Source organism: Malus domestica, chromosome 17 (assembly GCF_042453785.1).
Source record: "Malus domestica chromosome 17, GDT2T_hap1".
NCBI lineage: Eukaryota > Viridiplantae > Streptophyta > Magnoliopsida > Rosales > Rosaceae > Malus > Malus domestica.
Genome location: NC_091677.1, coordinates 9,108,914 through 9,180,539, shown reverse-complemented (window position 1 = coordinate 9,180,539; position 71,626 = coordinate 9,108,914). Strand labels below are relative to the sequence as shown.

At 39.6% G+C, this 71,626-nt stretch overlaps 4 protein-coding genes, 2 long non-coding RNA genes and 1 pseudogene across 9 annotated transcripts; 4 read left to right on the top strand and 3 right to left on the bottom strand.

Annotated features, from left to right (window-relative positions):
* Positions 1 to 8,483: 8,483 nt before the first annotated feature.
* Positions 8,484 to 10,855, bottom strand: LOC103432147 (uncharacterized). Its single transcript, XM_070816323.1, has 4 exons — positions 10,463 to 10,855; positions 9,404 to 10,303; positions 8,783 to 9,091; positions 8,484 to 8,657 (listed from the first exon to the last, which is right to left on the bottom strand). The coding sequence occupies exons 1-4, from the start codon at positions 10,853 to 10,855 to the stop codon at positions 8,484 to 8,486; spliced, it is 1,776 nt and encodes a 591-aa protein (XP_070672424.1).
* An 8,858-nt stretch (positions 10,856 to 19,713) lies between these two features.
* Positions 19,714 to 22,109, bottom strand: LOC103427417 (palmitoyl-monogalactosyldiacylglycerol delta-7 desaturase, chloroplastic-like). 3 transcript variants are annotated; one of them, XM_070817074.1, is made up of 6 exons: positions 21,752 to 22,106; positions 21,356 to 21,496; positions 20,467 to 20,610; positions 20,351 to 20,361; positions 20,255 to 20,290; positions 19,714 to 20,156 (listed from the first exon to the last, which is right to left on the bottom strand). In XM_070817074.1, the coding sequence occupies exons 1-6, from the start codon at positions 22,028 to 22,030 to the stop codon at positions 19,886 to 19,888; spliced, it is 882 nt and encodes a 293-aa protein (XP_070673175.1). In that variant the 5' UTR covers positions 22,031 to 22,106; the 3' UTR covers positions 19,714 to 19,885. The 3 variants fall into 3 exon arrangements, with proteins under 3 accessions (XP_070673175.1, XP_070673176.1, XP_028953649.2); XM_070817075.1 differs by having other exon boundaries at positions 20,255 to 20,361; positions 21,479 to 21,496; positions 21,752 to 22,109; XM_029097816.2 differs by having other exon boundaries at positions 20,255 to 20,361; positions 21,752 to 22,108.
* On the top strand, positions 20,180 to 20,608 carry LOC139193642 (uncharacterized). Its single transcript, XR_011577997.1, has 2 exons — positions 20,180 to 20,302; positions 20,470 to 20,608. It is a non-coding gene; the product is annotated as an uncharacterized lncRNA (long non-coding RNA).
* A 22,361-nt stretch (positions 22,110 to 44,470) lies between the features above and the next one.
* Positions 44,471 to 46,113, bottom strand: LOC139193332 (beta-amyrin 28-monooxygenase-like; annotated as a pseudogene). The gene has a single exon (XR_011577692.1). The product of XR_011577692.1 is annotated as a beta-amyrin 28-monooxygenase-like (transcript).
* On the top strand, positions 45,500 to 47,174 carry LOC139193331 (uncharacterized). Its single transcript, XM_070816322.1, has 2 exons — positions 45,500 to 45,885; positions 46,022 to 47,174. The coding sequence occupies exons 1-2, from the start codon at positions 45,500 to 45,502 to the stop codon at positions 46,698 to 46,700; spliced, it is 1,065 nt and encodes a 354-aa protein (XP_070672423.1). The 3' UTR covers positions 46,701 to 47,174.
* An 11,204-nt stretch (positions 47,175 to 58,378) lies between these two features.
* LOC139193330 (palmitoyl-monogalactosyldiacylglycerol delta-7 desaturase, chloroplastic-like) lies at positions 58,379 to 60,481 on the top strand (the record flags this gene model as incomplete). The annotated part of the gene is made up of 5 exons (XM_070816321.1): positions 58,379 to 58,615; positions 58,685 to 58,702; positions 58,982 to 59,125; positions 59,872 to 59,978; positions 60,066 to 60,481. Coding segments are annotated over 5 exons (756 nt in total), but the record flags the coding sequence as incomplete, so codon positions are not given.
* A 7,378-nt stretch (positions 60,482 to 67,859) lies between these two features.
* LOC139193514 (uncharacterized) lies at positions 67,860 to 68,839 on the top strand. Its single transcript, XR_011577710.1, has 3 exons — positions 67,860 to 68,078; positions 68,162 to 68,259; positions 68,435 to 68,839. It is a non-coding gene; the product is annotated as an uncharacterized lncRNA (long non-coding RNA).
* The last annotated feature ends 2,787 nt before the right edge of the window (positions 68,840 to 71,626 follow it).

Below are 71,626 nucleotides of genomic sequence, written 5' to 3'. Positions count from 1 at the left end.
AAGGAACTCATCTTCATGCTACCAACTAGGTAATGAAATGTACAACCCGTACTCTCCTTCATGCCACCAACCAGATGATGAAATGTACAACCCGTACTCTAATATCATTTGGCAACTTGCCACTCATGCCACCAACCAGGTGAAGAAGGAACTCATCTTCATGCCACCAACCAGGTGATGAAATGTACAACCCGTACTCTCCTTTATGCCACCAACCAGGTGATGAAATGTGCAACTCGTACTCTAGTATCATTTGGCAACTTGTCACTCATGCCACCAACCAGGTGAAGAAGGAACTCATCTTCGTGCCATCAACCAGGTGATAAAATATACAACCCGTACTCTCCTTCATGCCACCAACCAGGTGAAGAAGGAACTCATCTTCGTGCCACCAACCAGGTAATGAAAGCAACTCACCATTCATTCCACCAACCAGAAGACGAGTGTTACAACTTTTACATGTGAACTCCTAGCATTCACAAATAATAAAAAACACTCATGTTTTACAACTCAACTAGGGGAGCACTTATGCCCAACAAGAGTTATAGTCACTAACAAAGTCTTATTGCAAGCCAACAACAACTTCAGTGCATGGCATATGAAGATTAAGCTATTCAGCCCTTTTGCATTTGCTTCAGACATTTCTCCTTTGTAACAATGCAAACACTACAAGGTGTGGCTTGCATCACAATCTCTTTCTCAACAGTGTGGAAGCAAAATTTGTATATGTTGTCATCAAAGGAGTTCAACCACAATTCTCAAAAGCTTCACACATTCTTGATCAAAACAGTGTGAAGCAAAACCAATCTATGGTACCAACAAGAGCTTCATCAATGGAGGGCAACCATAATTCTCAAAAACTTCACACACTTTTGATCAAGACAGTGTGAAGCAAAACCAATTTATGGTGCCAACAAGAGCTTTATCAAATGAGTTCAACCACAATTCTCAAAAGCTTCACACACTCTTGATCAAGATAGTGTGAAGCAAAACCAATTTATGGTGCCAACAAAAGCTTCATCAATGAAGGGCAACTACAACTCGTAGAAAGCTTTCACACACTCTTGATCAAGACTGTTCGAACCAAATTCCATTTATATGGTTCATCCAAACCTTCGACTACTACAAGGTGTGGCTTGCATCACAATCTCTTGCTCAACAGTGTGGAAGCAAAATTTGTATATGTTGTCTCTCCCACATTTTCAAATTGCTAGTTTCCCAAAAAAAAAAAAAAAAAGGAAATTCAACAAAGTTTCATCAATGGAGGACAACTACAAATTCTCAAAAGCTTCACACTATCTTGATCAAGATAGTGTGAAGCAAAATCAATTCATGGTACCCTACAAAAGCTTCAACTCCAAAGCTTCACCTACAAAGCTTCAACTCCAAAGCTTCACTTACAAAACTTCAACTCCAAAGCTTCACCTACAAAGCTTCAACACAAAAGCTTCACCAACAAAAGCTTCATCAATGGAGGACAACTACAAATTCTCAAAAGCTTCACACTATCTTGATCAAGATAGTGTGAAGCAAAATCAATTCATGGTACCCAACAAAAGCTTCAACTTCAAAACTTTACCTACAAAGCTTCAACTCCAAAGCTTCAACACAAAAGCTTCAACACAAAAGCTTCACCCACAAAAGCTTAACCCATAAAAGCTTGACCCACAAAAGCTTCACCCACAAAAGCTTCACCCACATGACCCACAAAAGCTACAACTCCAAAGCTTCACCTACAAAAGCTTCAACACAAAAGATTTAACCACAAAAGCTTGAACCACAAAAGCTTAACCCACAAAAGCTTAACCCACAAAAGCTTAACCCACAAAAGCTTAACCCACAAAAGCTTCACCCACAAAAGCTTCACCTACAAAAACTTCACTCATAAAAGCTTGACCTATAAAAGCTTCACCCACAAAAGCTTCACCTACAAAGCTTCAACACAAAAGCTTCACACACTCTTGATCAAGATAGTGTGAAGCAAAACCCATAAAAGCTTCACCCACATGACCTACAAAAGCTACAACTCCAAAGCTTCACCTACAAAAGCTTCAACACAAAAGCTTCACCCACAAAAGCTTGAACCACAAAAGCTTAACCCATAAAAGCTTGACCCACAAAAGCTTCACCCACAAAAGCTTCACCTACAAAAACTTCACTCACAAAAGCTTGACCTATAAAAGCTTCACCCACAAAAGCTTCACCTACAAAGCTTCAACACAAAAGCTTCACCTACAAAAGCTTCACACACTCTTGATCAAGATAATGTGAAGCAAAATCAATTCATAGTACCCAACAAAGCTTCAACCTTAAAGCTTCACCACCAAAATTCAACACCAAAGCTTAAAATATATATATATATATATATATATATATATTTGGAAATTCTAAAATTCGAAAATTCAGAAATTCGAAAATTCGCAAAAAAAATAAAAAAATAAAAAAATAAAAAAATAAAAAAATAAAAAAAAATTGCCTAGGCCTCCTCGTCTTTGGGCCTAACAACTTTCATAACAAATATATATGAAGGAGGAGTTTTGGGCAACCGCTTAGAAAGGAAAATGGTGAAGTTTTGTTACTTTAGAAGCTTGGCTACTAGCAAGACACCTCCTTCATCAACTCCCTCGACTCCCACCATATGCTACTGCACCTTGATACTCAGAAGTCTCACGACCACTCAGTGACTTGGATTTTTCAAGTCTCCAACCGAGAAGTTTTCCTCACTCGGGAAATTAAAGGAACACCTCAACCTACATGCTTCACTCACAAAGCTTCAACATACAAGCTTTAACAAAAGAAAAAATTCAAAAAACTTAGTGAAGAAGGCTTTGATGTATTTAACACAATACGTTGAAATGAAGCAAAGCTTATTTATTCATATCTCCGATAAGTTACAAATATGTACATATACATGAGTCAAAATAAACAAATAAGAGGGAGCCTTCACAAAGGTTGCTTAGGAGAAGTCTCAGCAGTCGGTAGAGCCCTAGAAAGAGAAGGCACCAGAGGGTGATCATTTGGAACCTCAGTACTGGACAGAACCCCAGAAGGAGAAGGCATCGGAGGTTGATCATTTGAAGCTTCATTACACGGTACAGCCCTAGAAGACGAAGGCAATAAATGCCTTTGGAACAAACCCACAAACCTCTGATTATCAAGTAAAATCTGACCATCAGATTCCTGCATCTGGTCAAGCTTCTTCTTCATGTTTGTAGCATAGTCATGTGGGAGCTTGTGCAACTGTTTATTCTCATACTTAAGCCCTCTAATCTCCTGTTTGAGACTTATCACTTCAGCCGCCAATGATTCAACTTGGCGGGTTTGAGCAAATAGGCGTTGGGCCACATTAGACACAGAACTTGCGCACTGAACACTGAAAGCCAGGGAATCCTTAACAGCCAACTCATCAGACCGTTTGGAAAGTAGTCTGTTATCTTTGGGAGTGAGAAGGTTCCTGGCCACCACCGCAGCGATCATATCATTCTTCATCACAGAGTCTCCAACGGTAAAAGGACCAGTACGGGATAAGAAGGATGGGCGCCATATGTTGTCTTGAGGAGACATGGCTGCCTCTTCACCAAAGTTCAAGTCAAAACGACGGTCAGATGGGCCAGACATTTTCAGAAATGATGAAGGAGAAATGAGGTCTAATAAATCTCCGAAGTACAAAAATAAGGGGAAAATTTTTACAAGCAATAACTCTCTTAATGTACTTCTTGCACACAATTGGTGCCCTTATAAAAGAAAGGGCAACATGGCCGTTGGTTCAAAAATCGAAGAGGCACCACTTTCCGGATTTCGAAGAGGCACCACTTTCCACACACAACATCAGCTCATCGGGTATCACAGATAACTTTGCCAAAAATCTCTGACAAAGTTTAGACACATGAAGCTTGCAGCTCCCACTACATTGCTATGACCAAGAAGGGTAAATGAATAGCAAAGAAAGGGCAACATGGCCGTTGGTTCAAAAATCGAAGAGGAACCACTCTCCAGATTTCGAAGAGGCACCACTTTCCACACTCAAAATCAGCTCATCGGGTACCACAGATAACTTTGCCAAAGATCTCTGACAAAGTTTAGACACATAAATTTTGAAGGTCCAACTATCCTATTATTACCCATAAGGGTAACGAAACAGCACCACTGCTTGATAACTAGAAAGTCCCTATGTGTGTCAAACTCTATGCTCCGTGGCAAGGCAGACTGGCAAAAATGCCCAACCTTTACTCACATTCGAGAAAACACTCCTAACAAGATTGCTTGCTAAAAAATCGAAGAGGCACTGCTCTCCGAATCTCTAGAGCCAGACTCCCAACAGGATTACTTGCTCAAAAATCGAAGAGGCACCTCCCTCCAAATCTCGAGAGCCAGACTCCCAACAGGATTACTTTCTCAAAAATCGAAGAGACACCGCTCTCCGAATCTCAAGAGCCAGACTTCCAGCAGGATTGCTTTCTCAAAAATCGAAGAGGCACCGTTCTTCGAATCTCGAGAGTCAGATCCTCGACATGATTGCTTGTTCGAAAACCTAAGAGGCACCGCACTCCGAACTTCGAGAGCCCGATTTCCTTGGATAAAGTTTGTCTGCAATCTTCACACGCAACATCAGCTTTCCAGATACCACAAACCACTTTTTCAAAGTGTTCTGACAAAGTTAAAACACGTGAAGCTTGCAGCTCCCATTACATTGTTATGACCAAGAAGGGTAAAGGAATAGCATTACTACTTGTTGTTAGGGAGACTCCAATATATGTCGACCTTCATCCTTAACGGACAGGCAGACCTACAAAAATGCTCAACTATTCCTCATATCTGAGAGGGCACTCCCAACGAAGCCTCTCGAAATACTCAGTTTTCTTCCTCCCCCCCCGATAATACCTCTGCAAACAAGCTACACCAGAGCAAGAATATCTCATATCATCAGGGTTAAAAGCAAGAGTATCCCATATCATGCTTTTTCCCTGTCTTTTCTTTTGGCCTTGTTCTTACCTGCAAGACAAGGAGAAAGAAAACAATCAGTCAGCACTTGGAATCAAGCTTTTAGTCAGGAACTGACTGCCTGAAACCCCTTTCCTGATTACTTACCTGGCATTGCTCTCGAGTACTTATCTTCAACATCTTATGCTTCCAGAGAAGATACCACATCTGTCTGAGGAACAGATAGGGCAAGTGAGAAGGATACAAGGAAGCATGTGGAGACAAGCGTAAGAAAACACGTGCCGATACATCCACTACTTTGTCAACAGCAAAAGTATCCCATATCATCAGGGTCGAACGTACTCTAGATTTGATGGACTTGTTTTGACTCTCAAATTCTTTAGTCGGCCTTATACTCTGGAGGAAACCAGAAAACCTCCAGCCCAGTTCAAGAATAAGCATGTGGAAAGTTACTTTTTCAAAAGCAAAAGTATCTCATATCATCTTTTCTCATTTTTCTTCTCTTTATCATTCTTGCTGCCTGCAAGATAGGGAGAATGAGAACAATCAGCCGGAACTCCAAATCAAACTTCTGATCTGGGACTGATTGCTTGGAACTCTGATTGCTTACCTTGTCTGTCACCTCTTTCGGCAAATCTCCTAGCTCGGCGACTTGGGGGACTCCTACTACATGGTTTGTATCGCGCTTAACCAAGCCTGAAACTACAAGTAAGCTTCCAGTCAAATTGATACATTACCTTGTGCATCTCCACCAGTTAAAGATACCACCCCTGGATGCAAGAAAAGTACTTCCAGAGAGGATGCCACATCTACCTATGAGACAGATAAGGCAAGTGCGGACGATGCCACACTTTGGTACTTAGAAGTTTCGTGATTACTCAGCGGCTTGGATCTTGCAAGTCCCCAACCGATGAGCTTCCCTCACTCGGGAACTTAGGGGAGCACTGTTTGTACCATACTTGACTAATCCCGAAACTACCGAGCACCGATCAACGTTATACCGTCAAGGACCCAGAAGAGTTTCCCTCCAACCAGAAGGCCAATCACAGAGCGAGACACGTCGATATCATAAGCCAATCATAACGCGACACGTGTCAACATCGGAAGCCAATCACAACACGACACGTGTTAATGTCAGAACAAGGCTAGAAACTCTCTTCTATAAAAGGAGATCATTCTCCCACAATATTGGCTAATGTCATTTGTACTAAATCATTCACTTGTACTCACTAAAGGAGAGCTTGAACCTATGTACTTCTGTAAACCCTTCACAATTAATAAGAACTCCTCTACTCCGTGGACGTAGCCAATCTGGGTGAACCACTTACATCTTGTGTTTGCTTCCCTGTCTCTATACATTTACATACTTATCCACACTAGTGACCGGAGCAATCTAGCGAAGGTCACAAACTTAACACTTTCTGTTGTACCAAAGTCCTCATTGATTTTGTGCATCAACAATTGTAATTTTATTTATATTGTTCATTTGAGGATAGGTCTATTGTTGTGCGGGACGTTCTTTTCCTTCGACCGGGTTGAAATCCCGACAAGGTTTTTATCGAGGCCCATTATGCACACTGTGGATGCAAATTTCTTCCTCCTTGATCTTGGATAAGATTGCACCTACAAAACAATTAACACCTTTGGTTAAGGCCAAAAACCTCACGCACCCACGATGAATGGGGGGGCTTTAACCGAAGAACCTCCGATGCCAAAGTTAGAATTTAGAGAGAAAAGTGTTTAGAGAGTTTTTTGGAGTTTTGCAAGAGTGTGGACATAGGTTTTTAGAGAAAAATGGGTAGTATTTATAGGGCATGGCCGGTCCCCTTTGGAGAAAAGGTGGCCGGCCCTTGGGATGCTTTTGTGTGCATTTTGTGGTTTAATATGTGAGTTATTTGGGCAATTAATGGATTAATTAGGTAATTAATCCATTAATTAGCCAATTAACACATTTTTGGAATGAATATTTTGGAGGTTATGTAATTTATGTGGAATATTTTGTAAGTTATGGAATGATAGCTAATTGATTAGCTAAAAGAGGGAAAAAGAGGTAAAAAAATATATGGAATGAAATAGGTTTTGGGAGTTAGCTTGTAAGAGGGATTTGATGAGATAGTTTTTGAATTGTTACATTTTTTGGGCACTTTTGACTTGGTTGAGAGGTGACTGCCCACTTGTCACGCATAGGAATCCCATTGTACCTCAATGGTACTTTTGTCCTCTTTTGTCTAGAAATCCACGTGTCGCCTTATGATTATTTTTGGCTCCACACACACTATCCTCAGTTTGTACGTATTCTAAGTTGCTTAATGAATATTGTACCTTTTCTTAAAAAAAAAAAAATTGTGCTTGTTTGTGATGTAATGCTTTGCTTTGCTTTGTATTTATAAATTATCGAAGTTGAATAGGGATTTGCACAAAAACAATTACTGTTTAGAGCGAATACAAGGACAATTTCATTGGCCTTGCCCTTACATTACCTTTGCCCTCCTAAAACGAGTGGACTTACTCTTACAAGTGATGAAAAATACTACCAAACATACTACTAACGTTTGTTTTTAATTAAGGGGTGTCCAAACAATGTGGCTCGTCTTGTTGGTATGCGTGACTATCTACAACAGGTTTGCAATTTTAATTTCAAATAAAACTTGCAAGTTTTTGTGCATTTCTCATTAGTAATGTTATGATGTATATTTACTTGTTTCTATTACAAGAGATATTAATTACTACATTTATCTACACTAAATACAGGAGGAAAGTATTAACTACATTGGAAGAGGAATGAAACTATTCAAATTACAGACAATAAGAAGATGAAGGTTTAGAAGGAAATCAAAGCTTGTATTGATAGTTGAACAATTACAGAAAATGAGAGAGAATGTACAATTTATACTGGCCTACAAAGTAAGTAACTCTAACCTTCTAACAAACTCTTCCTAACCAATCTCCACTATTCAATCATAAACAAATCTCCACCATACATATGTTAATAAAAAGGTCTAGAATTTAAATTCCAGATGAAGTGTGCTGAAACCCCATTCACCAAGGTCATCCATCACTTGCAATGTCTATTTATTAATACTATTATAAGTTTAAGAAATAATAATCACATCTTCAACCAAATTAGAATCCATGGATGAGAAATTTTGTCACACACCAAAAGAAAATCAGTACTACAAGAAAATAGGCTAGGGAACCCCTTGGTGTCAATTGATTTCATTGCACACCATTTTTGGTGTCAAAGCCTATTAAGCCACCAGACAATCAATCAATCACCAATCAATCATGATCGGTGGTCTAAATAGCAGTCTTCGGTGCCATAATCGCCAACGTATACAAGTTGGTGGTAGAAATGACCCTTGAATCAATATAATCAACTCCTAACTAATTTAATGGTGATGTAATTGTGTTTAAAAAATGTTCTTTGTCATCAATATGTATGGCCTGTTTTCTTGTAGTGCGCAGCAACAGTTAACCATACCATATAATTTTTTTTTTTTCCGAATATAGAAATATATTAGATGTGAATAGAGAGAGTAGTCCTACCCAAAATCATGACCCTCCTTGAAAACAAACTTAGCAATCGAGTGAGCAGCAAGATTGCTCTCCCTAGGCACGAAAGAGAACGAAACAGACATCATCCTACGCGCTAGAACCTCAATATCACCAAGAATACATTCAAGACTGAAATCATTAAGCAGTTCATTCCTAAGCATCTGAATAATAACTTTGGCATCAGATTCAATAACAACATTATCAAACCCGTAATCAATACAAGCCAAGAGAGCGATCCTAATTGCACAAGCTTCCCCAGCAGCCGCAGAGTGACACATCTCAGAACCCGAGCCACCCGCTTTGTGAAGAAGCCCCGCAAAGTCACAGCAGACCCAGCCCACCCCATGCGGAGCGTAGTCTTGCACCACGAGGCGTCAATGTTGACCTTGAGGACCCCGTAAGCCGGCTTCTCCCATCGACAACCCTCATGATCCAAGGAAGAGGTCAATGGTCGACACCTAGGATGATCTCCCTCAGTCACACTAAGCGTAGCGTCTCTGAATTCATAGATGTTCCTTCTCCAAGTCTCCAAAACCTCCAAGGGCTGCCGGTGCACACCATTGAAAACCACCTTGTTTCTATTTTTCCACAGTCTCTATAAACCAAAGGTAAACTCCTGCATAATCTCCTCCGCATTATCCCTCCCCTTGACCCGAGACCAGAACATCTCCCAACTAGTTAGGAAGTCAGCGCCTACCAGGTCAAAGGAATTCAACTGGAGCGGAGAACAGAACCAAAACAGATGGCTAAGATTACATCGAAAAAAGAGATGATTTTTCGACTCATCCACAACACCACACACTCCACAGACGTTGTCCACTCTCATATGTCGCCGCTTCAGATTATGACGAACAGCCGGTGCATTGTTACAACACCGCCAGATGAAGATTTTAATTTTGTTGGGTACCTTCAAATTCCAGATCAAGTTCCAAGCATGGCAATTTTTTGGTTTTTCGCTAGCAGAACCACGACCTTTCCTCCCCAAAGCTCCATTTTCCATAAGGTTTATAGCCACCCCGTACCCCGATCGAACCGAATAATCCCCATTCGCATTGTGATGCCACACCATCCTGTCACAGCACCCAGTCCTGCTTAAGGGAATACTTAGGATCGGGGCCACATCATCTCGATGAAAGCTTGCCGAAATCAAATCAACCCTCCAGAAGTTGGACCCCGAATCAATTAAATCACTCACCAAAGTAGCTTGCAAGTTCACCAGTGGCTTAACTTTGAAGGTAGAGGGCCTAGGAAACCAAAGGTCTTCCCTGATGTTGATACAGGCCCCGTCACCTACCCTCCACCGCAAGCCTTGCAGGAGCACCTTACGGGCTTCAAAGATACCCTTCCATCCCCAAGACGTGTTCCTACCCTTACCCACCATAGTAAAGCTTTTTCCTGGATAGTATTTTTCCTTCAAAACAGTAGCAAGCAGCGACATCGGATTTTGGATCAGCCGCCACCCAATCTTGGCAAGGAAATCCAGGTTAAAACATTGGATATCTCTAAAACCCAAGCCGCTGAACTGTTTTTGCTTCATTAACCGCTCCCAAGAAATCCAGTGGACTCCCTTACGCTGCTCGCTCCCTCTCCACCAGAAATTCCGGATAGCTTTCTCAAGATCTCTACATACCCCAATGGGTAACTTAAAATAACTCATGGCATAGTTTGGCAACGCCATTGCCACTGCCTTGACGAGGACTTCCTTCCCCGCTTGAGATAGAAATTGCTCAGCCCAACCCGCCAGCCGAGATTCAAGCTTGTCCCGTACCTCTTCAAATACAACTTTTTTAGAGTGACCAAAATCGACCTACAGCCCAAGATACCTACCAAACCCGGTCTTACATTGGATGCCCATGGTATGCCCAATCTTCCTCCTAACCCGGCTTGAAGTCTTCGAGCCAAAGAAGATCGAGCTTTTGGATAGATTAACAGCTTGGCCAGAGCCACGGGCATATGTCCGTAACACCTCCATGATGCCTCTCGCCTCCTCCACACTGGCATGACCAAATAACACCGAGTCATCCGCAAAAAACAAGTGCGAGATCGGGTTCCCATTAGGCGACACTCTGAACCTGTGAAGGGCACCCCGCTCCATTCCATTTCTAAGGAGCATAGAGAGACCTTCAGTACAAAGTAGGAAGAGATAGGGAGATAAGGGGTCACCTTGCCGCAGCCCTCTCTCCGGCAGGACAAACCCAGTCGAGTTTCCATTAACTAGGATGTTGAAAGAGGCAGTAGAAATACACTCCTTGATCCAATTGCAAAATAAAGGCGCGAACCCCAATTTCGCCATCATGGATAAAAGGAACACCCATTCCACGCGGTCGTACGCCTTAGCCATGTCAAGCTTAATAGCCATGCCAGTCTGTTCTCCTTTTTTTTTTATGAAGCAGGGAATGTAGAATCTCGTGCACCACCAAGATGTTATCCTGAATTAGGTACTATCACTTAAAAATCATAAATTTAATCAATAATATATAGTTGAGAAGAGCAAACTTGATGGGTTGAACTTTGTTGACATATTTGACAAGAACAAAGAAACTTACGACATTGAGATAGACAGTAGAACGAGTGGAGAAATGATCGCAATAATATTCATGCATGTGATCATGCAGAGTCTCTGCAGCTTGAACTCGTCATTCAAAGATAGATACAGCCAATGATTAAAATATCGATAATATCGGCGATATTTCGCCGATATTATCGTTTTGGTGAGAGTCCGATATTTTTACACATATCCACTTGATTATCGTCAATATATCGAGATAATATCGATAATATCGCGATAATATCGATATTACCGATATTATCTCGATATATTGGGCTGGGAGCCGGAGACTCCTCGAAGGCGCCACCCTGAGCGCAGATCTGAAGGCCAGAGCGGTGACGGTAGTGGCGACGAGGGTGGATACGAATGAGGGGGAGATGGATGCGGCGGGGGAGGTTGGGATGGGAGCCGGAGACTCCTCGGAGGCGCCACCCTGAGCGCAGATCCGAAGGCCAGAGCGGTGACGGCGGTGGCGACGAGGGTGGATACGAACGAGGAGGAGATGGATGCGGCGGGGGAGGTTGGGATGGGAGCCGGAGACTCCTGGGAGGCGCCGATGGCGGAGAGGACGGCGAAAAGGACCGCCATGAGAGCGACGACAGAGGATGCCTTTGAGACTGCCATTGTTGATAGGGTTTGGACCTCTCTGTTCGGGAATCTAAAAGGGCAAGGAAAGTTGCTCGTTCGGGAATCTAGGGTTCTTGAAGACTCAGAGAGACTGAAAGCACAAAGTGGGCGCAAGTTGGATTTGAGATCCAATTTTGAGGTTCTGAAAGTGAAAGGGCGAAGAAGAACGAAGATGAGGGAAGAGAGAGAGAGTAAAAGATTCAATTTTGGGTTTCTGAAAGGTCAAAAGTTGGTGATGGGGGTAAGGTGGAAAGCTATTTACATCAGATGGGTTATTATGAAAACCACCCACTTGCATGGGCGTGGGATTTTTATATTTTAAAAGTTTGGGAGGTATATTATATTATTATATGTATATAAATGTTATATAAATTATAAATTATTAGATTTTTTTTTTCTTAGGCAAGCATATTAGATATGTACATAAAACATTCACATATGTATGTTCTTTTATAAGAAATAACATATTATTCAATAATTATTTACATCTGATATAGTAAATTTAATCCCTTGTTATTGGTTCGGCTCAACAGCTCACATTGCTTAATCCCTTGCTTAAATGAGTGTAAAATATTGTACTAATTCATTATATATAAATGATTATGGTGTGTTTAAATTTCTTCCATTAATTACTACATATTTTCTACACTCACAATGTTTGCCAGCTCGCTATATAATCAACTTAAATCAGTTAAATCCATCATGCAATGCATTTCCTTCCAATTTTTTATGATAAACTAATAGATAATTGACTAAATAAACATCCTGCAAAGTTTCAATAAAAATTTCCAATTTTTTCTTACAATTTCCGTGGTTTCCATGTAATTTTTATCGATATCGATATTATCCCGATATTTCCATCGATATTTCCGTATTTTCGGACTACCGATATTTTCGATATTACCGATATTTTCTTCCTTGGATACAGCTACTACCCACTTGCAAATTTAAAGTACTCATTGGGGTTTGGTGCATGCATAATTTTGTAGCCCTTTTGACGTACGGATTATTTAATATTATGCAGAGTTAAAACTCAACTTGTCAAGAAAAAGAAATAAAACATAAAAAAAGAGGATATTAGAACAAATTATGCGAAACTTCTATATGCACGGTTGCATTGAAATGTTGAATTTTGACAGTCTTAACCTAGTCGTTTAACGATCGCTTCTTTTAGTGTAGCTTAGAGTATTAATATCGTAAATAATTAAAGTAATTTAAAACTATTCATAACCGATAAATCCTATACATCAAAACCCAAATTATAAATTATGAACGAATTCATGACTCCACCCTAATAATTATAAGCAGATTTAATCACACATTACTGACTTTACCTACAAAAAACAATGCAATTTATTGACCAGACAGAGAAAGAAAAAAAGGGTTAGTAAGATCACATTTTTTTTTTATTATTAAACGTGGAAAGTAATGTTCACACGTCACGTCAATTATTGAATTTATTTTGAAGTTCTACAATATATCGTGGGAGGTCTACGTCTTCTAGTTTGGGACTTGGTAAATTTGAACTTAAATGTTACTGTTTACTGTTTAATTAATCCCTAGCTAGCCTAATTTCTCAAACGTTCTTTTTCCTTCTTTTTTTTTTTTTTGGTAATAATTAGTTGGTTTTGTTGGAATTTTAGTTGGGTATTTCAAAATACTACTCCATTTGACATCTATATCTAAATTATTACCTATCAATAGAATTTTCTTTGTCAACCAAAAAAGGATAAAAAGATTATTTAGTCTTCCATCACACAAAAAGATGATGGAAAATATTGTAATTTCACATATTCAAATTTAATTGTTTTTTTATTAAAACCTCACATACAGGTTATGTTAAGATATATCTAATATATTAAAAAAAAAGAAAAAAACAAAACAAAACCTCCCACTCCCAGTCTACCCAAGGGCAGTCATTGAGTGAACTGTAATCTTCTTTGTGTTAGTTGACCTAAGCCGCACCATTACTACTGGGGTAGGGCTCGGCCTCCGAACCGTATGTGGGATGAGTTTCTACCTCATACAGCTCAGGTCGAAGACCGGGGGGAGTTTAGGAGAGATGGAAAGACCCAACCCAGCAGCTACTGAGCATGGCAGGGATAAGCTTGCTTCTTCACAAGCTTATCCCCCAAAAAAACAACCGATCCTATAGTGCCAGTGCTTCGCGTTCTTTGATCTCACCCACGTTCTTTCTCTCCCCCTCTCTCATTCCCATTTTAAAAACAAATACAAAAATTATTCATAAACACAAGTATTGCGAGTGTTATTCTAAGGTTTATTTCTTTCATACCAAAAGAAAGAATCAAGCTGCTTATAGATCCAAGTATTGGGAGTGTACGTTTACAGGAATCAAAGGTTGTTGTAACCTAGAAGGTAGGGCGGTATAACCTGCTACACCGAGACATTGTCTTAGAGGGGCGAAATCTACTCTTTTGGACAATGAACTTACACGCCTCAACCTAAAATCTTGTTCTAATCAAGCATCGACGAAGAGTGAGTTCTACCCTATAAAAATAAGTATTTTATTATATTTGTTTATTTTAGCTAATTAATTGTGGCAACGTAAATTACTATGTACTAATATTTATCTTATGTGATTTGTTGTAGAAAAAGTAGCTTACATATCACCAATATTTTCAACAGGTTTTTCATTCTTTACAGTTTATAGAGTGTGATGACAATACCTTATATCCACGTTACATTTGCCATAAACTCGATATATTTGCCACAAATGGGGAAAGCAAGTTGGGATAATGGTGATTTGTCTAAATACAAATCTGACAATTATTATTATTTGATGGAATAAAGTTTAGTAAATATAATGAATTACCTCAATAGTTTTAGGTTGTTTGGATTGCTAGCACATGGAGAAGGTTGGCATAATAATCACCATGCTTTTGAGTACTCAGCTCGACAAGGGTTTGAATGGTGGCAAGTTGATCTTACTTGGTATGTAATAAGATTTCTTCAAGCTGTTGGTTTGGCAACTGATGTTAAACTCCCAACCGAGACTCAAAAGAAACGAAAGACTTTGTACAACAAAATAAGCAAGAAATATGCTTAAACTATCAAATTTAAAGCTCATCATGCAGTGGCGGATTTAGAATTCCAATCTCAGAGATCCTAGTTTATTATAAAAGATTTAAGATTTTTGTAGATGGAAATAAAGAGCAATGCTCAAGGTTTTTTTAATTTTTTAAATGAAGCGTTTTGTTGAGTATTTGGTGGGTATGTGGGTGGCCTTGTCTTGTTTATTTCTTCTGAAAATAAAAACCTTGCTAAAATATTCAGTGTCCATTTTTGTTGAGAACTAGTAAAAGGTCTTTTTTTCCTGGGTATTAGTAATTTGAAAGGTTTTATTTCTTATAAGATACTAGTAATTATGTGGTGAAGAAATAGTAGTAATTTGAAAGATTAAAAATAATATTTGTATAGAACACAAAGAGTTATATTTTTTTTACGAACGATAATGTTAGTGGGTTAAATTATTAGTTGTTCAGAAAGAGAGGGATCAATGAAGATCGAACGTACATGCATCATGGTGCATATATATGATTGCTTTATGGTATTGTGGTTAAACGTCATCAGCATAACATAAAGAATTATTTTAGCATTGAATACATTTGCATGTTTACTATATAATGTTTATTAGTTTCTAAGTAAAAGTACTTATATATAATGTGGTTAAGTGAGTCATCATGTTTGGCGTTGGTTAGGATAGAAGATGGTAGTCCAGACTCCAAAGTAGTAAAAAAGGGTAAAACGACAACGTTTGGGTACAACAAGACGAGCAGGGGGTAGAAAACCCATCTTAATTTCGATTTGACCCTGCCGTATCTACAACTACAAAATTTTAGACCAGGCGAATCGAATCCAGGTAACGGTGGTTCTTATACCTACTAATTATATTTTTCACAATAATTTAGCAATTCCAGTTCTCCATATAGCTCCGACGTCTAAGGTTAAGGGTGGTCCTCCTCGGTGGTTCACAACCGTTTCTTTTGATTTTCGGAGGGTTCCAAGATCATCTGGGTTCCTATATAGATTTGTTCCTACCAATATGGTTTACCACCAACATCACCAATGTTATTCCAACGTATCTATCATCTATTACTAGGTATTGAGTTTTATCATAAAAAGTTTCGGTTATATTAGAAATGAAAACTCCTATTTATTAATAATATATTATTTTGTCTATGCCCGATTCCATTCTCCAACATAAAGTATTGTAGTAAACAATGGAACCCTTAAGAGCAACTCCACCCATGGAGCCCTCCCCCCTGGCAATCCACTATTGAATCCACCCTTTTGAATCGTAACTGCCTTTAATGAATAGTAACTGCCATTAATGAACAATAATTGTCATTTGCATCTCCACCCTTGGAGCCCTCCTCCCTGACAATAAGCAATAAAATATTAGTTTTTTTTTGTTTGTTTAAATAATACAAAATAAAATTATTTGTAATTTCGGATAAGATTTTTTAAATCGTTCTCGTTGCGCCACGTGTTATTTTATAAAAAAAACAATTATTTAGTGATGGATTTCGATAAGATTTTTATCTAATGTCATCGTGCCACGTGTCGTTATCTTTTGAGAATCTTTGACGATAGATTTCGATCAGATTTTAACTCGTTCAAAATTGCGCCACGTGTCATTATCCGAAAAGATAATTATTGGAGATCGATTTCGATAAGATTTTTATCCAATACGATCCTGCATCAGTAGTCATTTTGTGGAAAAAAATTGGATTGAAACTTTGAGAGAAAGATAGGAATTTGATTGAAAGTGGTTGAGAAAATATGAAATTGTGGTGTAAGGTAGATGGAGAAGAAGTGGTATTTATAGAAAAGTAAAAACAATTTTTTACAAATTTTTTTTCAGATTTTTTACAATTTTTTCAGATTTTTTGCATTTTTTTTTAAAAAAAAATTCAAATAATTAATCTCTGCCGTGGGATTTAAAAAAAATTGAATTCCAACACTCCAGATTGTGCCACGTGTCACAACGGTAACTTTTCTTAATTTTAAAACTATTTTTTCTTTATTTATAAAGCATATTAATATCGACCGTTGATCTCATATCGAACGGTTGATATTAAATAAGATTTGTTTTATTTTTTTACCGTTGAGATCCAACGGTCCAAATGAAGGAGCCGTTGAGATCGAACGGACCGTGGGAAGCCACGTGGCTTCCCAACGGTAACTAAGACACTGCAAAAGGCGCCTAATTTTTCTGAAAAGGTGTCGGGCGACGCGCCCCCACCCGCGAGTGGGGTGCACGGGCTTGACAGAAAAAAATAAAAAATGGGTGAAGAGCTCGGGCTCACGGGCTGTCACAAATTGACAGGCCTTCTGCTCGGGCCTTTTCCACGAGCTCGGGCCCTTCATGGCTGGAGCTGATTGACAGGCCCTCGGGCCCTTTCTTCTCCCCTGTCCCCTGGCCTACATGCAAGGCTGGAATTGCTCTAAACATTTTTACTAGTGTGCTTTCTACAGGATACGACTGTAGTTTCTTTATGCCTTCACTTAAGAAACAAAATTGGACCAATTAATTGTTGTTTGGATGGGGCACTACAAAAAACGTATATTCTGTTATAAATTGACGTATGTATTTATGTGTTTCTTAATATCAACGCTAATGGAATTTGACTTGGGCTACAGACTGGTTTGGTAATAGGATTAGATTGGAATAGATAACTTTCTAATTCCAAAGTATACATGTTGAGGTGAGAAATAAAAAAATTATGATCAACTAGAGGGTAGAATACAAATTAATACTCATGAAAAAAACATATCTTTTTTACAATCCTCTCCAAAATGGTAGGATTACAAGGGGTGCGTATTTTTCATGTCTTACCTCTTCTACTCGTCTCCAAATGAAACCCCATTCACTTGTACTTCCAATATGCCATAAAATTAGGAAGTTATTCCTTCCAATCCAATCCTACCAAACAAGTCCTACCTTTTGGTTTCCTTTCCAAATCTAATATTCATCCAATACCAATTAATCACAACGTATATCTTGCGAGATCGGGAAATGGTTTCCATTCCAACTCATGATTCTAAGCAAACAAATCGGGCCATAAATAATTTCCGTTTTAACTATGTTTTGGGTGTGTGTTGGGTGAGGAGCCAAAAGCTAGAAAAAAATACTTCTTTACTACAGATCGACCCCGATCGAGCAGGTCCTCAACTAAGAAAGGCCCCCAATTTCTCATCAAAAGAAGTAACAACTCATAGTTAAAATTAATGGATCAAATATATATATGCACGCTCCTCGAAAGGGAAAGGAAAAGCAAAAGCGGTTGCATAAATTCTTGAAACTTTGAAATCAAGGGACATGAACAAATTCACGTAATACCACATGCAACTAATCAGTCGGCAGAGATCAATTCAAAATACCTGGCTATTAATAAGATGATAAAGAAATTAAAGACAAGAGAATCTTTCGGTGCTCTGATTACTTATTCAATGTTTTGGCGGAGGACACCAATGTTTCTATTCGAATTTAATCTGTAAAATCCTATCTTTTGAAAAAAAAAAATAAATAAAAAGTGAAACGCAATATTCAAGGTTACGTATATGACAAAGTCAAGTGGCTCTATAAATGCATGCACATCAGAGAGGCACTCTGCAGCTAACAGATCCAATTGCTACGTACTTTCATGCCCCCACAGTTCACTGGGATACGAATGGAGAAGACCATACCCACGTGAAATAATAAATTGTTATTATATTTATTTAATTATTTTTATTTAATAATATTTTACTCGATGACTCAATCACTAATTAGAAATCAAACTCAACATAAACATAAACATATTTGTCTACATAATTTGTGGAAGTCGAACTTATGACATTTCACTTGCATTGGATATACATATTGATGAATCAATTAATATGATTCATTGTTATCTTTAATCGTTCAACTCAAGTTTTTAAAGTTTGCTAACAAAAATAAATGAGTTGATTAATCAACAGTTAATTCAAAAATCAAGAACTGACACGACGTATCTCTTCCTTAGAGTATCTTTCTCCATGGAGGAGATACAAATCTGAGTTGTAAAAACAACATTTATATCTCAGTTTGCATCTTCTGAAGATGTGAATGTAAATTTTGTACCTCATTTGTTTTCCTCTCTGTAACTCACCGGCCCACTTTCTAAAGATAAAAAGTTGGCTTTATAGCTAAAATAATGGTCCCTAAAATCGACATAACTCCTCAGTTTGGTCATTAACAATGAAAATCAATAGTAGTAGTCCCTGAGTTTGACCATCGCATATCAATTTGGTCATTCTATTTAAATTTTATTAATTATTCTGACAGTTTGGGTGATGTGGCACTTTGTGGGTCCTACAAATTCAATCATTTAGTGACATGTGGATTATTGTTAAAAAAAACTGGTTTTTATATTAAAATAAAACTGATAAAGTTAAAACAAATTAAAATTTTAAATAAAAGAAAATGTCGTCGTATTCATCTGGGTGTAATGAAGACTAAGATTATCTATTAGGCATGATGAAACCCTAATAGATAATCGAGTTTTTTTTTTAATTTTTTTTTAAAATCTATTTATTGATTCTAGTATGCCCATTTCATTTAAGACGCGAAGTTTGTATCATTTTCTTCTCTACAATTATTGATAAGAAATAAAAAATCAAGTTTAATGCAAATTAATCACCTTGGCTGACTGTTTTTACAGATGTTGGATTTCTTAATCATTGTTGATTAGTTGTATTGATGTGCTTGCCTAACATCTAGGTTCTTAGTTTAGTTATTTGATACAAAATTAGAGTAAATACTATATTCATTTGAGGATTGCTTCTTGTGGTTAAGAGTTGTAATTTTCTAGGTAAATAATATAGTCCTAGAGTTTACATGATTATCAAATGTTTTCACAAAGCTTATAAGGTTTTCGTATTTGTAATAATTATCATAGAAAAGTTGCATGTAGGACATACGGGAAAGCCTAAATACCATAGTATATGCATACATATATATATATTCATAAGCTAGGCGTAATGAAAACAACTCCAGATCAATATAATTTAGATACATAATATTAATTAGTCGAGGAAAGTACAGTGAAAGTAAAGCGTTATTAACAAGCATATATATATAGGCTGCATATATATCTTTTCTTTCGAGGATCATATAGGGCTGCATATTAAATAGCTGGATAGAGATTCAAGCTTCCATGATTTTGTTGATCAAATCTTTCCGTTGTTGATTTCTGTTTCAAGCTTTTCCTCGAGCTCGCTGATTTGATTGTTCAGGTTGTTGCTTATAAATAAAGCTTTTCGTTTCTTCTGAGTCTCAGTGGGAAGCTTTACTTCTGTTGCCAAACCGATGATTTCAAGAAATCTTATTACATACCACGTAACATCAATTTCCCACCATTCCAAGCCATGCCGAGCCGAGTATTCAAATGCATGGTGATTATTGTGCCAACCTTCTCCATGAGCCATCAATCCAATTAACCTACGCGTACGTACACAAATCAAAATTCAGTACATTTTTACTATTACCTATACGTCTTGGAGAAGATTTTCCATCACAAATATATGGCTATACTATACCAGTTGTTTCTAGACAGATCACCAGTATTCCATACTTGTTGTCCCCATGTGTGGCAAATTGAATTTATTCCAAAAGTAGCGTGGAGAAAAATTACTGATCTCACACCCTACCATAAAAAAGAAAAACACAGCTCAAGAAATTATATGTATGGCCATCAATTGAATTTGTTCTTTAAGCTAAAAAATAAAGAACAATGTCAATATTTAATTACCAGCCCCCAAACCAAAAATGGTAGTCCTCCAACAGCATAGAGTAGCACTCCAAAACTAATTGCATGAAGGGGGTACGTATAATGAAGAAATCTATAGAATGGATCCCTTTTCAAGTCTCCAACGTTCTTGAGTCGTGCATCATACTGCGAAATTTCAAAGTTAAAAAAAATTATCATTGGTATGTCAATTTGCTTAGCTCTGTGCATAAAAGAATCTTTTCCTTACAAACTGCTAATATACAATTACGTGTTTATCTCTCATTATCTGACATGTGAAGAGCAAGGGTGGAGCTAGGAAATCTTTACTGGTGGGCTAGCAAAAAAATATCACCATAAAATGATGCGATCAAATTTTTTTTTGTCTACATAAAGTTGCATTATAGTCAACCTAAAAATAAATTTTTTTAGTTGAAACTTTTTATTTGGACGAAAGTTGTAATGATGTTCAAGTTAACAGTTGCTCTAGTGTGACGAGTTTAGGGACTATTATTCACATATTTGGTTTAGATACCAAAACTCCACTTGAATCAAAATCTAAATACTAGTACTCTAATTTTTTTTCCAAAGTAAAATGTATAAAAACGCAATAAAAAGAAAATAGATATATCAAGTTGGTTAAAAAATATTAATGATTTATTACTTACGAACGATGCACGACATACATATGATAATAATGCTATATATTGGTGACAATAGGCTGCAGTAGCCTAATTATATGCTAATAACCTAATACAGTAGGAATTTGCAACAAAACCTACCTAGGCTACAATGCCCCTTAGTCGTGGGTGTAGCTCTGCCGGTAATTAAGAGATGTGAGCGATATACACAAAGTCATATACTACTGATTGCATATAAGAATTACGTATGAGGAAGCTAAAGAGTTTCATACACTTCCAAACCGAGACCGAAAATCGAAGATCCAACCAATGTGACTATACCAAAATCCTCTAACGGGACTATGAGGATCTTTCAATGTATCAGTAAATTGGTGGTGAGATCGGTGTATGCTCACCCATTCAAGTGGACTTCTCTGCAAACAGAAAAAAATAATGAGCCTAACAAAATCTCTCCCTATAAAATTACAAAAGAAAATGTTGGGAAGACCATGTTCTTAAATCATATTTTGTAGACTACATCATGTAGCGGTTAATAGGGTAATTTCTTTAATGATTTAAAGAAAGAATTCAATTATCAATCGACACAACATGTAATGTACAGAATATGATTCACGTAGATCTCTCTAGCATCACCAAAACATTACAGAAGATAAACAGAAGTGATATACCTGAAATGATAGAACCCCACAATAGGCAAAAAAGTATTCAAGCCATTTGGGAAGCTTGAAACTCCGGTGGGAAAGTTGCCTATGGTAAGAGAGATTTACACTCACACCTACAACAAAATATAGTGCAACTGCCACCCAAAATGCAGGCCAGTTGAAATGAAATGGAGCTAAAAGAGTAAGGCAGTGCAAACTAAACACGACAACCACTGAGCCTATATCCACAAAGTTCCATTCCCTCCCCAAAAATTCTACCCTCCACTGCGTTATCCACTCTCCCATTTGGCTTGCCACAAAACCCGAATTCTCTTCTGCTTGCTATTGCTTCTTCTGTATCAGTAGCTACTTTTGATAGTGCATGGAGCAGAATGAAAGTGCTGCCTATTATATAGACTCAAGGGTACCCATACTGGTAAAAGTGGCTCATCAATGCTTCAAATCTATCTGTTCATTAAGTGAACAGGAAAAGTCTTTAATTTTTTTTTCTTTACAAACAGCATTAATATTCTAAGTAGGGATGAAGCTAGAAAGTTAGTTCACATATGCACAACTAAGCAGTGACAGATGAAGGTCTTTGTGTAATCCTTAGCATGCAACGCCAATTTTTTTTTTAAATTTCTTAAGTGAGGTATTTCATCAAGCACTTGACGAACTCCTACGCATTGTATGCTTATCAAACCCAACCTTTGTTCCATTTTAAATTGTATCTTTAGGCCAATATCATTATAATGAACAAATAGATAAAACATATATGTATAGGGCTAGGAGCTCAAATTTATAAGATGTATGGGAGGAGAGAGGGTCGTTAATTGGCCTTTTAAAATGACTAACTTTAAACTCTTTTTCAAAACGGCGTCATTGTCCTAAAACATATGGACTTTTCCATTTCTTCTTCTCGTTCTTCTTCGTGAGCTACAAGAACCAACTTTGCAACTAAATTTTTTGTGTGTATATCCATCTCCTAGTGGTTTTGAATGAGGAATGACCGATAGAGTTGGTGGTGGTGGTGAGTTGATTATTATTTGTCATAGTCCAACTTAACGTCATATCGGAATGCATCTGCGACTTAAGCAAGACCCTAATTTCTGCTCAACCAACATTTTTTCCCAGCCCAAAAACTTGAGGGGGACGCGTTCCCCCTCTGGCCCTTAAGTAGTTTCGCTCCTGATTCTAAGCTATACTAAGATGAGGAGAAATTTTTTTATTTTGAAACTTAGTGTTTATGGGTTGAAAAGGAAAATCCTATTCTAAGTGACAATCAGCTAGTTATATAGATATATATATATATATATATATGTATGTATGTATATATATATATATTTTTTTTTTTCTAACAGTAGTAACAATATTCGGAATAATGAGATTACGAATTCATCCTCAACTCAAATCAAAGATTGAAATGAACACCAAGTTGCTACCAAGTTGGAGCATCTTACTCAAATCATATATCTGGCCAACTTGTGAAGAAGATTGAAATAAATATTTTGAAAAGAAATGTCGGGGGGGGTGTGGAAACATCCCCATTAGTCCTTTATTAATAACTACTGGTGTTTTTCCTCTTGGTTTCATTTATGTTCTTTTATCTTTTCAGTAAAACTAGGGCTAGAAACAAAGTCCCGAAAATCCCAAACCGTATCTAAAAAAATCCCGAACTGAAAATTCCCAAAGTTTCCGTACCACATCCCGAACCATTCGGTACGGGAGTCTCACCATTTCAAGAATTCAGTAATCCCGAACCGAACCGAAACCTTATAAATGGTTAGGATCAATTTAGACCATTGGATTAGTTAGATTTGATCGCATTCGTCCATTGTTAGATAGGGTTCTCAGTGACTTCTCAGACTCTCTCATTTCTCGAACCATTCAGGACCGCACGCCATCCCTGAGCTCTCTCTCTCTCGAACCTTCTCAACTCCTTGATCTCTCCTCTCATCTCATTCGAACACTCTTCTTCACCGCCAAAAGGGTTGATCTCTCCTTGGAAAATTGAAAGATTGAACTGGATAATTGAAAGGTGGATTTGGAAGATTGACCTAATTGAATTTACCCTGTTACATCTTTTTTTTTTTTTCCTTCTATTTTTGCATTATTTTCTTGTTTTATGAACAAAATGATCTTTCTCTGGGTTCATTTTCTTTTTCCTTTTTATTGACAGGATTATGTTCCACCTGTTTTTGACAACTTCAGTGTCGATGTTTTGGTTGATGGGCAAACTGTAAATTTGGGTCTGTAGGATACTGCTTTTACTTTCTCCCTCTCTCACGTATATTTTTCATGCTAAATGAGAATTTTGAACTTTGGTTGCTTGCATGTACATCAATCCCGAATCGGCCTGAAATCCGAAAAAATTTTGGGCATCTCGAAATTTAGGAATCCCTAAATTTTGGTTCGGTTTCGGATTTTAGAATCCCGTTCCAAAAATTATTGGCTTGGGATTTGAGTTTTAGGTTTCGGATAGGGATTCTGGCCCGAATCAGGAGAGATTTTTCAATGTAATCGATACACGGGTTAGTACATCACATGTCACTAAACGAATTGTGGGATATGTGTGCTAAAAAATTAATAACTTAAAAATAAAACTTTTCACCATTGCTATTAAAACACGTGATGTACTACTTGTGTTTCCGTCACAACTAAAAATTTCTCCCGAACCAGCCCTAGGTATTACGGTGACTTCATCATATTTGGGCGATCACAATATGAAACTGGAATTTGTAAACCATAACAGCCGCTTGTTGGCCGATTTTTAGAGAGGCTTCAAGTTCTTGTCTCCCTTCATAACGTGGGACGGTTATTTCTTGGTAGGGCCTTTCTCTATCACTTGCGTTAGCTTGGGCCTTTGTTTCGTCAGGGGTTTGTGGTTGAATTTAGGTTTCTCTAGCCCAAATTAAAAACCAACACAAACAGCAAACATGTGGCTCCGCGCATATTATGCTAAAAGTGATTAGGACTCCCCACCCTGAACCCTTAACATTGCTGTCCTTACCTACAAAATGACAACAATTATAGGACGTTACATTATTTTGGACAAAAAAATGGGATATTATTAATTTTTCCAGAAAAGGGGGTTTTATTTGACTACAACTTGGTAACTAAATCACTTCCATGAATATGACCGACTAAAATATATATTTCAAACATTCTCTGAAACTCAAATTCCTTATACTGACCCTTTATCCCTCAAATTTAAGGTTTTTTGTTGCAAACTAACCCCCAATTCGATTCCCACCCAACTCCCAAAGGATATGTTCTCAAGAGTAGCAGAGTTTGATTGGTAGAACCAAACCGTGCATCAATTGTAAACCCAGATATCATGCTGTATGTTTGATTTTTCTTCGGATTTTGCGAGTCTTGATTGTGTGGCTAGTTTGTCAACCGGTGTTTGCCTTCTTTTCTATCTATATTAGGTTAAAGAATCTAACTTATATTAAGTGGTTTAACTTAAAACTGCACTATGATTTTTTTTTTTTTTAGAAGATTCTGCTAAGTAAGCTAGAAGGTGGTTAATTTGATGACAATATTCGTGTTAGACCATTAATAGTAGGCTATTGGGCAACCTCCTGAAATCCTGACATACACAACATCGACAACACAGTTACTCGATCGAGAGTGAAGTGGAACGGGGAAGGATGTGCCACCATATTTCTACTGTGAATAGTTATTATTTTAGTTGTTTTAGTAAAAAAATAATTATACTGTAGTTGTTTTAGTAAAAAAACAATTATACTTTAGTTGTTTTAGTAAAAAAATAAATATATTATAAAGAAAAATATTAGAGAGACTACAGTTTAATACTATATTTGTATTCTATATGATGTGAACATATGTGTATATGTTATGTTAATTAAAAAATTTATCTCAATGAATGTCGGTTATATGCATTATTTAACATAACTTATAGTATAACAATGCTGTCATTACTCATATAAAATATAAAATAAAAGAGCAGGTGTGAAACTATCCCTTTCCCATGTTCAGGTTTTTTTTTTTTTTTAAATAATTAATCAAGTAGGGTTTCTTTGTGTTGTTTAGGGCGTGAGGACAATACTTTTTCTCCATGCTAATAAATTCGGTTTGCCATACCTGGGGCCAAGTTGTATGGGAGAGTGGTGATTTGTCTAAAAATAACTGGTATTTTAGCTTCTACACGTGCAATCCAACCTACAGCGTATTTGATGTTTTTCATTTGCATGAATAATAGTTTGGCTATGAATTTAACTGCTTAATTGTTTAATTAGGATCATAGGATTGCTGGCACAATAATCACCATGCATTTGAGTTCTCAGCTCGGCATGGATTTGAATGGTGGCAAATTGATGTTACTTGGTACGTACGTGATCCGATTTCTTCAAGCTGTTGGTTTGGCTACAGATCGAAGTAAAACTTCCTACCGAGACTCAAAAGAAAAGAAGAGCTTTATCCAATAAAATCAATGAGGAAAGCTTGAAGGAAAATTAGAAAATGAAATGATCGATATAATATATATACTTCTGGTTTAAATGTGCTTTCGACAATAATTAGTGCAAAAATTACTGGAAAATAGGTATCTGTGAGAATAAATTCAAATGCGAAGATAATGTCATATTATATATATCTCGAATCTCGATCAATGTTATGATTGTATGGATAAATGAAGAAGTGTATTTTAGTAAAAAAAAAAATGTATGAAATTTTATACATATATATTTACGTAGTTCTGCTTGTTAGTTATATTCCATTTTTTCCGTCAAAATTGTATTTGAAGAGCATACAGAAACCAATTTTCAAGAAAGGGTCTTTTGATATGGGTCCAAAGTAACTAAAAATTGGACCTATTTCAAAAGTCAAAAGTCACTAAAAATTAGACCTATTTCAAAAATAGACTTATAAAATTAGACCTATTTCAAATTTTCCCTTTCAAGAATATATGAATTCCACATTGATCGTTGTTGGAAAATTCGTTTATTATTATTTTAGTTTTCCTGTTGGTCTAGCATTTGGTTTTTTGCCTTTTAAATATTAGGGTGTGCTTTAGTTTTCTCCATAAATAAATGCTTTGTAACTCGGAAAACAATAAATTAGTCACAATGTAGTCTTACAGACAGGTTATGTAGCCATCTCAATGAATTTGTAGTGTTCTCCTTAGTTTCAATTAATAAAGTTTTATTCATAATTTTACATTTGGTTTGCTTATGGTGTAATCTGATATTCAACTGATCGAATAATTAACAAAAACAATTATAATATATAGCTAGAAAATAATTTCACTCATAATATCACCGCATGCCTCAAATTCCCACGGTATCGTGATGTACAGGTTGTAAAACGCAAGTTGCTGGATATTGTGATTATAAATGAATCACTGATATGTCTCTTCTGCAAATCTAATGCAGATTCTGAATTAAATTCTGTACTTATATTGATAAGGCTTTTTTACCCAGGTAGCCCACTGCATCATTAATTCCTTAGTTGCCCCATTTCTTGATAATTCTTCGATCTTCCAAATGAAAGTTCTAGGATGGTACTAGTTTAACCTAAAGGGGGTTGAATAGGTTCCAATTTAAAAGTCCAATTCAAATTTCAATTTAATTTTCAGTTCTCAAATTAATCCACATTCACATCACATATAAACTATCCTACACATATGCAATTATAAAGATAAATAAAATGTGCACACGGGATGTAGGATTTTACGAGGCAAAACCCACCACTGGAAAATTCCTCGGGCTACCAAGCCAGGAAGCACTATGAAAGAAAGAATACATAAAGACTTACAAAACTCATCAACTAGACACTCATACCAGTTGGCAGCTTTGTCTCCGCGCTTTGCTACTCGATCTTTCTTCAGTCTTCGAGTTGAAGTGGCACGACACTAACGCAGCCGTCAATCACCTTTCCCTCGAACTTTGCAGGATGCTAACTCGATCATGCAGAATGTTTATATGATGAAGTGTTTGTTTGAAAAACAATCAATTACGAAAATCACAAAGCTCATTTCCATAATTGATATTCAATTTAAAAAACCAAATGAAAATCAGCATGAAAATAATATTTTCTCTTTAAAAACACATGCTATTGAAACCACAAGACAGCAGCAATATCAAAAATATTTTTTTTCTTATTCCCAAAAACGCCAAGCTGCTGCCTATCTTTTGTTTGTCAAAGAACGCCCAAATATATGCATGTGTGGCTGCCTTTTAAACAAAACAAAACCCTAACCTCCTGTATACCTCACGGCACCTCACCAATTAAATTGATAAGGATGGCAAACCATTTAGATAACTCCCATGCAATCAGATTATTTTGAAATCATGTTTTAATAATTAATGTAGAAAGGATAAGTCATTCTAAAGAGATAAAACCCACAAAGGGTAACAGTCCTATCCCAAATACAATAATATATGGATATAGATGAATGTAGTTGGATGCATGCATGCAAACGTACCTGGATGAGTATCGCGTTTCAGTAACATCTTCGCATTGAAAGTGTGAGAAACCTCCCTAGACTGAAACTATTACAATTGTAAATATGTAACAAGTCTAAGTTATTACAGACTCAGGCATTTTGTCAGGGATTGCCAATTTTACCCTAACACCAAAATTTTCCAAATAATTGCTTAACCGTCTGCAACGAGACAAATGATATACACAATGTTGATGCACAAAACCGGATGGTCTTGGAACAACGTAAATCCGACCGTGAATCTGCACAAACGCTCAAGAACACGAAGAACACAAAGAACACAAGGATTTTATCGTGGTTCACCCCAATGTTTGGGCTACGTCCACACTGATTATGTATTTATTTGAGGGAATAGAGAGGGAGAGGGTGAGAGCTTCTGAGAGTTTCTGAGGGTGAGAGAGGGGATCTCAGGCCTAGGAATTGGCCTCCGAGAGTGAGAGTGAGGCCTTTTTCAATTGTGAGGGTGAGGGGTCCTTTTATAGAATAAGGACTCCTCACTTATTACATATTTGCCCCTTCCTTTATCCCATAATTACATTTAAGTCCCCCGAGTATTTGTACGAGATCTAAATACGAGGCCCTAAATATGGTATAAACAGTAGTCCCCCAAGTCTTCAGTCAAGAGAGTCTTTTGGCTGGAGACTTGAAATTCAGTCCATGTGTGGGCCGAAGTAACTAGATGCTGTCTTGAACTGATGCTCGATATGAGGCGGTGCCCAATCTGAAATGACGCTCAACTAGAAGTAGCACACGCTGTGAGACTGCTCGGCTCGTGGCTTATGTTGCCTTGGCTAGCTCGGTTTGCGGCGTTGAAGGTGAGGGAGTCCCTTTTATAGAATAAGGGCTCGTTCCTCAATACATAAATGATGGGCTAGAGTTGATGCTCACGGCGAGGCGGTTGCTCAGCTGGCGGCGTTTCTCTCTAATGAAGGTGAGGGAGTCCCTTTTATAAAATAAGGGTTTACTCCTCAGTACATGAATAATGGGTGCTCTCTAATGAAAGTGAGGGATTCCCTTTTATAGAATAAGGGCTCACTCCTCAATACATAAGTGATGGGCTAGAGTCTCCCAAGTATTTTTTATGAGGCCCAGTTGAGGCCCAATATATGGTACATAATGTAGTCCCCCAAGTCTTCGGTCAATAGAGTCTGTTGGCTGGAGACTTCAAATTGAATCCATGTATGGGCTGAAGTGGCGGTTGTTCGGAAGCGGTATTTGTATACCCTGCACTGAAGCTTTGTAGGTGAAGCTTTGCAAGTGAAGCTTTGAAGCTAGAGCTCTGTAAATGAAGCTTTTAAAGCTAGAGCTTTTGTAAATGAAGCTTTTGAAGCTAGAGCTCTGTAAATGAAGTCTTTGAAGCTGATTTGACATGAATGATGCTCATGGATGTTTATGTTGATTGACATGAGTGATGCTCATGGATGTTGTCATGAGTGATGTTCATGAATGTTGACATGAATGATGGTCATGAATGTTTATGTACGATTGTCATGAGTGATGCTCATGAATGTTGATGTATGAATGACATGAGTAGTGCTTAAGTATAATTTGGAGTACTAGGCGTACTTTTGATGACCTGGTTGGTGCTATTTCAGGCCTATGGGCAACATGTCAGCCCATTTGTTTTGGGCTTTTCCTTGTTTTTTTTTTTTTTTTTTTTTTTTTTGTTTTTTTGTTTTTGTTTTTGTTTTTTTTTTTTTTTTTGTTTTTTTGTTTTTTTGTTTTTGTTTTTTTTTTTTTTTTTTTTTTTTTTTTTTGACCCTCTGATGGGGTTTATATATATTACCCTCTGATGGGGTTTATACAGATGTCTCCGAAAGATAATAAATTACATCATTCGGGTGGGGTGTTTATTACTTGTTTTTGCAGTGTTTTTCTGCTGCACTCTCTTCTTCTTTTCTCTTTTTCTTTTCTGCTTTACTTTTGCTTTTGTTTCTGTCTTCTTTTCTCTTTTGCAGATGGCAGACAAGGAATTATAAGTACATTCATCTTATCTCCGCTTTTGCACGATCCCTCATGATCACAGCCTCCACCACCTCCCCATACTTCATATTTTATTTATAGCTGATGAGCTCCAGGGTGAAATCTCCTGTATGGAGACAATTTGTACATGCTGCCTTTTAGAATAGTCCACGTTGAATCTCCTTTTTGGTGCTGTTTTGCTTTTACTTTTTCTTTTCCTTTATGCTTTTCCTTTCTGCATGGTCCACGAGTCCCTCACAATTATCTCTGGTCTTCCGCAATTATACCTGTCCACCTATGTTTTTTGCTTTTCTCTAGAATGACAGTTGCTTGGACAGACACCACCCATTTGCTTTTCTTTATCTCTCCACTCCTTCTCTGTCCTTGATCCGTAAGGCCAAGTGCTGTGTAATGCTGGCTCCTGCGCTGTCTCCACTCCTTCTTTGTTCTTGACAGCAACTTTAGTCCCGTCACTGAGAATGAGCTTTCTTGCAGATGTTTCTAGAATCTCTCTACCATGCGGTTTCTCTCTTGTTTTGTGTCGCACGCCTACTGGATTGTATTCCTGCACCGTGCGACAATCTATTGTCAAACTACCGCATGCATCGAAACTGATCTATCAACCCCTCATCGACCGAAGCTGTCTTGGAGATCGAACCCGCCGCTGCAGCTTGAAGATTTAACCCATTGCTTCCCTTTACAACCACCATCGAAACTCGCGAGATCTGCTTTTCTTAGATCGCAGAAATACCAGAAATTGTTGTCTGAAGCCGAGCCGCCTGTTGTTGCCTGAAATTGGATCTGCAAGAACCCAGACGGAGGACTGTTATGCCTCGGCCACCGCTCCCTGTAGGAGCGCTGCCAGATGGAGTCGGAATATGCGACATTTTTGAGATAGTTGCAGGTCTAGACGAAGTTAGAGAGGTCCTGAAGGCTGAGGTAGCTGGCGCACTGAACCAACAACTTCTCGTTTAGATCGACGATGGTTGTCGCCGGCGGAGACGGGCAAGTTTTCGCGTTTCGAAAGCAGGAGCTTCAATGGCAGAACATCACAATTGTATCGTAAATCCAGAAGGGCTAAGAACCTCTGTAAATGACGGTGAAGATGGTAGCTAATTGTCGCACATCACCCCTCAGCATAAAAATCACCGCGCCTACACCATCGACTGTCAGTATGAAGTTTGTCAAAACCATACTTCTTTCTGCCTCTTGCAAAACCGAAGAGAAGTTCGGGCGGTGAAATGGGAAACTTGGGGCGCTTCTGGGTGGGTGGCTTCGTTGGAAACAGAGACGGCGGTGCTAAAATGTGGTGGCGGCGAAGTGTACAGGGATTTTGAGAGAGAGAGAGAGATCTAGAGTCTGTGTTTGTTCTGCTTACCCATTTCCGGGCTTCTAGAAAGAGAGATGGGACTAGGATTTTGGTTTGGTGTTTATGCAGATTCACGGGGGAGGAAAAAAAATGAAAGAGAACCGACACAACTTTTCGTATCGATTCCCACAGACGGCGCCAAATGTTGATGCACAAAACCGGATGGTCTTGGAACAACGTAAATCCGACCGTGAATCTGCACAAACGCTCAAGAACACGAAGAACACAAAGAACACAAGGATTTTATCGTGGTTCACCCCAATGTTTGGGCTACGTCCACACTGATTATGTATTTATTTGAGGGAATAGAGAGGGAGAGGGTGAGAGCTTCTGAGAGTTTCTGAGGGTGAGAGAGGGGATCTCAAGCCTAGGAATTGGCCTCCGAGAGTGAGAGTGAGGCCTTTTCCAATTGTGAGGGTGAGGGGTCCTTTTATAGAATAAGGACTCCTCACTTATTACATATTTGCCCCTTCCTTTATCCCATAATTACATTTAAGTCCCCCGAGTATTTGTACGAGATCTAAATACGAGGCCCTAAATATGGTATAAACACACAACATGCATGAAAGTCACCAAATTAATGGCTCCACATACTAGTATACTACATAAAGTAGGAGTTACCACTGAGGAAATCTTTGATTGCTTAAGGCGTGAAGTAATCTTCATTTGAAATATATAAAAATTTAGCTTTAAAGACAACACATATTTTGTCAAATTTGGCCTTTGGGGTTTAGTTTCCTTTTGCAGGTAGTCGAGAGTAATGTTATTAATTGTGAGTATGAAAAGCTCTATCAGCCAGTAATTTTTTGGCTAACTGTCGCATTGTTACGTGTTATATATCAATATACATTTTTTTCTAAAAAGAAACCAACTGGTAACTTCGCTTTTTCGAGAGTCGAAAAGAATCACAAAGGCATTTCAGCCTCTCACTGATAGGGATGGGCAAAATACCCATGGGTATGGGTAACCGCGGTTACCCGCCCATTTAAAGTTGACGGTTATGGTTATGGATAACCATTTAGACAAATAAATGGTTATGGATAACCATTTAGACAAATAAATGGTTATGGGTATAACCATTTAGACAAATAAATGGTTATGGGTATAACCATTTATCCATGAAATTTAAATGGGCGGTTATGGGTATTATCTGCGGTTATAACGGATATCCATCGATTATGGATAATATTCACGGTTATAACAGGTATCCATTTACCCATTTAATTTAATATATGTAAAATTAAAAAAAAAATTAAAAACCCTCAGAGAATAAGTTACACTCTCTCTTCGTCCCTCTCTCTCTCCGCCTCTCTCTCTCTCCGCCTCTCTACTTCGTCACTCTCTCTCTCTCGCTCTCTCTCTCCGTCGCTCTCCGTCTCTCTCCGTCGCTCTCTCTCTCCATCGCTCTCTATCTCTGTCACTCTCTCTCTCTGTCGCTCTCTCTCTCCGTCGCTCTCTCTCTGCGCCTCTCGACTTCGACTCGACCACACATCAGGTAAATTTGAAATTAATTTAGGGTTTGAGGTGATGGTTGATTCGACTTAATTCAATTTCGTGTACCGCTTAACATGTTTCTTCTTAAAATTTCGTGTACCGCTTAACATGTTTCGTGGATTCAGCTTCCAGGGTTCCATTTTGTATCTGCGAATTTTTTGGGGGTTTTAAGGTTTTTTTTAATTAATGAAGTGAAATTATAGAAAAATTTGAGCTTAGGATGCAATGAAGTACAAAATCTTAACTGTAGACCAAAATTTGAAATTTATGTGACTATCTGTTTGTTTTGATAGGTATGTTTTGTTGATTAGAATGGAGAATAATTGATGAAAAATTAGGAAATAGTAGTCTCGTTGAGTGAAATTTAGCGCGAAATAGTAGTCTGGAGCTCCGTCGCCTCCGATCAGGAGATCGTCGCCAAAGCCTTCAAAGTTCCTTGGAATCTGAAAGAGGTGATCGGAAAGCCGGCGTCTTCAAGCTTCTGGAGGGACAATTCGATCGGAAAATTCGCCATCTCGCACCGAATTGTCCGCGGGGACACCGTCGCCAGCCTCGCCGTCAAGTATTCCGTATAAATAAAGACCAAGTGAATGAGCTGCAACATCACTCGCGCTGCTGGAGCAAGTGAATGAGCTGCAACATAGAAGTGATTTTATTAACTCTCGCGCTGCTAGTCACCACTTTTTTTTGGGTCAATTACAGAGAAGTGCTTTTATTAAAGAACAAAAGTCGATTGATCAGAAACTCAAAAAATAAAGAACAAAAGTCGAAATTTTTATTGAAAATGCTTCTTGGAAAAGCAGTTGGAAGTGCTTTTCATTTTTTGATTAACTATCGTTAAAAAAATAATGTACACGGGAGAAAAAAACGGGTAAATGGGTAAAAAAAGGATAAACGGGCGAAAAAATGGGTAAACGGGTAAATGGTTATGATTATGGTTAAATGGGTAAATGGTTATGGGTAAATAGGTACACGGTTATGGGTATGGATAACCGTTTATAAACGGTTATGATTATGGGTATAACAATTTATGTAATTACCCAACGGGTAAACGGTTATGTGGGTATGAACATAAACGGTTATGGGTAAAATAACCGCGGTTACCCGCCTGCATAACCATTGCCCATCCCTACTCACTGATCACCATCGTGCGATCCATCAGCACCAAAAATCAAACACAAGACATGCCGTGTGGAATACATGTCTTGAATATTCATTCACAACTACTGGGTTGCTCCATGATGATTCAATATACTCATGTTTTAACCATGCTAAAGATGACTGTAAACCATGTTAAAGCATTTGATAATCCCACATAATGACAGCATGTGGTTAAGATTTTTGCAAATGACAGAAAATTATTTACTAAATTATCTAAAATATGGAGGAGATAGAGATATAAATGTGGATGTATAAGGAGGAGCACACTACTCTAGCCAACTTGACTAAACTCATATTTGCACGGATAATTAAGTTATCAGTGTTAATTAATAGCGATGAACCACTTGACAGACTCTGAAACGAGACTAAATTCCTCTTATATTAAATTAAACCACAACTAAATAGGTTGACATCAATTGGTATAGTTAAGTGTGTGTGGTACAGGGAGTTGGTCATCCAATTGTGCTTTGTGTGTGAACAGAGATACCACGTTTGGCATGCCCCTTGATTTTTAGGTTTCTTTATATGGGGCCATCTCTGGTTTGAGTTTCTATCTCTTGGGCCTTATGGCTGCTTTCATGCTTGGGCAGTTGAGTGTCGTTTTCTTGGGTTAATTTACTTTTTATTTACTATATTATATAGGGCCGTGAACTATAGGGGATGAATAGGTTAGGCTACATAGCCCACGAGATTTCTCTCACCCCAAATTTTGAACCCTAATATGTAGTTATGTACAATATTGCACATAGACATTGCCATTACAAATCTTGTGCCCTATAATTTTTCAAGTATTACTTTCTCACCTTTCAGCCATTCAAGTGAAAAAGAAGTAGACATGATATAGAATTAAGAGAAATTAATGCAAAAAATAGTTGAAGAAAGTAGCCTACCGTATCACTTTGTTTGTTCCTCTAGTTAGTTAGTTTGTTATTTAACATAGTAAAAACCAAATATCACTGCTACAAACTTACAAGAAATAAATAAAAAAAGGGTCATTGATATTAGTTGTACATAACGAGGTAGGGTGAAAAGCATACCAGTAGCTATAATGTCATTGACATAAGTTTAAATCTTCTGTACTCATTTTGTGTGTGACATCTTTTGTGGCTTTTATTATTAATTAACTCGTGGCCAAAAGAAAAAAAAATCATGGCCCCACCTAAAGATTAGATTTTGAGTATATAAATACATTATTACGATACAAAAGAAGCAAAAGCTTAGGATTTTGTGGCAAGCTTAATGGGTAAAGAGATTACTACAGGTCCAGCAAATCAAGCAGACAAATCTGCCATTAGGACATGATTTGCTGCACTGCACGATTCCCTTTCTGGTTTGGGGACTGGTAATCGAAATATTCCTGTTGTTTTGTTAATCAAAGTATATTTGTTGTGTTCTTCTACATGTAGAATTTATTTCATGGCTACAGATTAGGGATGGGCAATGGTTATGCAGGCGGGTAACCGCGGTTATTTTACCCATAACCGTTTATGTTCATACCCACATAACCGTTTACCCGTTGGGTAATTACATAAATGGTTATACCCATAATCATAACCGTTTATAAACGGTTATCCATACCCATAACCGTGTACCTATTTACCCATAACCATTTACCCATTTAACCATAATCATAACCATTTACCCGTTTACCCATTTTTTCGCCCGTTTATCCTTTTTTTACCTATTTACCCGTTTTTTTCTCCCGTGTACATTATTTTTTTAACGATAGTTAATCAAAAAATGAAAAGCACTTCCAACTGCTTTTCCAAGAAGCATTTTCAATAAAAATTTCGACTTTTGTTCTTTATTTTTTGAGTTTCTGATCAATCGACTTTTGTTCTTTAATAAAAGCACTTCTCTGTAATTGACCCAAAAAAAAGTGGTGACTAGCAGCGCGAGAGTTAATAAAATCACTTCTATGTTGCAGCTCATTCACTTGCTCCAGCAGCGCGAGTGATGTTGCAGCTCATTCACTTGGTCTTTATTTATACGGAATACTTGACGGCGAGGCTGGCGACGGTGTCCCCGCGGACAATCCGGTGCGAGATGGCGAATTTTCCGATCGAATTGTCCCTCCAGAAGCTTGAAGACGCCGGCTTTCCGATCACCTCCTTCAGATTCCAAGGAACTTTGAAGGCTTTGGCAACGATCTCCTGATCGGAGGCGACGGAGCTCCAGACTACTATTTCGCGCTAAATTTCACTCAACGAGACTACTATTTCCTAATTTTTCATCAATTATTCTCCATTCTAATCAACAAAACATACCTATCAAAACAAACAGATAGTCACATAAATTTCAAATTTTGGTCTACAGTTAAGATTTTGTACTTCATTGCATCCTAAGCTCAAATTTTTCTATAATTTCACTTCATTAATTAAAAAAAACCTTAAAACCCCCAAAAAATTCGCAGATACAAAATGGAACCCTGGAAGCTGAATCCACGAAACATGTTAAGCGGTACACGAAATTGAATTAAGTCGAATCAACCATCACCTCAAACCCTAAATTAATTTCAAATTTACCTGATGTGTGGTCGAGTCGAAGTCGAGAGGCGCAGAGAGAGAGCGACGGAGAGAGAGAGCGACAGAGAGAGAGAGTGACAGAGATAGAGAGCGATGGAGAGAGAGAGCGACGGAGAGAGACGGAGAGCGACGGAGAGAGAGAGCGAGAGAGAGAGTGACGAAGTAGAGAGGCGGAGAGAGAGAGAGGCGGAGAGAGAGAGGGACGGAGAGAGAGTGTAACTTATTCTCTGAGGGTTTTTAATTTTTTTTTTAATTTTACATATATTAAATTAAATGGGTAAATGGATACCTGTTATAACCGTGAATATTATCCATAATCGATGGATATCCGTTATAACCGCGGATAATACCCATAACCGTCCATTTAAATTTCATGGATAAATGGTTATACCCATAACCATTTATTTGTCTAAATGGTTATCCATAACCATAACCGTCAACTTTAAATGGGCGGGTAACTGCGGTTACCCATACCCATGGGTATTTTGCCCATCCCTACTACAGATTAATTTCTCATTACAAAATGTCCTCTTTTTATTTTATTTTTTTAATTTTCTCTCATCGTATTTGCAGAGTGTGAGGTCAGTAATATTTCTTCATGCTACTTTTGGGATAAATTCAATTTGCCACACTTGGGGACCAACTGTGGGATACAGGCGATTTGTCTCAAAACAACTGGTATTGTTTTATTGGAATTTGTAGTTTAAATGCATTCTTATTTAATCACATAGGAAATTAAAAGTAAAGTTAATCAAATATGTTTAGGTTAATTGGATTGCTGGCGCATGGAGAAGGTTGGCACAACAATCACCATGCATTTGAACACTCAGCTCGGCACGGCCTAGAGTGGTGGCAAATTGATACTACTTGGTACGTAATAAGATTTCTTAAAGCTGTTGGATTAGCAACGGACGTAAAGCTTCCTACTGAGACTTAGAAGAATTGAAGAGCTATAATGTTAACCAACAATAACAACCAAATCAGTGACAAAAAAGAACTCGACACAGAAGTCAACAATGGAAAGCGTTGAAGTTAGAGCAACTCCAGCGGATGTTGGTTGCTCGGGCGACAGGGGAGGAGAAAGGGCCTGAGGGCCGGTGGGAGCAGCTCCAGCGGGGAAGGGCCCGAGTGAGGGTGGGAAGCCGAGCGAAGGCGGGGTGGGGAGTCGACGGGCCTGTGGCCCGAGTGCTTTGCAATTTTTTATATTTTTTGTGTCAGAGAGAGAGAGAGAGAGAGAGAGAGAGAGAGAGAGAGAGAGAGGTTTTTTATTATTTAAACAAACAAAAAAAAACTATTATTTTGATTGCTTATTGACAGGGGGAAGGGTTCCAAGGGTGGAGATGTAAATGGAAATTACTGTTCATTAATGGTAGTTACTATTCATTTAAGGCAGTTACTATTTAATAGGGTGGATTGAATAATGGATTGCCAGGGAAAAGGGCTCCATGGGTGGAATTGCTCTTAATGAAAAGTTTTTATGTCACTAGAACTGCAAACTGCTGCTGCGTCCTCTCAAGTACATAGAGTAGTCCATGGATCGTTACTTTTGCTTGCGGTATTTACCAGTTACCAGGCAATTTACAAAGTTATACCAAATTTATAATAAATAATGTCGTATGTCGGTTATGCTAGTAATGTGTTGTTAAATTTTGTTTTATGTTCCCCTTTTGAATTCATGAAATAAATAATCTTGTTTACTTGAGGAAGTGTTCGGTGAATTTGGAAAATGAGTTTCATGGAACGAATTTACTGTTATTGTGGCGTTGCAAGCCACTAATACGAGGTTATGTGGAGGAAGTTTTACACATGATCTTATACTTCAAGATGAGGAACTCCTAATTAGTAGTTGTGCCACATCGATATATCACTTCAGGTGTAATTTTAATCGTGTTATGTTTATTCTTGTGGTTTACTATACTAATAAATTTATCCAAATAGTCAATATTTATTAATAACTTAGCATCCTTGTATGAGTTATGTGGTGGGCATTATAATACCTAACTCCATACCAAATAAACTTGAAAACACACACGTTAAGAATTATGAGGACACGAAAAGGTTGATGTGTCAGTGTCTAGGGTATGATATGAACATATAGATATACTCATAATATGAATACATTGAGCAAAATAATGTTGTTACAATCACACTGACAACTCACCAAAGCGGTGGGTTTTGAACAATCTATTAGGTTAATTAAGCATGCTAAGCTGAGTGTTTTGTAGCGATCAAAACTCAAAAAGTGGTTGGTTCAACATCAGTTAATTACAAGAGGTGTGATAAGACGGTAATTAAAAATCCTAACTAGTTTTGAGTTTATATTAAGAGAAGTGAAAGCACTCTTAATACACAAGGACTATTAGAAATGTGCTAGTTCTTGAAAAGATGAACACATGCAAATGAATCTTCATTTTTTACAAATTCATGTAACTATTATCTGTTTCAGGGATAGTTCATACGCATACATGATCAGTGAGTACACAAATCAAACTAATTTTGTTTCAATATCAATAATGGAGAAATTTACCTTGAGGAGTGCACAAAACATATATATATTTTTTTTGTAAGTAACATCTTCCTCATTTGATACTGATATTGGGAGAGAGGAATTGAGTTCTCAGTGCGATGGAGTGATAAACGCACTTAACCAATTCAACTGCAAATCTCTTATTTTAAGAGCGTTATTCTTATTAATATACTTGCCTCCCCCACTAGTGTGAAACGTTTTAATCTTGATATCTGTTGGAGGGACTTTTAGGTTTAGCTTTGGACCTTTTATGATGATTGAGTCTTGAGACTTGATTGGGCTTGTATGTGACATTTTTGAGCCTCTACAGTATCGAACATATTTTTCACTTGAATTTTGCAAAGGTTGCAAATACCTCATATTTAACTTGAGAGAATACAACCAAGTGTACTACGAAAAATCGTCAATGAATATATGTCATAATAATGGAATCTAGAAACAGATAAATTTGGATAACTTCATATATCAGAATAAACTAATTGCAATATGAGAGATGTTCAAACCTGCACCCATTGAAACCATTTACATGATCAGAACCCGTGTATTATTTGAGGATTTGTGATCTAAGCAGCATCACTGTTTATGTGGTGTTGGCTCCAGAGTTTAAGAGCCAAGTTGTAGGTGGCGGAGGAGCAGCAGTACGGGGAGCAGATGAACTGGCAGCATAAGCAGTGAAACAGGATGATGGAACACATTCCTCATAGGACATGTTCAGGCGATTGAAGCAGTCAATCGCTATTACTATATTCTTTACTTCTTTCATGCCAAAAGAAAGAATCAAGCTGCTTATAGATCCAAGTATTGCAAGTGTACATTTACAAGAATCAAAGGTTGTTGTAGCCTAGAAGGTAAGGCGGCATAACCTGCTACACCGAGACATTATCTTAGAGGGGCGAAATATACTCTTATGTATAGTGAACTTACACGCCACAACCTAAAATTTTGTTCTAATCAAGCATCGACGAAGAGTGATTTCTACCCTATAAAAATAAGTATTTTATTATATTTGTTTATTTTAGCTAATTAATTATGGCAACGTAAATTACTATGTGCTAATATTTATCTTATGTGATTTGTGGTAGAAAAAGTAAGTTCCATATAACCAATATTTTCAACAGGTTTTTCATTCTTTACAGTTTATAGAGTGTGAGGACAATACTTTATATCCACGTTACTGTGAACACAGAAAATTCCTGAAACGAAAGAGACAAGAACGACGTGCACAAACAAATATTTGTATTTGATGATTTTGGGTTACAATCTCTCTCTATTTTGATCCTCTGATTCGATCTCCGTAAGGTGTTGATTTGTGGGATGTGCGATTGATCCAAGGGCCGTCGAGGCTTGATCTTGGATGAACGAGGATGAACGGATCTTCGAGGGGCTTTTGGGCTTGATCTTGAAGAATGGTGATTGACGGATCTTCAAGGGCTTTTGGGCTTGATCTTGAAGAACAGTGATGAACGGATTTCCGAGGGCTTTTGGGCTTGAACTCGAAGAACAGTGACGAACGGATCTTCGAGAGTTTTTGGGCTTGAACGGATCTTCGAGGGCTTTTGGGCTTGATCTCGAAGAACAGTGATGAACGATGAACGCTTTCTTCAAGGGCCGTCAGGACTTGGGCTTGATGAACAGCGGATGAGCGGATTTGTTGATGTTGTCGATCCAAAGGGGCCGTTGGGGCTTGATCCTTGAGGATGAACAGTTGATGAACGATGAACGCTTTCTTCAAGGGCCGTCGGGGCTTGATCTTGAATTGGTGGATGATTGTTGATCCAAAGGGCCGTCGGGGCTTGATCTTAGGATGAACGATGAACGAAGAACGCTTTCTTGATTCTTCGGGAACCTGGATGCTTGAGAGCTTCGGAGTTTCAGAGCTTCAGAGCTTCAAGAATTTTGCCTAATGATTTTGGTTCCCCCAAATGAATGAATTAGCCTTCTATTTATAGAAATTTCCAAGGCCTAATTTTGAATATAATATTCCAGATGAAATAAGTCGTTTCTGCCAAGTGTTGACACGTGTCCTGTTTGATGATTTTTCCAACTTATTTCGATTTTCATTGAGTCACACGCTACGTGTAAAATTTATGTAATACATGAGCGTTGACACTTTGATTTATCGGTCAACATTTATTTACCGAAATTTCGATGTCTACAAATGCCCCCACTTCAAGTCGCGTCGTGTACATGTGCTTGTCGCGTGTAGGAGATGCGTTTTGAAGTCCCTTACTGTAGACGTCGATCCAAGGGCCGTCGAGGCTTGATCTTGAATTGTGCTGGAGATTTCTTCAAGGACCGTTGATGCTTGATCTTGAATTGGGCTTGAGATTTCTTCAAGGGCCGTTGAGGCTTGATCTTGAACTTTGTTTGAAATTTCTTCAAGGGCCGTCGAGGCTTGATCTTGAAGGTTGAAATTGGACCACAAGGAGCTTCATGTGGTAGATGATCTTTGGCTTTGGTAGTGGGTGAATCGGCACGTATTTTGTTGCGCTTGTTGACTTTCCACAGCTTTGATCTTGAACTGGGTGGGAGGATTTTCTGGATTCCTCCAATTGTTGATTTTCCACAGCTTATTCTTGAACTAGGTTTTGATTCAAGGGTGGTAGACACTTAATCTTGAATCAGATTTGTGATTTCCTCAAAGGCCGTCGATGCTTGATCTTGAATTTGGTTGGAAGCTTCTTCAAGGGCCGTTGAGGCTTGATTCTTGAAGGTTGACTCGAACACATGGCAAGCAGGCACGAGGTAAAGGTGACAACCTGTTTCTTTGTTCAATCTTTCTAATTCACACCTGAGCAGTTTGGTCAACGGTATGATCTTCAAGATTGATGAACTCTTCTTCCAGTTGGTGACTTGATTTTTAAGGATTTGTTTCAAGGGTGGTGAATCGGCACGTGCAGCCCACAACGCCTAGTAAGTCGACCCAAGAATTTGAGGGTCAAAACAAGTTCACCGTCCTCAGGCAGATGCGGCATTTTCTCGAGTTCTTCATCTCAGACTCTTTCTGCTGAGTTGACTGTGCATGCTGCATTCTTCTCTGCTTGTTTCTTCAGGCAGATGTGGCAGCTTCTCGAGTTCCTCAGTTCGGACTCCTTCTGCTGAGTTGACCGTGCAGACCGCATTCTTCTCTGCTCGTTCCTTCTGCACCTTGTCTCCACATGCTGCAAGGTATCATTTTCACTTGCCTTATCTGTTCTCCAGGCAGATGTGGCAGCTTCTTTGAAAGTACATCAGCAGTGGAAGGCGAGTACTCGAGAGCAGTGCTAGGTAGGCAATCAGGGAAGGGTTCCAAGCAGTCGGTTCCTTACCCGAGTTTGAGTGGAAGTTCCGGCATATTGTTTTCTTTATCCTTGTCTTTGTAGGTAAGAACAAGGACAAAGGAAAGGACAGGGAGAACGCATGATATGAGATATTTTTGCTTTCTACCCTGGTGATATGAGATACTTTTGCTTTGGTGTCATTTGTTGCTGAGGTACCCCAAGGAATAAGGAACACTGAGTGACTCGAGAGGCTTCGTTGGGAAGGCATTCTCGGAGATGAAGAAAGGTTCTGTATGTCTGCCTTGCTATGGAGGGTGAAGGTGGACAGTTATAGGGAGTTCCTTAATACCTGTAGAGGTACTGTTCTTTCACTCGTGTCAGCAACCAACGCGTGATTGATCAGTATGGCTTCACGTGCTTTCTTCTTTATCAGAAATCTTCGACAAACTGTCCGTAATTTCCGCCAAGTTGAGTGTGCATGTGACAGGTGTTGACGCGGATGAAAAAGACCGGCGCCTCTTCGATATCTGGGATCGGTGCTTCGACAAATTACCCGTGATTTCCGCAAAGCTGAGTTTGCGTGTGATGGGTGCTGACACGTCTGGAAAAGCAAGATGCCTCTCCGATTTCTGAGCTTGCCTCTTCGATTTTTGAATCGGCGTCTTCGAATTCTGAGCTTGCCTCTTCGATTTTTGAATCGGTGTCTTCGAATTCTGAGCTTGCCTCTTCGATCTCTGAAATCCCGTCGAGTGCCGATTTTTTTATAGAGGCACGCAGTTCGTTTCAAAGCACACTTGAATTTTCGCTTGTAGAAACTCCCTTCTTGCACTTCTAAGGTCTTGATTTGTCCGACCTCTTCTTTCTTCAACACTTTTGAAAATGTCTGGACCCTCCGACCGTCGTTTTGATTTGAACCTTGATGAAGAGGTAGTCCCGTCTTCTCCAGATAACATATGGCGCCCATCCTTCATATCCCCTACTGGTCCTCTTACCGTTGGGGATTCGGTGATGAAGAATGATATGACCGCTGCGGTGGTGGCTCGGAACCTTGTTACTCCCAAAGATAACAGACTACTTTCCAGACGGTCTGATGAGTTGGCTGTTAAGGAGTCTCTGGCTCTTAGTGTGCAGTGTGCGGGTTCTGTGTCCAACATGGCCCAACGCCTATTTGCTCGAACCCGTCAAGTTGAATCGTTGGCGGCTGAAGTGATGAGTCTCAAACAGGAGATTAGAGGGCTCAAGCATGAGAATAAACAGTTGCACAAGCTCGCACACAACTATGCCACAAACATGAAGAGGAAAATTGACCAGATGCAGGAATCTGATGGTCAGATTTTACTTGATCATCGGAGGTTTGTGGGTTTGTTCCAACAACATTTGCCTTCGTCTTCTGGGGCTGTACCGCGTAATGAAGCTCCAAATGATCATCCTTCGGTGCCTACTCCTCCTGGGGTTCTGCCTAGTACTGAGGCTCTGAATAATCACCCTCTGGTGCCTCTCCGATCTGGGGCTCCGCCGAGTACTGAGGCGCCACCTGATCAATGAAGGCTTTTGTTTGTTTGCACTCTCTTTTTTTTTTTTTTGGTATGTAAATGTTCCCTTTGTAATTTTCCAGAGAAATCAATGAAATGGACTTTATTTCTCTCAATGTTTTTTTTTTTTTTTATTTTTTTTAATTTTTTTTTAAATTTATTATTTGTTTAATTTATTTTATTTTATATATATTTTTTTTTATTATATTTTTCTTCTTCTTTTCTGATGGTGCAATCCGCATCATCCCCCTTTTTTTTGCATGGTGCTAGCCACCAAGGATCCACTTACTTCTTTATATATATATATACACATATTTTTTTTTTTTTCGGTGGTGCTGATCCACCATTCATTTTATTTTTTATTTTATTTTATTTTTTTATATTTTATATATTTCTTTCCTTTATTTCTTTCACGTGGTGAGGCATCACTTTGCTCCACCATCCCATTTTTTAATATATATTTTTTGTATAAAGTTTGATGATGGGACGGGGAATTTTGCAGGGATGAAGCCGAGCTCCGAGTCGAGAATCACGCTGCTGGTGCTGACGTTGCTGATGCTGTCGAGACCGAATCAAATGTTGCTGAGCAGGAGAAGCACACCAACCTTCGAACCCAAGACCCTCCACCTGAGCGGAGCATGGAAGCCAGTTGTGGTGTAGCGACGGTGGCGTTCGCAGATCGGGGGAGCGGGCTGTCGTGGAGGTCCACTTGCTTCGGGTGTGCACACCATGTGCAGCAGGCGGGGTTTGGTGGAGTGAGGCAGCAGAGAGCGGCACAAAGACCGGCGGATTTAGAGATGTTTTGGAGGGCATGGGCAGTGGGTCAACTACGATCTGCTCGTTGGGAAGGACTTTCTCCCATTTGAACCTCTTCACCAAGTTTGTGCATGAACACTAGGATCTCCAATCGGGCGTACTCTTTTGCCGGGGCACATCCGAGGACCTCCTCCAAAGGGCACAAACGTGTATGGTGCTGGACATTTTCCTTCGAATCTTGAAGGGTCGAATTTGAATGGTTCCGGGAAGTAAGCTGCGTTCTTGTGTATTGAGTTTGCGCTCCAATATAACTTCCAGCCCTTTGGAATGGTGAAACCATTGAAGACGAAGTCAGACAAGGCTTCCCTGAAAGCTCCTTGAAGAGGTGGAGCCAATCTGGGAACTTCCTGAGCTACGTTCCATGAGTGTTTCATCTTCTGTAGGTCATCCCTATTCAAAATCCCTTCTTTTTCAAAACCCAGAAGCCAAATCCGTCCAACTTTCCGACCCGGATGCCAATTTGATCGGATCCGAACCCTAAGGGGTCACCTGAACCTGCCCGCATCGAAGCGGAGCCCGCGGCAGTGGCGCCTCCTGGACCTTATCTCGGCGGTCTTCTTCAATTCGAAGGGGGACGAGGCTGTTTTGGGAGTGTACTTCCACGTGGAAACGGGGCTTTTGCTCCAATTGAATCCTTCATCATCTTCAGCTACTCTTGCCGCCATGGACGAGTTGCTCGAGCTCTGCAACTCTTCTGTCCCTCCATTGCTGTTGCGAGAGATCTTGGAGACCATAGCAGCTGGAGATAGCAGCTTTTGGGACCTTGACGTGTCGACTTTGAGGACCCTCGACGGGCTCGTCGGTTCTTCACCGAGTGCTGGCCAAACTTGTCAGGAGTTTCAAGTCCGAGGCTTTGATGTCTTTCTCTGTCGGTCTGGTTCTTTGCCACCGTTTCCGAGCTTCCTTTGTCTTAGTCCGAATCCGACTGCCCACTCCTCGTCCTTTTGGAAGGTTCAGCGGAACCAGCCGGGAGCACGCCGGAGAGGAGATTGTTATTTGAGATTCAAAGACTCCAATTGCAGTACTGCAATTGTTTCTGGGATTTTTCGGTGAAGGCGTTCAGAGAGAGATCTAAGTTCCGGAGAGAGGTCAGGATCGGAGGAAGCTCACCGGAGATGAGTCATTGAGATTCAAAGACTCCGATTGCAGTCCTGCAATTGTTTCTGGGATTTTTTTTCGGTGAAGGCGTTCAGAGAGAGATCTAAGTTCCGGAGAGAGGTCAGGTTTCCAATGCTCTCAGGTAATTCGCCAAACAGGTGATTTTCGTATAGCTCTCTTGTTCCCCGCCATCAATGTCAACGACTCTGTTACCAAGAGCAAGTTTGACAACTTGTACGGATGCCGTCACTCTCTCCCCGATGGTTTGATGAGAGCCACTGATGTTATGATTGCCGGAAAGGTTTCCGTTGTCTGTGGATACGGAGATGTCGGAAAGGGTTGTGCTGCTGCCCTCAAGCAAGCTGGATCCCGCGTGGTTGTGACTGAGATTGATCCAATCTGTGCCCTCCAGGCTCTTATGGAAGGCCTTCAGGTTCTTCCCCTTGAGGATGTTGTCTCTGAGGCCGATATCTTTGTTACCACCACCGGTAACAAGGACATCATCATGGTTGACCACATGAAGAAGATGAAGAACAATGCCATTGTTTGCAACATTGGGCATTTTGACAATGAGATTGACATGCACGGTCTTGAGACATACCCCGGAGTTGATACAGCTTTGAGATTGTTTTCAAGATTTTGTCTTCTTTGTAAAATTAAATTAGGAGGCGGTAACCAAGATCAAAGAGGCCAAGCTTTCACTCCTAACTTACGGCAAATTGAACAATGTGCCGGAAGCAGTTTACATGCAATACCTAATGGATAAGGCATTTGACTTATCATCAAAGCACTTGGAGCCTCCTTGTGGAGGAACATCAACTGAGATATCAAAAACTTGGTGGTGGTGGAGCTGCTGGTGTCTGCGGCGTCGGCCGAGGATAAATGAGTTGAGAGAGAAACTTGGGGAGTTGGGCCTGGATTTGAGCTCCGTGGGCCGAGAATAGCTGGGAGAATAAGACAAGTCGAAGCCTGGGCCTGGATTTGTGGCTGGGCTCATTGGTTTTGGAGAGATGCGTTGTCAAGTTGAGAGAGAAACTTGGCCTTTTCATGGGATCCGACGGCTGTGAAATGAAGGAAGGCTTGGGCCTGTTGGAATTGCAGATGTTATTTGATCTGCTTCTGAGGCATATATATATATATATATTTTTTTTTAAAAGCTGTAGTGTTTTTTTTTTTTTTTTTTTTTTGTACAAAGAAATTGTAATAACATCAAACTTTTAATAAAATTTCTTATTCTTTATTTTGATGTGACTGAACTCGAAATTGAATGCTCGAGCTGCCTACGTACCCTTCCAAAGAAGAGATCAAGTCGTAACGTAGTTCAAATACATTTTTTTTTCCTTGGTATTTTTTTTTTGTACCATTTGCAGTTTCAGCTCATGCAGGCAAGGAGCGTTGGTGTTGCCTTTTATGCTCGTGCAGACCATGAGCGTTTGATGCCGTGTTGCAGTTTCAGCTCGTGCAGGCAAGGAGCGTTGGTGTTGCCTTTTATGCTGGTGCAGACCAGGAGCTTTTGGTGCCGTGTTGCAGTTTCAGCTCGTGCAGGCAAGGAGCGTTGGTGTTGCCTTTTATGCTCGTGCAGACCAGGAGCGTTTGGTGCCGTGTTGCAGTTTCAGCTCGTGCAGGCAATGAGCGTTGGTGTTGCCTTTTATGCTCGTGCAGACCAGGAGCGTTTGGTGCCGTGTTGCAGTTTCAGCTCATGCAGGCAATGAGCCTTGGTTCGTGCAGTTTAGGCTCGTGCAAACAAGGAGCATTGATGTTGCCTTTTATGCTCGTGCAGACCAGGAGCGTTGATGTTGCCTTTTATGCTCGTGCAGACCAGGAGCGTTTGGTTCATGCAGTTTAGGCTCGTGCGAACAAGGAGCATTGGTGTTGCCTTTTATGCTCGTGCAGACCAGGAGCTTTGTGCCATGCAGTTTAGACTCGTGCGGGCGAGGAGAATTTATGAATTTTGTCAAGCAATTTTGGAGAGGCGTTCCTCACAATTTTCATAGCAAGGAGCTTTGACCGCGTGATTGAAAAAGTCTTCGGGCAAGAAGTCGCGCATCGTGATGGCAACGGACGATCTTTGTGTCGCAATTTCATCATCTTCAACACGTTCACGTTGCTTTGAAGGTTGACAAGAGCTGCTTTGCCCCCTTTCCGATTGGCGGACTTGTGGAGGAGACGTATGCTTCTTGTGCAATTTCTTATGAGTGACTTGAGTCCATCCTTCAATTTTGCTTGTCTTGGAGGATGCCCCCAGCGGTTGAGGTGAAAACTTCGAGTCGAAAGAGTCAGAAGTGATGGTGGTATAGTTTGACTTCACCACATCGTCAAGATCTAGCTCGATGATTCCTTTTTGAGCCAGCTTCATGATAAGATCTTTCAGCACGAAGCACTTTTCTGTCGGATGACTGATGAAGCGGTGGAATTTACAGTACCTTGGACTGTCGGTGCGATTCATCTCTTCTGGCCGTCTGCACTCAGGCAAGCCGATCACCTTCTTTTCCAGCAAGTCTTCTAACATGGCAACCACATCAGAGTCGGGGAATGGATAAGTTTTCTCCTCGAGCTCCTTCAAAGTGCGTCTACGCATCTCTTGATCACGAAAGCCTTCGGCTTGAATCGCCTTGCCTCGTATGGAGATTTTGACAGGAGATGTGTTGACCGTCATCGCTTCCTTGGTGGGTTTCCATGCAGCCTTTTCCACCTTTGACTCAAGAACTTTGTCATTCTTGTAGTTGGCGATTGGTTCATTCTTCCCATGATGGGCGATGCTCAACTCCATGTCATGGGCGCGGGTGGCCAATTCCTCGAAGGTCCGTGGTTTAATGCCTTGAAGGATGTATTGCAATCCCCATTGCATGCCTTGGATGCACATCTCGATTGAAGAGGTTTCCGAGAGCCTGTCTTTACAGTCGAGGCTTAGAGTGCGCCATCTGTTGATGTAGTCAATGACTGGCTCGTCCTTCCACTGCTTTGTGCTCGTTAGTTCTAGCATGCTCACAGTGCGGCGGGTGCTGTAGAAGCGGTTAAGGAATTCCCTTTCCAATTGCTCCCAACTGTTGATGGACTCAGGCTCTAGGTCCGTGTACCACTCAAAGGCATTTCCTTTCAGCGAGCGCACAAACTGCTTGGTGAGGTAGTCTCCCTCCGTCCCCGCGTTGTTGCAAGTTTCAACGAAATGTGCAACGTGCTGCTTTGGGTTTCCTTTTCCATCAAACTGCATGAACTTTGGTGGTTGATAACCCCTTGGCATCCTTAGGGCATCAATCTTCTTGGAATAGGGCTTCGAGTAGAACAAGGAGGTATGTGAGCTCCCTTCGTACTGTGCCTTGATGGTGTTGGTGATCATCTCCTGCAGCTGTTGGATAGAAAGAGATCCCATGAGTGCCGCTGCTTGGTCTGGCTCCTGCTTCCCATCGATTTTCTTCATCGGGGGTTCTTCGTCTCCGCCAGCTTCTCCCTTTAGTGGATCATCCTCTGGGTCGGGTTTATCGCCGTCCTGCGCCTCCAGTCGGTTGACTAGTGCTGCAATTTGCAAGTCTTTTTCTTCCACAGTTCGGGTTAGCCTTGCGATTGCTTCATTCATTTGAGCCAGCTGCTCATCGATTGAAGTTGCTCCAATGGTCATGACTTGCATGGCTAAACTGTCGCTTGAATCGGCATCAGAGAGCATGGATTCAGAGTATTTCCTTGGGTTTTCCCCCCTTGGTGCCCTTAGTGAGGCTAAGGTGATCAAAGGCTCGTGCCTTGGGTGTTTTTGTTCCCTTGGCAGAGTTGATGCAGAGGTGAAAGAAGCGGCAGAAGTAGCTCTTGCCATGCTTCGAGTCGTGATGCCCAAAGTGACACCAGTTGCGACGAGGACGCTTTTGTTCTTTGCGCCGGTTGCGGGAACAGTTTGAGCCTTCCTTGATGCCATTAATTTTGGAAGTGCGCTTGAATTTCTTGAACGGAGAAAGAGATGAGAGGTAGAGATGATCCCACCGGGCGTGCCAATTTGTGAACACAGAAAATTCCTGAAACGAAAGAGACAAGAACGACGTGCACAAACAAATATTTGTATTTGATGATTTTGGGTTACAATCTCTCTCTATTTTGATCCTCTGATTCGATCTCCGTAAGGTGTTGATTTGTGGGATGTGCGATTGATCCAAGGGCCGTCGAGGCTTGATCTTGGATGAACGAGGATGAACGGATCTTCGAGGGGCTTTTGGGCTTGATCTTGAAGAATGGTGATTGACGGATCTTCAAGGGCTTTTGGGCTTGATCTTGAAGAACAGTGATGAACGGATTTCCGAGGGCTTTTGGGCTTGAACTCGAAGAACAGTGACGAACGGATCTTCGAGAGTTTTTGGGCTTGAACGGATCTTCGAGGGCTTTTGGGCTTGATCTCGAAGAACAGTGATGAACGATGAACGCTTTCTTCAAGGGCCGTCAGGACTTGGGCTTGATGAACAGCGGATGAGCGGATTTGTTGATGTTGTCGATCCAAAGGGGCCGTTGGGGCTTGATCCTTGAGGATGAACAGTTGATGAACGATGAACGCTTTCTTCAAGGGCCGTCGGGGCTTGATCTTGAATTGGTGGATGATTGTTGATCCAAAGGGCCGTCGGGGCTTGATCTTAGGATGAACGATGAACGAAGAACGCTTTCTTGATTCTTCGGGAACCTGGATGCTTGAGAGCTTCGGAGTTTCAGAGCTTCAGAGCTTCAAGAATTTTGCCTAATGATTTTGGTTCCCCCAAATGAATGAATTAGCCTTCTATTTATAGAAATTTCCAAGGCCTAATTTTGAATATAATATTCCAGATGAAATAAGTCGTTTCTGCCAAGTGTTGACACGTGTCCTGTTTGATGATTTTTCCAACTTATTTCGATTTTCATTGAGTCACACGCTACGTGTAAAATTTATGTAATACATGAGCGTTGACACTTTGATTTATCGGTCAACATTTATTTACCGAAATTTCGATGTCTACAGTTACATTTGCCACAAATGAGGAAAGCAAGTTGGGATAATGGTGATTTGTCTATCTGACAATTATTATTATTTGATGGAATAAAGTTTCTAATTTTCATGGATAGTAGTAAATATAATGAATTACTTCAATTGTTTTAGGTTGTTTGGATTGCTAGCACATGGAGAAGGTTGGCATAATAATCACCATGCTTTTGAGTACTCAGCTCGACAAGGGTTTGAATGGTGACAAGTTGATCTTACTTGGTATGTAATAAGAATTCTTCAAGCTGTTGGTTTGGTAACTGATGTTAAACTCCCAGCCAAGAGTCAAAAGAAACGAAAGGCTTTGTACAACAAAATAAGCAAGAAAAATGCTTAAACTGACAAATTTGAAGCTCATCATGCAGTGACAGATTTAGAATTCTAATTTTGGAGATCCTAGTTTATTATAAAAGATTCAAGATTTTTGTAGATGGAAATAAAGCGCAACGCTAAGGGTTTTTAATTTTATTTTTTAAATAAAGCATTTTGTTGAGTATTTGGTGGGTATGTGGGTGGCCTTGCCTTGTTTATTTTTTCTGAAGATAAAAACCTTGCTAAAATATTCCGTGTCCATTTTTGTTGAGAACTAGTAAATTGAAAGGTCTTTTTTTCCTGGGTATTAGTAATTTGAAAGGTTTTATTTCTTATAAGATACTAGCAATTATGTGGTGAAGAAATATTAGTAATTTGAAAGATTAAAAACTATATTTATATAGAACATAAAGAGTTATATTTTTTTTTATAAACAATAATGTTAGTGGGTTAAATTATTAATTGTTAAGAGAGAGGGAGATTAGTGAAGATCAAACGTACATGCATCATGGTGCATAGACATGATTGCTTTCTGTTATTGTGATTAAGCGCCATTAGCATAACATAAAGAATTATTTAGCATTGAATACATTTGCATGTTTACTATATAATGTTTATTAGTTTCTAAGTAAAAGTACTTATATGTAATGGGGTTAAGTGGGTAATCATGTTTGGCGTTGGTTAGGATAGAAGACGGTCGTCCAAACTCCAAAGTAGGAAAAAAGGGTAAAACGACAACGTTTGGGTAAAACATGAGCAGGGGGTACAAAACCGATCGTCTTAATTTCGATTTGACCCTGCCGTATCTACAACTACAAAATTTTAGACCATGGCGATTAGAATCCAGCTAACGGTGGCTCTTATACCTACTAATTATATTTTTCACAATAATTTAGCAATTCCAGCTCTCCCTATAGCTCCAACGCCTAAGGTTAAGGGTGGTCCTCCTCCTCCTCCGAGGTCGTTCGCAATTGTTTTTTTTTTATTTCCGGAAGGGCTCAACATGATTCACCACCAATATCACCAATGTTATTCCAATTTATATATCTGTTGACTCTAAAAACTACCAAGCATAGGTGGCGCGCAGGCCGAGTAACTAATGAGCTAATTACGTCGTTCGGTTGTATGCGGGCGTGCCAACTCGTCGGCCGAGCTTGGCCGAGGAGTAAAATGTGTTGATTTTGCGTTAGGTGCGCGGCTAACTTCTCGATCTTACGACTGTAGCCGAGGAAGGAACACGTCCTAGCCTTTGGGTTCTAGAGCCTGAAGACAAGGCTACTAGTTTTGCGAAGTTCACAAATCGTCGGCACCGGATTCGGTCACAGTGATTATATTCGTAAGAGTATAAGCACGCCGAATCGACACCAAAGTATAGGGGCACAGATACTCAAACAGATATATGTCTTGATGGTAAATGTGGTTCGACCGTCAGAATGTCAAACTCTAAAGCCTACTTGTGAGTATCCAATCATCAAACAACTCGGCGTTCAATGTGTCGAGCCCTGGTAACACCTCACTTCGCCAAGAATGCTAATGAGATAACCTCTGCCAATAAGGATTCGAAAATCCTTCTCGATTGAGACTTGGATAGATAACCAGTCGGCCCTGTCGCAGTGCTGTTTATCCAAACTAAATGTGCTTCACAGTCAGCTGATTCTAAGGTAACATTGTTGTTTATCCAAATTGAAGATGTTCGCCGGTTGCCTTCACAGTGTTGTTTATCCAAACTGAAGATGTGTTGGTGAAAAAGAAAATAAAAATCTCAAGATGTTTGAGAGGTTTGCGTAGAGCGAGGGTTTGCGCAGGGCAGTTTGTGTGTTGTGTTGGAGAGCCTTAATGATGTCCTCTTCTCTCTATTTATAGTAGTCAACCTGCTTCCGATCGAATCACAACCATACTCGGACTAGAACTCCTTCCCCCGATCTAACCTTATCTCGGCCAGTCCTACTCCTACTAGGACTTTGAACTCAACCCCCTTATCAGGCCGTATTCAATCCCAAACTTCTACATTCTTATCCTGTCGAAACTCCTTCTCGTATCAGGATTCAACCACCCATGGATTCCTAATAAGACACGGCCGACCTTGGCTATGTGGCCCATAAGCCGGATGCCCCCCAACGACTCCTAAGCACGGCCTCTGGGCCAAGAACAATTCTAAACTCGGCCTAAACAATATCTCATATTGTTAGGTATTGAGTTTTATCACAAACAGTCTCAGTTATATTAGAAGCGAAAACTCCTATTTGTTAATAGAATAGTATATTATTTTGTCTATGCTCGATTCCATTCTCCAACATAAACTATTGTAGTAACAATGGAACCCTTAAAACATTTTTACTAGTGTGCTTTCTACAGGATGCGACTGTAGTTTCTCTATGCCTTCACTTAAGAAATAAAATTGGACCAATTAATTGTTGTTTGGATGGGGTACCACAAAAAAAACGTATATTCTGTTATAAATTGACGTATGTATTTATGTGTTTCTTAATATCAATGCTAATGGAATTTGACTTGGGCTACGGACTGGTTTAGTATAGGATTAGATTGGAATAGATAACTTTCTAATTCCAAAGTATACATGTTGAGGTGAGAAATAAAAAAAAATTATGATCAACTAGAAGGTAGAATACAGATTAATACTCATGAAAAAAACATATATTTTACAATCCTCTCCAAAATTGTAGGATTATAAGGGATGCGTATTTTTCATGTCTTACCTCTTCTAATCCTCTCCAAATGAAACCTCATTCACTTGTACTTCTAATATGCCATAATATTAGAGAATTATTCCTTCCAATCCAAATCTAACATATATCTTGCGAGATCGGGAAATGTTTTCCCATTCCAACTCATGATTCTAAGCAAACAAACCGAGCCATAAACAATGCCCGTTTTAATTATGTTTTTGGTGTGTGTCAGATGAGGAGCCAAAAGCTAGAAAAAATACTTCTTTACCACAGATCGACACCGATCTAGCAGGTCCTCAACTAAGAAAGGCCCCCAATTTCTTATCAAAAGAAGTAACAACTCAGTTAAAATTAATGGATCAAATATATATCTGCACGCACCTCGAAAGGGAAAGGGAAATGGCGAGCAAAAGCGGTTGCATAAATTCTTGAAACTTTTGGACTCAAGGGACATGAACAAATTCACATTACGACATGCAATTAATTAGCCGGCAGAGATCGGTTCAAAATACCTGGCTATTAATAAGATGATAAAGATATTAAAGACAAGAGAATCTTTCGGTGTGGTGTTTTAGGCCTTAAGCACCACACCGAAAGACAGAGGAAATCTTTGATTGCTTAAGGTTTGAAGTAATAGCAAAATAATTGCAGACATTAACTGTCTGCGACGAACCAAAATTTTCCAAATAATTAAAGACAAGAGGATCTTCCAAAATTTTCCAAATAATTGCTTAACTGTCTGCAACGAACCAAATAAAATATACAACATGCATGAAAGGCACCAATTAATGGCTCCACATATTACAGTTTGGACCCAATTTACATCATCGGCCTGAGTAATTGTGGTTGTTGAATGAGCAGAATTCTAGACCCGTGGATGACTCTGAATATTAAGAGGCCCTAATTTTGCACGAACTCGGCCCATATACCCTAAGTTGTTCTAAGAAAGAGGCCATATTTGAAATTAACATTTTGTTAGGAATTTATTAAAATGATAATTATCTTATAGTTGCAACTTGAGAGTCAAATAAATAAAAGAAGTTGCATTGTACAAGGACTTTGTGGTGATACATTGTGCAACTTGGTTGGTTTGCATCCTAATCAACACGGAAAAGTGATACTTATCGGAATCCAGGGATAAAACGGCATGAAGAAATGGGAGACGTGATCAAGTTGAATTTTTGCACGGTTCCAGCACGTGGAGGCCATTAAACATTTGGATCAAGATTGACTTGCACAAAAGTATTGAGATAATGATGGGGATTTTAATCAGGTTGGATAATTGTATGCAGTTGGGTCTGATCCATGCCAAAATGCGTGAAGGATTAGATGCAGTGCACGCGGATTAAGTTAGCACATCCCTATAAATACAGAGGCAGTGACAACAAGAGGGGGCCCCTCCAATTCAACACACAAACTGCCCTCCGCAAACTCTCGCTCTATGCGAAGTAGAATCAGCCGATCGCGAAACACCTTCAGTTTGGATAAACAGCACTGCGTCGAGGACGATTGGTTATCTATCCAAGTCTTGGTTGAGAAAGACTTTCGGGTCTTGGCGGAGGTCATCTCATTAGCCTTTTCGGCGAAGTAAGGTGTTACAATTTACTAGGGCTCGACATATTGAACGTCGAGTTGTTTTATGATTGGATACTCACAAGTTGGATATAGAGTTCGGCATTTTGACGGCCGAACCACATTTACGATTAAAACGTACATCTGTTTTGAGTATCTGTGCTCCTATACTCTGGTGTCGATTTGGTGTGCTTATACCCTTATAAATATAATCACTGTGACCGAATCTGGCGTCGACGATTTGTGAAATTTGCAGAATTAGTAACCTTGTCTTCAGGCTCTAGAACCCAAAGGCTAAGACATGTTCCTTCCTCGGCCGCAATCGCAAGATCAAGAAGTCAGCCACGCACCCAACGCAACATCAACACATTTTACTCCTCGCCAAGCTCGGCCGACGAGTTGGCACGCCCCGCATCAATCGAATGACGTAGTTAGCTCATTAGTTACTCGATCTGCGCACCACGTAAGCTTGATAGTTTTTAAGGTCAACATTTTGGCACGCCCAGTGGGACATGTGCTAAAACTACGAAGCTCACATGATAGATCAAGATCTCAATCAGGTTCCGTTGGAGATTTGGCGCCAAGTAAAGAATTGCTACAAGAAAAAAGCAAAACTCGTTGAGAAGTTGTCTAGAAGATGGGGGCAATTTTCCACTCCAGCAACAATCAAAATTTAATAACTTAAAAAATAAAATTTATCATCACTTTTATTAAAATATGTGGTGTACTACTTGTATTTCCATCATAAATAAAAATTTCTCATAAAGTAAGAGTTACAACTGAGGAAATCTTGGATTGCTTAAGGCTTGAAGTAATCTTCGTTTGAAATTAAAAAAAAAAATTAGCTTTAAAGACAGCACATATTTTGTCATACTTGGCCTGCGGTAGTCGGACCCTTTTTTTTGGGGGTTGGGGTTTAGTTTCCTTTTGCAGGTAGTCGAGAGCAATGTTATTAATTGTGATTATGAAAAGCTCTATCAGCCATTAATTTTTTGGCTAACCGTCACATTGTTACGTGTTATATATCAATATACTTTTTTTTTTAAAAAGAAATCAATTGATAGCTTCGTGGTGATTCACCAGCATAGAAATCAAACACAGAATGTACCATCTGAAATACGTGTCTTGAATATTCATTCGCAACTACTGGGCCACTCCGTGGTGATTCAATATACTCATGTTTTAACCATGCTAAAGATGACCGTAAACTATGTTGAAGCATTTAATAATCCCACATAATGACAAAATGTAGTTAAGATTTTTGCAAATGACAGAAAATTATATACTAAATTATCTAAAATATGGAGATAGAGAAATAAATGTGGATGTATAGGGGAAGAGCACATTACTCTAGCTAACTTGATTAAGCTCATATTTGCACAGATAATTAAGTTATCAATGTTAATTAGTAGTGATGAGCTGCTTGACCGACTCTGAAACGAGAATAAAAATTCTTCTTATATTAAATTAAACCACAACTAAATCATCATTTGGATAGGTTGACATCAATTGGTATAGTTAAATGTATGTGGTACAGGGAGTTGGTTATCCAATGATGCTTTGTGTGTGTGTGAACGGAGATACCACGCTTGGCATGCCCTTTGATTTTTAGGTTTCTTTATGTTCATTTTAACGAAAAGTCCGCGGTACTGTTCATTTTAACGAAAAATCATATTTTTACACTAAAAAATCAAACCTGGTACTATTCACTTTACCCTTTATTTTGTCTTTATTGTTAAAACTCAAAATTTTCAAGACCTTTTTCATTAGTTTTCTTTTCTTTATATGGGGCCAGCTCTGGTTTGAATTTCTGTCTCTTGGGCGTTATGGCTGCTTTGATGCTTAGGCAGTTGAGTGTCGTTTTCTTGGTTTAATTTGCTTCTTATTTACCATATTATATAGGGCCGTGAACTATAGGGGATGAATAGGTTTGGCTACATAGCCCACGAGATTTCTCTCATCCCAAACTTTGAATCCTAAGACCATCTCAAAGGAGAAGTCAAATTATACGAGTCAAATTATAATTGATGGCTGATGTGGCAATTTGAAGCCTTATGTCAAATTTTATAATTCTCCAACCAAATTTTCAAATGTTATTTTGTTATTTAAATAGAACTTCTAATGATTGTAATTATTAAAAAAATGTTGAAATAAATTTTTTTATTGGTTAAAATGTTAGTGGAATAAGGGACCCACTATTAAAATGAATTAAAAATAAATTTGACATCAAATCATCAAGCCTTCAAATTCAGTCAACAAATAACACTTCGGTCGGAAAGACTTTTGATGTCAAATATGCACAGTGGCATTCCACCTAAAATTTTAACATCTCCTTTGGAGATGCTATTATTGCACACAGACTTAGCCATTACGAATCTTGTGTCCTATAATTTTTGAACGATTACTTTCTCACCTTACAGCCATTCAAGTGAAAAGAACTAGACATGATATAGAATCAAGAGAAATTACTACAAAAAATAGTTGAAGAAAGTAGCCTACCGTATCAGTTTGTTTGCTCCTCAAGTTAGTTTGTTTGTTATTTAACATAGTAAAAACCAAATATCACTGCTACAAACCTTCAAGAAATTTAAAAAAAAAAAAAAGGTCATTGATATTAGCTGTACATAACGAGAAAGGGTGAAAAGCATACCAATAGCTATAACGTCATTGATACAAGTTCAAATCTTCTGCACTCATTTTGTGTGTAACATCTTTTGTGACTTTTATTATTAATTAACACGTGACCAAAAGAAAAAAAAAATCATGGCCCACCTAAAGATTAGATTTTGAGTCTATAAATACGTTATTACGATACAAAAGAAGCAAACATTAGGATTTTATGGCAACCCTAATGGGAGAGTGGGTGACGCAGTGGAGGGTTGAAATTTTGGGGAGGGATGGGATATAGGCTCAGTAGTTGTTGTTTTGGCTTTGCACTGCCTTGCTCTTTTAGCTCCATTCCATTTCACCACCTGGCCTGCATTTTGGGTAGCAGTTGCACTCTATTTTGTCGTAGGAGTGAGTGTAAATCTCTCTTACCACAGGCAACTTTCCCACCGGAGTTTCAAGCTTCCCAAATGGCTTGAATACTTTTTTGCTTACTGTGGAGTCCTATCGTTTCAGGTATACATACTTTTATTTATGTTTGCAGAGAAGATTTTGTAGACTCACTGTACTTTTTATTGTTTGCAGAGAAGTCCACTTGAATGGGTGAGCATACACCGATCTCACCACCAATTTACAGATACATTGAAAGACCCTCATAGTCCTGTTAGAGGATTTTGGTATAGTCACATTGGTTGGATCTTGGATTATCGTTCTCGCTTCGAAAGTGTATGCAAACTATCTAGATCTCTCACAAGCTTAAAAATATTGCTCAGAATAAGTTGTATAGAACTTTGTGTGTGTTCCCCTTATCACATAGTCCGTAACGTGACTGCAGAGATCAATGCGTATATGACGATGTTTTTAAACTTTGAAATTTTGCAGTATGAAACACGACTAAAGAATGTTGGAGACTTGAAAAGGCAGCCATTCTATAGATTTCTTCATTATACGTACCCCCTTCATGCAATTGGATTTGGAGTTTTCCTCTATGCTTTGGGAGGATTTCCCTTTCTGGTTTGGGGACTGGTAATCGAAATATTCCTGTTGTTTTGTTAATCAAAGTATACTTGTGTTGTATTTTTGGATCGCCGGACCCACCCCACTCTAACGACATCGATCATGTCCCAACTTCACAATCTACCCAATCCGTCAGGTGTGGGGTTTTACCACAAAAGGTCTCGGTGTTAGTTAGAGCAGGATAATCCTATTTAAACCCATTGGGTTTCTTTGAACCCAAAGATGTGGGACATTTAACATTCCCCCTCACGTGTAACCTCATTTAGTGGTTCACACGGGAAGATTCACATCGGTAATTGAAACTCAGTGGTTGGCTCACATTGGGCCCACTTGTTTTCAATGGAACTCAACGGTCATCTCTATATTAAGAGTTCAGACTTGTTTCCTTCTAGGTGACAAGCTCGTTGGCTTGCACATAAGCTCATTGACTTGCACAGGCCCGAACAGTGGCTCTGATACCATGTTGGATTTTTGGATCCTCGGGCCCGCCCCACTCTAACGACACCGATACTGTCCCCAACTTCACCACTTGCCCAATCCATCAGGTGTGGGGTTTTATCACAAAATGTATCGGTATTAGTTAGAATAGGATAATCCTATTTAAACCCATTGGATTTCTTTGAATCCACCAACGTGGGACATTTAACAATTTGCTGTGTTCTTCTACATATAGAATTTATTTCATGGCTACAGATTAATTTCTCATTACAAAATGTCCTTTTTTTAAAAAAAAAATTCTCTCACCATAATTGCAGGGTGTGAGATCAGTAATATTTCTTCACGCTACTTTTGGGATAAATTCAATTTGCCACACTAGGGGACAACAAGTGTGGGATACAGGCGATTTGTCTCAAAACAACTGGTATTGTTTTATTGGAATTTGTGGTTTAAATGCTTTCTTATTTAATCACATAGGAAATTAATAGTAAAGTTAATCAAATATGTTTAGGTTAATTGGATTGCTGGCGCATGGAGAAGGTTGGCACAACAATCACCATGCATTTGAACACTTAGCTCGGCACGGCCTAGAGTGGTGGCAAATTGATATTACTTGGTACGTGATAAGATTTCTTGAAGCTGTTGGATTAGCAACGGACGTAAAGCTTCCTACTGAGACTCAGAAGAATCGAAGAGCTGTAATGTTAACCAGCAACAACAACCAAATCAATGACAAAAAAAGAACTCGACGCATAAGTTAACAATGGAAAGCGTTGAAGTTAATGGAAAGTTTTTTATGTCACTAGAACTGCAAATTAGTAGCTGTGCCACATCGATATATCACTTCAGGAGTAATTTTAATCGTGTTATGTTTATCCTTGTGGTTTTCTATACTAATAAATTTACGCAAATGATCAATATTTATTATTAACTTCGCATCCTTGTATAAGTTATGTGGTGGGCATTATAATACCTAATTTCATACCGAATAAACTTGAAAACACATGGTAGAAAATGCCTAATTGTAATACCTAATATCTAGGGTATGATATGAACATATAGATATACTCATAATATGAATACATTGAGATAACACCAAAACAATGTTGTTACAATCACACTGAAAACTCACCAAAGTGGTGGGTTTTGAACAATCTTTTGGGTTAATTAAGCATGCTAAACTGAGTGTTTTGTAGCGATCAAAACTCAGAAAGTGGTTGGTTCAACATCAGTTAATTACAAGAGGTGTGATAAGAAGGTAATTAAAAATCCTAACTAGTTTTGAGTTTACATTAAGAGAAGTGAAAGCAGTCTTACTGCACAAGGACTATTAGAAATGTGCGAATTCTTAGAAAGATGAACACATGAAAATGAATCTTCATTTTTTGCAAATTCATGTAGCTATTATCTGTTTCAGGGATAGTTCATACGCATACATGATCAGTGAGTGCACAAATCAAACTAACTAATTTTGTTTCAATATCAATAATGGAGAAATTTACCTTGAGGAGTGCACAAAACAATTTTTTTTTTTTTTTTTTTTTTTTTTTTTGTAAATAACATCTTCCTCATTTGATATTGATATTGGGAGAGGAATTGAGTTATCGGTGCAATGGAGTGATAAACGCACTTAACCAATTCAACTGCAAACCTCTTATTTTAAAAGCGTTAATATACTAGCCTCTCCCACTAGTTTGAAACAGTTTAATCCTGGTATCTGTTGGAGGGACTTTTAGGCTTGGCTTGAGCCCTTTTATGATGATTGGGTCTTGAGATTTGATTGACCTTGCATGTGACATTTTTGAACCTTAACAGTATCAAACATATTTTTCACTTGAATTTTGAATTTTACACAGGTTGCAAATAACCCAGATTTAACTTGAGAGGATACAACCAAGTGTACTGCGAAAAATCGTCAATGAATATATATAACATAATAATAGAATCTAGAAACAGATAAATTTGAATAACTTCATATATCAGAATAAACTAATTGCAATACGAGAGATGTTCAAACCTGCACCCATTGAAACCATTTACATGATCAGAACCGGTGTGTTATTTGAGGATTTGTGATCTAAGCAGCATCATTGGTTATGTGGTGTTGGCTCCTGAGTTTAAGAGCCAAGTTGTAGGTGGCGGAGGAGCAGCAGTACGGGGAGCAGATGAATTGCCAGCATAAGCAGTGAAACAGGATGATGGAACACATCCCTCATAGGACATGTTCAGGCGATTGAAGCAGTCAATCGCTGTGTGACCAAAACGCCGGCAGATTTGGCATTGAATCTTCCCTCCAGTAAAGATATCAAAAGGAGAGAAATGAGGCAGTCCAATATGTGCAGCACCGAGAAACCTAGAACAAAATTATAGGCTCTAGAAGTAGAACCGGAAGAAGCGCGAGCCAGACGAGGAACCACCACTATAAGAACCAGACCTGCCACCACCATGAGCGAACCCAGAACTGGCAGTAACACGACGCCCGCATGTGGATGCCATTGCTATTAGGCCATTATCTCAAGGGAGAGAAGGTTAATTCACGGCGTTCAGTGCTAAGAAGCAAAGCCTCTATTGCAGCATAAGAAATAGGAGACTCGCGAGCTTGGATTGAGGCCATAGTATTCAAGTACAAAGGACCAACATTGTTCGTGACCGTAGCAACGAGATTGTGCTTGGATTGAGACCATAGTATTCACGTACAAAGGACCAACATTGTTCGTGACCGTAGCAACGAGATCGTCATTAGTTATTGGAGAGCCAAAGCAAGTTGGTCTGCAAGAGCATTAGTTCTACAAAAAAATCAGTGATAGAAAGGTCACTTGATGGAGATTCATCAACTGACCACAAAATTGGACAACACGATTATGTGAAGAGGAAACATATCATTCTTGGAGCGTCTTCCAGGCATCACAAGCCGAAACTTTGTTAACAATAATTGACAGCACATTGGGAGTGAGAAAACTTGCCACAACAGAACCAATTGATTATGTTGAATACATGCTTCAAAGCTTGGATTGACTTCATAAGTCAAATTTCCCTCATCGTCAGTGATCAAAGCAGGAGGGCGCTTTAATGTTGGCAAATTGATATTACTTGGTATGTAGTAAGATTTCTTGAAGCTGTTGGATTAGCAACGGACGTAAAGCTTTCTACTGAGACTCAGAAGAATCGAAGCGCTTTAATGTTAACCAGCAACAACGACCATATCAGCAACGAAAAAAACTCGACGCAAAAGTCAACAATGGAAAGCTTTGAAGTTAACGGAAAGTTTTTTATGTCAAGAACTGCAAACTGCTGCTGCTTTCTGCCGTCCTCTTAAGCATATAGAGTAGTCCATGGATCGTTAATTTTCTAGCAGTATTTACCAGTTACCATGCAACTTACCAAGTTATACCAAATTTATAGTAAATAATGTCCTAAGGCTAGTCATGTGTTGTTAAATTTTGTTGTGTGTTGCCCTTTTGAAGTCATGAAATAAATAATCTTGTTCACATTGAGAAAGTGTTTGAGGAATATAGAGAATGAGTTCTATGGAACGAGTTTACTAGTATTGTGGCATTGTAAGCCACTAATACGAGGTTATGTGGAGGAAGTTTTACATATGATCTTACACTACGAGATGCGAGTATGACAGTTAGCTTATTATTCATGTAAATCTTTCTCATAAGAGGAGAAACTCCTCATTAGTAGTTGTGCCACATCGATATATCACTTTAGGTACTGTGGTTATAATACTATACTAACAAATTTACGCAAATGGTCCATATTATAACTTTGGCATCCGTTTGAGTCATGTGGTGGGCATTATATATAATACCTAACTTCATACCAAATAAACTTGAAAACACTTGGTACAGTGAGACAAAAACTATTTGCGCAATGAAAATTTAAGTGACGCACATAATTTTGTCATGCAATTAACCATCATGCGACGAAATATGTGCATTGTCATGCAAAAACGTCTTGATAAAAAAATATATTAAAAACCTTATATGATGAAAAGTTTCATTGCGCAAGAGGCATTTGCATGTTGAAATCATATTTTCGTCACATAAAGACAGAGAAAAAACGCGGGTAGGGGGAATTTTGGCGACAACATCTCGCGACGAACATTTTCTAGCGAAAACTTTGCGGGACGAACACTTCGTTGTGCAAAGTGATAAAATGGTCGTGCAAAGGTCTCATGGGTTTTATAAAATCACGGATTCACTCTCCCTTTTTCTCACATACTTTTCCCCAAAACCCCCAAGTTTCCCTTGTTTTCTTCTTCCCCAAACCCCTCATATCCCAATTCTTATTTTATTTTTCTGTATGACACTACTACAAAACCATTTATTAGTGGCGCTATGATAACTGACAAGAAACGTGTATTATTGTTGTTGATGCACAAAATCAGCGAAGACTTTGGTACAACAGAAAGTGTCAGGTTTTGTGACCTTCGCTTGGTTGCTTCGGTCACTAGTGAGGATAAGTACATAAATGAATAGAGACAGAGAAGCAAACACAGGATGTACGTGGTTCACCCAGATTGGCTACGTCCACGGAGTAGAGGAGTTCTTATTAGTAGTGAAGGGCTTACACAAGTACAAAGGATCAAGCTCTCAATTTAGTGAGTTCTTGTGAATGATTTAACACAAATGGCATTAGGCCATATTGTGGGGGAATGACCCCTATTTATAGAAAAACTTGTAGCTTTGTCACATTGACATGTGTCATGTTATGATTGGTTCTTGATGTCGACACGTGCTGCGCTCTGATTGGCTTCTAATCTTGACACGTGTCGAGTAGTGATTGGCCTCCTGGTCGGAGGGGAACTCTTCTGGGTCCTTGACAGTATAGCGTTGGCCGGTGCTCGGTAGTTTCGGGATTGGTCAAGTATGGTACAAACAGTGCTCCCCTAAGTTCCTGAGTGAGGGAAACTCCTCGGTTGGGGACTTGCAAGATTCAATCCCTTGAGTAATCACGAAACTTCTAAGTACCGAAGTGTGGTCTGATCTTCATCTGCCCTTCTCTGGAAGTACCTTTCCTCCATCCGGGAATGGTGTATTTAGCTGATGAAGATGCACAAGGTAATGTATCAATTTCACTTTGAAGCTTACTTGTAGTTTCGGGCTTGGTCAAGTGCGATACAAACCCTATAGTAGGAGTCCCCCAAGTCGCCGAGCTAGGAGATCTGCCGAAAGAGGTGACAGACAAGGTAAGCAGTCAAACATCCAAGTAAGCAACCCAGGATCAGAGGTTTGACTTCGGCTTCCGGTTGATTGTTCTCCTTCTCCTTGTCTCTCATTCAACTGCCAGGATAAGGAGAAGCAAATGGATAATAGATGATATGAGATACTTTTGCTTTTGAAGAAGTAACTTTCCACAGGCTTATTCTTGAACTGTGCTGGAGGGTTTTCTGGTGCCCTTCAGAGTATAAGGCCGACTCAAAAATTTGAGGGTCAAAACAAGTCCATCAAATCTAGAGTACGTTCGACCTTGATGATATGGGATACTTTTGCTGTTGACGGAATAATGAATGTGGTATGGAAAGGTGTCGTGCTGTAGTGATCTGTTTCAGCTCACCGTTGAACCTTCTGCTTCAATCTTTTGCATGGCAGAAGTGGTGTGCAACCTTTGCATTTAAATGGTCATTCAGAACATTCCTTCATAGTGACTCATCCACGCTTGGCAGCTTCAGTGTAAAGAGCCAATATCTGATCAACTGTCATGAGGTATTTGCCAGTGGAATTCGTGACCTTGACAGCAGTTGAGGATGAGTACTCGAGAGCAATGCTAAGTAAGCAACTAGGCAAAGGCTCCAGGCAGTCAGTTCCAAATTGGAGGTTTGATTTCAGGTTCCGACTGACTGCTCTCTTTCTCCTTGTCCTGCAGGTGTGGACAAGGACAAAGACAAAGACAGGGAGAAAGCATGATATGGGATACTCTTGCTTTCGACCCTGATGATATGAGATACTCTTGTTCTTGGTGTGGCTTATTTGCTGAGGTATTATCGGGGGGAAATAAAGCTGAGTATTTCGAGAGGTTATGTTGAGGGTGCCTTTTCGAATGCGAGAAAGGGTTGAGCATTTTTGCAGGTTTGCCTGTCCGTTGAGGAGGGAGGTCAATGTATATAGGGATTTCCCAATAACAAGTAGTAATGCTATTCCTTTACCCTTCTTGGTCACAGCAATGTAGTGGGAGCTGCCAGCTTCACGTGTTTTAATTTTGTCAGAACACTTTGAAAAAGTGGTATGTGGTATCTGGAAAGCTGATGTTACGTGTGAAGATTACAGACAAGCTTTATCTAAGGAAATCTGGCTCTCGAAGTTCTGAGAGTTGTGCCTCTTCGGTTTTCGAACAAGCAATCCCGTCGAGGATCTGACTCTCAAGATTCAGAAAGCGGTGATACTCCGGTTTTTGAGAAAGTAATTATGTTGGGAGTCTTTTCTCGAATGTGAGTAAAGGTTGGACGTTCTTGCCAACCTGTCTTGCCGCAAAACACGGAGGTCGACACACATAGGGACTTTCCAGTTGTCAAGCAGTGGTGCTGTTCCTTTACCCTTATGGGTAATAGTAGGGTAGCTGGAACTTCGAAATTCTCGTGCCTAAACTTTGTCAGAGATCTTTGACAAAGTTATATGTGGTACCCGAGGAGTTGATGGTGCATATGGAGAGCGGTGATTGAACAGTAAGATTCACGTGCTTTCTACTTCACCAGAAATCTTCGACAGATTGCCCGTAATTTCCGCAAAGCTGAGTGTGCATGTGACAGGTGCTGACGAGGCTGAAAAAGCAGGTGCTTCTTCGATTTCTGAATCGGCCCTCGTGGTCTCTGAGCAGCCCAGCTTTTGAGAAAGCAAACGCCTCTTCGATTTCTGAAGCTCCGTCGAGTGCAGATTTTTATAGAGGCTGGCATTAAGTTCCACATCACACTTGAATCTCTACCAGTAGAAGCTCATTTCTTGCACTTCTAAGATCTTGATTTGTTTGACCTCTTCCCTCTTCAACACATTTGAAAATGTCTGGACCCTCCGACCGTCGTTTTGACTTGAACCTTGGAGAAGAGACAGCCACGCCTTCTCCAGACAACATATGGCGCCCATCCTTCATATCCCCTACTGGTCCTCTTACCGTTGGGGATTCTGTGATGAAGAATGATATGACCGCTGCAGTGGTGGCCAGGAACCTTCTCACTCCCAAAGATAACAGACTACTTTCCAAACGGTCTGATGAGTTGGCTGTTAAGGACTCTCTGGCTCTTAGTGTTCAGTGTGCAGGCTCTGTGTCTAATATGGCCCAACGCCTATTTGCTAGAACCCGCCAAGTTGAATCATTGGCTGCTGAAGTGATGAGTCTCAAACAGGAGATTAGAGGGCTCAAGCATGAGAATAAGCAGTTGCACCGGCTCGCCCATGACTATGCTACAAACATGAAGAGGAAGCTTGACCAGATGAAGGAATCTGATGGTAAGGTTTTACTTGATCATCAGCGGTTTGTGGGTTTGTTCCAAAGGCATTTATTGCCTTCGTCCTCTGGGGCTGTACCTGGTAATGAAGCTTCAAATGATGAACCTCCAATGCCTCCTCCTTCTGGGGTTTTGTCAAGTACTGAGGCTCCGGATAACCACCCTCCAGTGCTTTCTCTTTCTGGGGCTCTACCGACTGCTGAGACTTCCCCTAAGCAACCTTTGTGAAGGCTCCCTTTTGTTTGTTTATTTTGACTCATGTATATGTACATATTTGTGGCTTATCGAAAATATTAATAAATAAGCTTTGCTTCATTTCAACATATTGTGTTAAATACACCAAAGCCTTCTTCATAAAGTTCTTTGAATTTTTGCTTTTGTTGAAACCTATATTGTTGAAGCTTTGTGAGTGAAGCATGTAGTTTGAGGTAGTGTTCCCTTAATTTCCCGAGTGAGGAAAACTTCTCGGTTGGAGACTTGAAAAATCCAAGTCACTGAGTGGTTGTGAGACTGCCGAGTATCAAGGTGCAGTAGCATATAGTGGGAGTCCCCCAAGTCTTCAGGCGAAGAGAGTTGCCGAATGAGGTGTCTAGCTAGTAGTCAATGTCATGAGTAGGAAAACTTCACTTGTTTCTTTTCGAAGTGGTAACCCAGGGCTATTTCTTCATATATTGTTTTTTTGTTATGAAGATGTGTTAGGCCCAAAGAAGTGGAGGCCTAGGCCCTTTTTTTTTTTTTTTTTTTTTTTTTTACTCCCTCCCTTTTTCTTTGGAATGTTTGTACAGATATCTATAATGTGGCCTTTGTCATGATTTTGGAGGATGGGTGTATTCGAATCCAATGAGGGGTAGGGTATGACTCATTATCATGTGCCATGATTTTGTCTTCCTTTAGCTTTTCTTTTGCTTTGCTTTACCATTTTTGCTTTCCTTTAGTCTGCCTTTAGCTTTTCTTCAATATAACACCATTTTCTGTGGCTCAGATCGCAAAACCATCTTCATGAAAGTTGTTCCTTAGCTCGTGAACTACAACATATCCGAATTAGAGATCCATCGGAGCAGTACAACTCCAGAAATTCAGGTATGATGAGTGATTGTTCGTCATTTGTATATCAACGCGTCAGACTTGTTGTGAGCTTCAAAAACTCCATTTCTCTTGCTCAGATCAACATACTTTCTTCATCGAAGTTGTTCCTTAACTTGTGAACTACAACATATCCAAAATTGAGATCCCTCGGAGCTGTATAACTCAAGAAATTCAGGTATGATGAATGACTGGTTATTATTTTTCTGTCAACCCGTCAGATTTGTTGTGAGCTTCGAAACTCCATTTTCTATTGTTCAGATCAGCATGCTTTCTTCATTGAAGTTGTTCCTCATCGTCTCTTTCATAACATATAACAAATTCAGAATGAACTAATGGTTAAATATTTCCAGATCTTCGAAACATCACAGCAGCTTCGAAATCTGCAAGAATCCGACTGTCATGTTTGGAGCTTCAACACTTTAATTTCCGTCGCTCAAACAGAAATGGTTCCTTCTTGAAAGTTGTTCATATGCTCAAAAACTATAGGGTGTCCAAAATTCAGCTCCATTGGAGAAGAGCAGAGGTTGCAGAAATTTGATAGATGAAAGGAGGCGGAAGAGGGAGAGAGAGAAAAAGTCTCTTGGGTTGGATTTCTATTTTGGGGCAGATTCCAATTTTTGTAGCACCTTCATTATTGATGAATTGCTTGTAATTTTGTCCATTATGAAACCTGGGACTTTGGCTTGTTGTTGGATCTATTATAATATGTTTGGGAACATATATAAGTGAATAAATAAGAAGGAAGATTTTGGGCCCTTGTGGGTGTGAAACAAAAAATGTTTATGTTTACCCAAGTGTTTTTGTACAAGTTCAAGGGCATCTTGGGTTTTGTGAACAAAATTTGTTTATTTGGAGCAAGGTTTTGTGTTGAAGCTTTGTAGGTGAAGCTTTGGTGTTGAAGCTTTCTAGGTGAAGCTTTCTGGGTGAAGCTTTCTGGGTGAAGCTTTGATGGTGAAGCTTTGTAGATGAAGTTTTCTAGGTGAAGCTTTGATGGTGAAGCTTTGTAGATGAAGCTTTCTGGGTGAAGCTATGTAGGTGAAGCTTTGTAAGTGAAGTTTTTTGGCTGTGTATGAATAGATCTATTGTTTGGATATAAGCCATTGTTTGGTTGTTCCTTTCTTTGTATAGTCTTGTCGACACATACTTAGATTTTGTTTCGTGTTGGATATATCTGCTTTGAGGTTTCAACACTTGAGTGTTCCATTGCTAGGAATGTAAAAGAGTGAGGGCCGAGTTGGCTAAATTACCTCTTTATTGAATTCATTGCCAAATGGTCTTCATTACATAGGATGCCGAACGGCTGTAGCTTAACACTTGTACAATGTGAGTCTTATTTGTAATAGTACTTCAAGTGGTCAGCATTCCATGGATGGCCAAGGGTCTTGCCGTCGGAGTTTCTGAGCTTGTAGGAGCCAGGGCGACTGATGCCGACGACCTCGAACGGTCCGTCCCAGTTAGGACTGAGTGTTCCTTCACTCGGGACTCTATCACAGAGTAATCTTTTCTTCAGTACCCAGTCTCCCACTTTGAAAGAGCGAGGTTTGACCCTTGAGTCGTAGTAGTTGGAGATGCGCTGCTTGTAGGCGACATTCCTCAGGTGAGCCTGATTTCTGTGTTCCTCGACTAGATCCAGGTTGAGGGTGAGTTGCTTGTCGTTCTCACTCTGTATGTAGTTCTGGATTCGGTATGTTGCTTGCTCAAGCTCAAGTGGGACAACTGCTTCTGTACCAAAAGCAAGTGAGAATGGAGTTTCTCCTGTAGAAGTCCGATATGAAGTGCGGTATGACCAAAGGACTTGGGGTACGAATTCTGGCCAACAACCTTTAGCTTTGTCTAACCTAGTTTTCAAAGTGCGCTTGATTATTTTGTTAACGGCATCGACTTGTCCGTTAGACTGGGGATGGGCTGGAGAGGCAAAACATAAGTTGATGTTGAACTTAGAGCAGAACATCTTGAACTTCTTGTTGTCGAACTGCCGCCCATTGTCCGTGACTATCGCATTGGGAATGCCGAATCTGCAGAGGATGTTCTTCCATACGAAGTCTTCTATTTTTCCCTCAGTAATGGTTGCCAAGGGTTCTACTTCAGCCCACTTTGTGAAGTAGTCAACTGCAACGATTGCATAGCGGACCTTGCCTTTCCCTGCAGGCATTGGGCCGATCAAATCAAGTCCCCATTGGGCGAAGGGCCAAGGGCTGATCATAGGAGTGAGCGGCTCGGGAGGGGAGTGAGGGATAGTTGCGTAACGTTGACACTTATCACATGAGCGAGATATTCTGATGGCATCTTGGTGGAGTGTTGGCCAATAGTATCCTTGGCGAAAAGTCTTGTGAGCTAGGGATCGAGACCCAGCATGATCTCCGCAGACTCCTTCATGTATTTCCCGAAGGACAATTTCCGCCTCCGCAGGTGTAAGGCATCTTAGGTATGGCAGGGTGAAACCGCGCTTGTAGAGTTGGTCATTAATGATCAGGTAGCGGGCAGACTTGTATCGAATCTGCTTAGCTTGGACTTTGTCAATTGGGAGGGTGCCATGAGCAAGGAATTTATAAATTGGGGTGATCCAACTATTTTCTTGTTGTAAATTGTACACCTCCGCGACCATGGTGCTTGGTTCTGCCAACAATTCGACATGAATTTTTCTCCCAATCTTGTCTTCCACTGCCGAGGCGAGGCGAGCCAAAGCGTCTGCATGACTGTTTGCCGCTCGAGGAACTTGGGTGATCTGGTAGTGGAAGTGCTTGAGCAAAAGTCGCGTTTGCGCAAGATATGCTGCCATGGAGCTATCCTTAGCATCAAAGTTGTTTGTGACTTGGTTGACCACTAATTGGGAGTCACTGAAGATATCAATTCGTTTAACCCCAAGGTGTTTGGCCAAACGCAAGCCTACTAGAAGGGCTTCGTATTCGGCCTCGTTGTTCGATGCCTTGAATTTGAAACGAAGAGCGTATTCCATCGCCACTTTGTCGGGGGTAGTGAGGACTAATCCTGCTCTGCAGCCTTGTTGGTTGGATGAGCCATCAACATACAGACTCCATGCTGAGGTCGTTGATTCTACTTTCTGAGCTTCCGATGGTAATGAAGCTACTGCTTCAGGTGTAGAAGCAATGTCAACAGGATATGTGAAGTCGGCGATGAAATCTGCTACTGCTTGACCTTTTTCGGCTGGTTTTGGTTGGTAGGAGATGTCAAACTCACCCAATGCTATCGCCCATTTGATCATTCGTCCAGACGTGTCAGGACTCTGGAGTATCTGTCGAAGAGGGTGATTGGTAAGCACGATGATGGCGTGTGCTTGGAAATAAGGGCGAAGTTTCCGAGCAGACATGACCAATGCTAGAGCTAATTTCTCAATGTTGGAGTATCGTGTCTCCGCATCTTGTAGGGCCTTGCTAGCGTAGTAGACGGGCCGTTCGACACCACTGTCCATTCGAATAAGAACAGAACTGACTGCTGAAGCCGAAACCGATAGATAGATGATGAGAGTGTCACCAACTTCTGGTTTGGAGAGCAGAGGGGCTTTACCCATGTACTCTTTGAGG

Coding starts and splice junctions, on each gene's coding strand:
- LOC103432147 (XM_070816323.1), bottom strand. CDS start 10,855: ATGGCTATTAAGCTTGACATGGCTAAGGCGTACGACCGCGTGGAATGG. Junction 10,304..10,462: donor AGGCGAGAGGCATCATGGAG/GTGTTACGGACA, acceptor CTTGGGCTGTAG/GTCGATTTTGGTCACTCTAA. Junction 8,658..8,782: donor TCACAAAGCGGGTGGCTCGG/GTTCTGAGATGT, acceptor GTTATTATTCAG/ATGCTTAGGAATGAACTGCT.
- LOC103427417 (XM_029097816.2), bottom strand. CDS start 22,030: ATGGGAGAGTGGATAACGCAGTGGAGGGTAGAATTTTTGGGGAGGGAA. Junction 21,497..21,751: donor GTGGGGTTCTATCATTTCAG/GTATATCACTTC, acceptor TTCTGTTTGCAG/AGAAGTCCACTTGAATGGGT. Junction 20,362..20,466: donor CATTTTTGGTTTGGGGGCTG/GTAATTAAATAT, acceptor TTTTTATGGTAG/GGTGTGAGATCAGTAATTTT.
- LOC139193331 (XM_070816322.1), top strand. CDS start 45,500: ATGGACGAGTTGCTCGAGCTCTGCAACTCTTCTGTCCCTCCATTGCTG. Junction 45,886..46,021: donor ATTGTTTCTGGGATTTTTCG/GTGAAGGCGTTC, acceptor TTTTCGGTGAAG/GCGTTCAGAGAGAGATCTAA.